General features: G+C 43.0%; 2 protein-coding genes across 5 annotated transcripts; one reads left to right on the top strand and one right to left on the bottom strand.

The window, feature by feature from the left end:
* Positions 1-22,375: 22,375 nt before the first annotated feature.
* On the top strand, positions 22,376-30,725 carry RFXAP (regulatory factor X associated protein). Its single transcript, XM_086476646.1, has 3 exons — positions 22,376-23,104; positions 26,041-26,148; positions 29,116-30,725. Exons 1-3 carry the CDS (start codon positions 22,376-22,378, stop codon positions 29,224-29,226), a joined length of 948 nt encoding a protein of 315 aa, XP_086332772.1. The 3' UTR covers positions 29,227-30,725.
* An 8,584-nt stretch (positions 30,726-39,309) lies between these two features.
* On the bottom strand, positions 39,310-60,736 carry SMAD9 (SMAD family member 9). Of its 4 annotated transcripts, none has more exons than XM_086481899.1 (6): positions 60,325-60,736; positions 53,554-53,811; positions 50,607-50,717; positions 48,573-48,794; positions 43,926-44,182; positions 39,310-39,453 (listed from the first exon to the last, which is right to left on the bottom strand). In XM_086481899.1, the coding sequence occupies exons 1-6, from the start codon at positions 60,734-60,736 to the stop codon at positions 39,310-39,312; spliced, it is 1,404 nt and encodes a 467-aa protein (XP_086338025.1). The 4 variants fall into 4 exon arrangements, with proteins under 4 accessions (XP_086338025.1, XP_086338024.1, XP_086338026.1 ...); XM_086481898.1 differs by having other exon boundaries at positions 50,580-50,717; XM_086481900.1 differs by lacking the exon at positions 50,607-50,717.
* Between the last annotated feature and the right edge of the window lie 212 nt (positions 60,737-60,948).

Raw genomic sequence — 60,948 nt, forward strand, 5'->3', positions numbered from 1 at the left:
GGTGCAGCAGTTTGCACAGCAGTTTGTGCAGAAAAGGTGTAGTCACACTACCAGTCAAGAGGTCTCTGTCACAATGCTGGGCACTTGCCTCAGAGTTAAAACCAATGTTTCTACAGAGAAAGCCGCCGAGACGTCTGACATTTGCACCCAGATGGAACTGGTAAGGAAAGAGATGCACTTCAGTGCAGATGGTAGATTCCAACGAGTGCCCAGACCTTCTCCTGGACAAAAGGTTAAGTACCTGCAAAAGATATGCACAGGTTGATGATCTGTTGCATCAGGTGGCTGAGTTGTAGGAAACCATTAAAAGGCTGCGCAGTATTAGAGGGGCTGAGATGGAGATAGATAAGTGGTTTCAGAACCATGCTCCTGTGGCAGACACCACAGAGAATAAGGTACCTTGGACCCTGGTGACCCACAAAAGCAGGACTTTGCAAACGTACCCTGATAAAGTTTGCCAGTGATACCAAACTGAGTGGGGAAGTGGACACTTCAGAAGGGAGAGACACTCTGCAGGAAGACCTCAATAGCCTGGAAGAGTGGGCTAACACAAGAACCTTACGAAGTTCAACAAGGGCAAGTGTAAGGTCTTGCATCTGGAAAAACATAATTCAGGAGTGCAGCACAGGGTGGGATCTACCCAGCTGGGGAGCAGCTCTGTGGAAAGCTGGAGAGTCCTGGTGAACAACAACCTCAATATGCATGAACAGTGTGCTGCAGCAGCAAAGAAAGCCAACAGGATGCTGGGTTGCATCAACAACGGCATCACCAGCAGAGACAAAGAAGACATTATCCCACTCTACTCAGTGCCTGTCAGGCCACACCTGGAATACTGTGTTTAGTTTTGGTCCCTGCTGTACAAAAGAGATGTGGACAGGCTGGAGCGGGTCCAGAGAAGGGCCATAAAGATGACCAAAGGACTGGGAAGTCTGTCATATGAGGAAAAGTTGAGAGAATTTGGTTTGTTCAACCTTGAGAAAAGGAGGCTTAAGCAGGCCTTATCACCATGTTCCAGTATTTAAAGGGTGCTACAAAGAAGATGGCGACTCCCTTTTTACAAGGAGTCACATGGAAAAGACCAGGGGTAGTGGGTACAAGTTACTCCTAGGGATATTCTGAGTTGACCCAAGAGGAAAATTTTTCACAATAACAATCAGCCATTGGGATAATCTCCCCAGGGAAGTGGTGGATTCCCCAGCATTGGACAATTTTAAGATTCATCCGGACATGGTGCTGGGCCATCTTGTCTAGACCGTCCTTTTGTAAAGAAAGGTTGGACCAGACGGTCTTTGAGGTCCCTTCCAGCCTGGTCTTCTATGATTCACTGATGTCTGCCATCATCATCACGAATCCTGTCTGATGCAGGCCAACTATGTGCTGCTGCCTAAGTATACAAGCTGACACGGAACACACCAGCAGCTGTTACAGAAGCAATCCTTATGATTTCATTCATTGAACAGCACTGGGTAACATATGATAGCACGTGGTGGTATGCCAATGGCAGACTGGCAGAGTGCTGAGCACAAACTGTCTGCATCCTTCCATTTGTTGTAGAATAGTGAATCCAATAACTATTGCTCCCTCCTCCTCCTCGTCTTCCTCTGAAATGGACTTCTGTTGATACCTTGCTACCATTTTATCCTTACCATGATCGTGGCCATTTCCCTGAGTGATCATTGCTGCCTCTTAATAAGGAAATGTGGTCTTACATAAGTAGCTAGATTAACGGGCATAAATGGTACAGAAAAATTATTGCAAGTTTCCTCAGACTTCTTTTTTTGAGCTACTTCCTTCCTAATTTGGAAGAATTATCCGTATTTGCAAGGAATCAAAGACTCCTTCTAAGTCCATTTTTTTCTCTGTTGAAACAGCTAAGACAGACAGCAAGACAAGAGATCTAGGGCTGAGACAATTCTATCTCCACACAGGCCACCAAAGACCCTTCAAAATCTCCATTGCTAGTGACATGGGACAGATGGCTCAGAATGACCACTTTTAAGAATATCTTGGAATATGTGCGTGCTTGCTTTGAACTCAAAGGTGAATGGGCTTGCAATTTACATCAAAGCGTTATCCCAAAGCCCCAACTCCAATGGCAACCTCATCTGGAGGTCCCTACAGCTTCTTATCCCAACATTTACCCAGGACCCTGCACTTGAGCATGGGTTGGGTTTTTTGGCTCAACGTGCCCTCCTCCAGGGACCTAGATGCCTAGGTTTTTTTATGTAAATGTCCAGACAGTGAAAGCTACTATGTCAGTCAGTGTGGCGCTGACAGGGATCACTTTACACAAGATGTGGGATAGACAAAATCTGCAGTGGGGTGTGGGGAGCTGGGGGTTGTGGTTCCTGTTCACAGAGAAACTTCTGGGTTTATCCAAGGATTCTTAAGATGTGTGATCACTTCAGAGGAGGGGACCCAGGTCTTCACCTTGTAAACTTCTCAGCTGTGAGACTTAGGGTCTCTTTGGGGCTCATCTCTTGACCCCATTGTGCTTGCCTTCCTGGCTGCTTAGAGACTTCACTTGGAGGGAGGTGCTGTGGGTACCCTGCCCATCTCACACATACAGCCTGGAGGTCAACACACTGTTGGAAGGAATGGTAGATGGCTTGCATCCTTGGAGATTGATAAGGATGCTGAATCAAATTTGCACACTTTCTGGATAATTTAAGACTCTCAGAGGATGTAAATTTTGCTCTGTGAAGGACTTGTGTCTGGATGTAGCACTCAAGTTCTTGGAGGCACATAATGTAGGTTCCTATCTCTAATGGTAATGAAGGACTGGAGTTCAGTCACCCCTTTTCCCATGGACTAACTCCTGAGCTTTCTAGACTGCTCTTTGGAGATGCCCCAGGACATGCCTATGCTATGTGCAGAAAACAGTGAAGTGCTGAATGCTTTCCTGCTTTTGGGTTACACCACCTCACTCTAACGATGGTGCTAGCTGAGACACCTGCATCACCTCATGTGCTCCGTGCCTTAACTCTTCACACTGCCTGCCTTGGCTCCTAACTTACATGCTCTGGCTCATTTGCTGAGGCTAGAGGGCTACTTCTTAGCTATTGTAATACCTATGGGGGAGGCACACCAGCAGGTACTGCGGATCTTTTTAAAATTAACTTAAACAGAAGTCTCATTGGCTTTGGTCATGGCACTAACCAACATCAGCCCAAACTCCCTGTAGCAGTTAGACTCCTAATTTCCACAAATGTCAATATAAGACAGATATTTAACTGCTACTGGAACCTGTATCACAGGTCCTTCAAAATCATAGAATCATAGAACAGTTTCAGTTGGAAGAGACCTTCAAGATCATCCAGTCCAACCTTTGTCCTAGCTCTATCAACACCACCTGTCCCTAAGTATAACACCTCCAATCCCTGTTGCCCAGCTTTTAAATACATTACTGATGATCCTATGCCAAGATTATTAATTTCTTACCCCCAGCCACTTCTCCTGGGGTTGGTGCTAGCTGTGTCTGCAAGAGAATTATGAGTCAACCATGAATCATGACAAGTCAAATGCTGTGCACAATTAACTGCCTATTTACAATTTTAAAGAGACATTGATCCTGTGAGGGTTGCAATGACTTATGAATAATTATGATTCCTGGGACAGATTTCATGTTTCCTGAATTGACACAGTCAGATGGCACTGTCTTCTCAGCATAGGCCATTGACAAATAGGCGCATGCTTGTGTAGGAAGATCTAGTGCTAGAAGCCAAACAGGAATCTGCAGTTGTAATCCCAATACCAGTACTTGAACACCGAATGGTTTTCTTGGAGTTTTCATATGTTCTGCTCTTTCTGACAAATGGCTCTTACAGGCTCAAGTCTCACCCGTGCTTTAGACACTGTTAATATTTACCATAACTGATAATAGTACGTCAATGATACAGGATAGAGTTTATACAGAAGTGCTCTTTTGGATGCCAGAATTATTTGCCATGTGGTTTGCTTTAAGTGGTTCATGTGAGACAGCGCTGACCATAATGGAAAATCTTCTGCCTACTGTGGACGCAGTTGGACCTGACTTCACGCAAAACCCTCAGGTCTTAAGGTACCCCATGTGACATTTGACATCTGTGTTGCCCTCCCACACCCCTCCCCACCCCACCTACCCCCCACCCCCCTGAGGACTGCTTATGCCTTGGCTGTGCAGTTCTCTGTAGACTTTCTTGTAACAATGAGAAACTCTTCTTCAAATTGTTTTAATAGAGGAAAATTTTCTCATACTATAGATGACAAACACAGTAGATTTCAAGCCCAAAAGACAATGGAGGACACATTTTCCTCTTCTAAAATCTTTTATATTAGATATCGCATCAAACACTAGGGACCCCATCAGATAGTTACTTGTCCATGTTCTATTCCAAAACTTTTCACAGACTGATAGATAGGGAACACATTTGATCTCATGAGAGCAGCAATCTGCAAAAAGGGATGTCCAAGTTTTGAACTGCTATGACAATGTATCCAGCATCTGCTACAGATATGATGCCGTACATTCCTTACTGCATACAGAAATAAGCCTACTGCTTCAGTACTTTGGTGGTGTGTTTGGTTCTCGAAGACATTTGCCTCAGAAATCTGCAGTAAACAGTTCCATGGGGTCTTTTATATGATTGAATGAACTATAAGAAAAGGTGGTCATGTCTTGCTACTTCCATTTTTCTCTTGTTTTTCCACTGAATCTTTCAGAATCAATTCTTCAGAGGGAAGCTTTGGTCCAAGACTTTCATGGAGTTATGCCAACAGAGAATTTGGCCCCAGGTTTCTTTTTGTGTATGATGAATTGACAGCCTTGTATCTGTAGCCAAAGTGAGCAGATGGAAGGAACTCCAGTGACAATTTTATTCTAGCTGTATGTTTCAACAAAAAGACAAAATATTGCTAGGAAATCTTTTCTTCCTATAATTCTATATATCAAATGAGGGTATCAGGAAGCTGGAAGTGCTCATTTTAGTTTACATACAGTTCTGAAAGCCACCATAGCAGAATTTCCCAGTACCACTTCCATAACGGCCAGTGCATTAACTGTTTTGTTGTTCTTCCTCCTCTCCAGCTTCTGAAAAAAAAAAAGATGTAGCTTCTGTGATTCTGTGACATTTTTTTATAACTACAGCGAACCCCACTGATCAGTGTGATTGTGACTAACATAGCACCCCTGGGATTCAATCAAGTCTTCTGCTGGGAACCTGAAGCTGTGAACTCAAGCCTAGTTTACAAACAGCTCTGGAGCCTATTCCTTGTTCATCCAGCTGGAAATGGATATGGGCTTATGGGCAGACAGGCTGCTGCCTACATGAACTACTGCCGTTTCCAAACCAATACAACTGTCTTGTTCAAGATAACCTTCTCATAAACCTCATATTCACTAGGCTCTTAGCTATTAGTCTCAACGAAGTCTTCTACAACTGCTACTATGAGAGAGATAGCTTAAGAAACTGTGGTATGATCAGGAATAATCCTTTCCTCATGCTTATAAGAATATGAAATTGGCTGGACAGGGTCAGAAGAATGACTCATCTAGCTCAGGATTCAGCCTTCAAAAGGAATTACTATGTGGTTTGCCAGAGGTAGCACTTGATATGTGGCACACTTGGCCTCAGACGCCTCAGTTTAGCTATGCTCCTCTTGGGAATGACCTTCCATTTCCTGGGAACATGGACCATCAGTAATTGCCAGTGTCCAACATCTGATACTAGGCCTGGTGCTTCTGGAAATCAGCAGAATACAAGTGACAGATGAGACCCTATGAATCCCCAGCACCTCCCACATTTTTATTCCCTTTTCTCCCACCCACTGACAAAAGCACCACCCAGTAGAGTGGAACAAGGCTTTGGCCAATCCTGTGCCCATGGCAGCAGCCAGACTTCAAACATGGCAGGAATGGAAGGCAATACCCCTCTAGTCAAGGGATGTTTGGTGAAACACTCTGGAGAGCGGCTTCTGGCACTCAATTCACTAAGACTGGTTTCTCTCAAGGGATAAAAAAATAAATTTAAAAAAGGAAGAAAACAGCAACAATCCCCAGGAAAACAGCGGTTAGCATGCTTGATAAAGGCAATAGGAACAGCACACTCACAGTAGTACTTCCTCCAAATGCTCTCAGGCAGCCATCCAACAAATAATCATTTGAGTACTTCCTGAGTCAGAGATATCATCACTACGTATATTACAACTGTATTATGGAAGCGTTTAATACAATTGTGGTGTACAAAATGGATATTTAAATACATGTTGTATACCGTTATATATAGTACTACTGCACACTACACAATATATCTGCATTTCACTTTAGTTGAAGTTTTCTTTCATGAATTTGTCCAGTCACTTTTTGAATTATGTAAACTTGTAGCATCCATTTCTGCAGTGAAAACTTCCACAGCTCGACTGAGTATTGTATGAAAATTCACCTCTTTTGTTTGCTTTTATCTAGTCATCTCCCAGTTTCATCTGAAGTTCTCTTGCTTTTGTACTGGATGAGACAGCTTACAACAACAACGTATAACTTTCTTTTCTAGCCGCTCATTTTCATAGCCCTTTCTACCCTCTCAGTTATCTCTCTGCCAGACTACTCACTTGTCTATTTATTATTTAGCAGTTCCATACCTTTGATCATCCTTATCACTCATCTCTGTACTTCCAGTTTTGCTATTGCCCTTGAGATAGAAGAACCAGAACTGTACTGAGCACCTCCAAAGAGGCACACTGTGCATACTATTTTCTTTTTAGTTTACTACTGTTTTCCTAATAATTTTTAATGCAGTAGTTGCTTCTTGCTTAAAAACAGATCAATCAATAATATATTAGAGGAATAACAAGGAAATAGCCTAGATTATTCCTTAGCACCAATGAGGTATGAACTGATCTTGGCATACCAAATGCAAGAGCAGCAAAGATGCTGAAGGTGCAAAGAACTCACAAATATGCTCATAACTCATAGAAAGACAGTTGCCTCCTACTGAACCCTCAGGACTGTCTTAAATGAGAGCTTTTATTAAAAATAATGTCTTGATTAAGCTCATGCTTTTCTTGCCAGCATTTACTGCTCTAAGAAAGGGCTATGACATTTCCAAGGGGTCAGCATTTGAGCAGTATTTCATAACTTACTGGGCCAGGAGGTCTAGATTAAGACTTTACGGTTCTCAGATGGGGTGTCCTGGTTTGGGCTAAATCAGAACTAATTCTGTTTTAGTGCTTTAACTTTTCAGTTAAGTCTCCTCTAACTACCAGCACTTTCTGAAACAGCAGCATGTTTTTCCAGACAGTGACTGCTCCTAGCAGTGATAAGGCCTGATGTTTATAGTTCGTACCAAGGAATGGTATGCAGAGAGGCCCTTGCTTATACTTGTTCTTATGGCGACCAAGGTCACTGCTAAATCTTGTACTCTGTGTTGGGGTGCCAGGAGTGAAAAGGGTCGCACCTACAGGGAGGAGCGAACTGGACAGGTGACCCAAACCTGACCAACAAAGTATTCCATCCCATAGACGTCATATTCAGTATAAAGCTAAGAGATCACGAGGGTCTCGCCCCTTCGCTCCCCTTCGCTCTTCTTCGATGGCTGACATCTGAGGAGGACTGATCCGTGCATCCCTGAATCCAGTGCCTGAGTCCAGCTCCTGTATCCCGTCCCTGTCTGCTGCCGAGTCCAGCCTGGGACTGCCCCAGTGCCAGCCCTGCGGTGTGGTGGTGACGTATCGTCATCAGGGTGGGGGGAGTTGGGTTCGGTATTGGTTTTGTATATATTTGTACATACCGTATATATTTCATTTTTTCCTTATTCTTATTATTATCTTTTCTTTTATTGTTATTGTTCCATTAAAGCTGTTTTAGTTTTCTTTTCCAAACTGTAAAGTCTCTCTCCCTTGTTCTCTTTCCTTTTCCCTTTTGGGAGGGGAGAGGGGTTAGTAGAGAGCATCTGTCATTCGTTAGTGGTCGGCCCAGCCTCAAACCGTGACAATGGGGACAGCCTCTTAAGGAGCTATAATTACCTGGCATGGAAGCTGGGACATGTGACGGGATCACTTCCTGTCACTGTTAGCTACCAGCCCAGAAGGTGACTCCTCCAGCAATTTCAGGATTTTCATTTGGAAAGAACTACTTCAACATTTTATAATTACAAAGATCAAGTCTGACTTGATTCAGCAAAAGGCCTTTGAATACTAAAGTAATTCTCTTAGCTCAGTGTTTTCCATATAGGTTTGGTTGGAGTCAACACAAACACAGGGCACCATTTGGAGGACAGGCACTGCGAGAAGGCTTCTTCTCAGAGTTTTCATGGCTTTAACAAGTAAGGGTTTGAATTTTGAGTCATGACAGCCTGAATTTTAATCAGAAAAAAACAAGAAAATGAGTATGTAAAGAAAAGAACAGAGACAGATTAGCATCAACTGAGTGAGAGCAAAAACAGAACTGCCATGGTCATGTTATCAGAGCTTTTTATTTATCATCAGAGACAAATGCTGAGAATGTTTATAGCATAGATAATAAAACTGGGAAAAGAGAAGTTTGAGAGAAATGTGTCTTCTGATAACGACCAATAAAGGAAAAAGAAGCCAAAGGGGAGAGGACTAATTTAGAAGTAGGTACGGGTGATCTATAACATTTCCAGTACCAGGTTCAACTTGATTTAGTAAAGCTATTCAGAGATGCTTATGCTGAAAGAAACACTTCCAATTCTTGGGCCTCATCTCCAGAACAAATCTGCTGCGGAGAAAATGGAAAAAACGCCAAAAGTTTTAACTTATTCACATGTTGTTCTACTTTTAGACTTACTAAACTAACCTATCACATCTCCACCAGGATCCTGCAGCACTCACAATTTCAGGCATTCTTTTCTGAGGAAATCGGGACCATTTCCATATAAAAACTGGAAAATTCCATGGAATTTTTTGAAGACAAATCTAACTCCCTTATCTTCGAATCAAGTAGATAAGTTCATTTCAGATCAAGACTATAGTTTGCTATTTCAGTATCAGCACTCTAGACTTTGCAAGAATAAAGCGGGAAAGAAAGGAAACTAACCCTACTGAATGAAATCAGCATTGGTGGAGTTTCTGGTCATACTGGGGTTGTGAATGGCCCTCCTTCCTCACTGCACTGTAGTTTACTTCTGGACCACACAACCTCTGAGAGAAGCATACTCTACTCAGCAGGAGCAGGAGAGCAATGGTTCCTTGTTATTCTCAAATTCCCATTTGTTTAATTGAGTCTTTTATTAGTGTGTTTCAGAGGGGTGAGAAGGGTTGATTTATTAGACTTTTTTTTTGCCTTCAGGCATTTAACAGACAGGATTCCAGCTATATGTCTTTGGCTTTAGGTTACTTAGCCCGTTTAACAGCTTTTAGCTTATTTAGATAATTTTAGCTTATGTCTTCTTCTGATGATGATTCTTGGCAATGTCAGTTGATGATTCTGGGACTCTTGGTAGGTGCAGCACAGCAAATGACAGAGACAGTCTCTGTGCCACAAGCATTTCTATGTAAGTACCAGACAGAACACGATCCGGTGGGTAAAACATACCTCACTCACAGGAGAACAGGAAGTGAGAATTTAACACATTTTCTTTTCAGGAAATTTTTCTTGATGGCTCATGCCTCGTCCCTCCCCTCTCCTCCCCTCCCTCTGTGAAGTACAAGTGTCTTTTCTACAATAACCGCAAACATTCACAGCTAGAGCTGTGGAAATGGTTTTCCTCATGATAGAAGCTTTCCATCTTTAATTTTGGAACATATTCATTTCTTTATATGAGTATCAGTATGGATTCTTACCAGATAGCGGGACTAGAAAAGAATCAGTTTTCATACAAAACCTTTAATGTGAAAGCTCAGATCAAGAGTTTTCTGAAGTACAATTTTGTCTAATTTCTTTCTTCTGGACCAGAAGTCAGGGCTTGCCTTTGAAAGCTAGAAGTGACAGGCTGCAGGGGACAGAGAATTGTGTTACTGTATGTTACGCTTCCTGGTTCCTGCCAGCTATAAACTCCTCAGCCAAGCCTTTCTGTTGGGAAGCCTTTCTGCTGGCATACTCACGGAAAGAGCAAGATGAAATGCTGCTTTTAGGAGAGAATGGAACTTGAGGTATAAAAAGCTTCAGAAAACAATCTTTGCTCTGAGACTGCTTTGTCCCTCCATGGCAAGGGCTGCCAGAACCAGCAGTGTCATGGGTTGCCCTGCTTGCAATGCTGAAACTCTCAAGAAGGGTAGACACAAAAAAATTTTGCCTGTTAATTCTACTGTCCCCACACGACGTGCAAAACTTGTCCTTCACCTTGACTGTACTGCTGTGGTCTCAGCCTCCTGGACAGTCACTGCAGTGGCAACTTGTCCATAAGAAAGCCTTCCTCTTTGTAAGATCATTCAGGTTGGAGCATTGCTGGCACCATTTCAAATATATAATTGGCTGTACATGAAGAAGCTACCAGGCCATTCTTTGCTGGGCCTCTTTTGAAGCATGAAGTAGCAGCAGCGTTATCTGAAGCGCAGCTTTACAGGAGCTACGCTTTGCTCCATCTAATTGATCCAAGAGAAGAGACAAATCCCAAACTGCTGTCTAATGTGAGGAAAGCTGAGAACCCCATGGAATGCCCCAGCAGTTGCACAGAAGTGCATTACTGCTACAATAGCATTGAGCCTGTCTCCACAAACAAGGAGATACCCTATTGACAACATCCCAGCTCTGCCCCTCTCAATGCTCTAGAGAGGACACCACAGGTAGCAGTACTGACCACTGTCTTGCTGAAGGAAACTCCTGTAAGTGAGTATAGGGAACAACTCAGAGGTAGTAAGGGAAGAGGTGGAAAAGAAGGCAAGTTTCTCCTTTGCCACAGTGGGGAAGACATGACCCTACATAATGGAGGAATGGTCCTTCCCCAGAATACAGGGAAAGCGATAGAAGTATCTGCAGAACATCTTTCCACTAGACTTGGTTCACCCCATATATTTAAACAATAAACAATTTTGCCAACTATTCTAGTTAGTATGACTGAGCCTTATGGTTGTTGATACTAATAACCTGAGTATTATCAAAAGTAACTTCTATGGTACCTATAGTTGAGCTGAAGGCGGTTTACAGAGTTTAAAACCAGAAGCGGGTATTACATTATCCGATTTGAATCTGTAGTATTTCACAGTCCATTTCACAGATGTATCACCCAGCTCCCCTTTTATTGTGCTATCTCGTGTTTGGCTAAACACATTTTCCAGCAATTTAGCTAGGCTTGGATCCAAGAAACAGAAAGCTGGAGAATCCACCACTGCTTTATTAGCTTAATCCAGTGGTTAATCAGCTTCACTGTTAAAAATTTGTGCCTAATGTCCCATTTGAATCTGTATGAATTTTGTTTCCAGAAACTGTCTTTTTGCTGTGGTTTTCTCTATTTAATTCATTTTAATTTAAGTTCCTTAGTATTATTTTCTCTTCAAAAAGGTACTTATAATGATGTCATGTCTCAGGTCTTCTCCTTCAGTGAACTCACGTCGCACTCTAAAGCCATTCCTGCACTTCCCTTAAAGGTCTATTGTGAAGGAGTCTTTTGCATTTATTCCATTTTCTATATATTTGTTTTAAAACAGAAAATCTAGCATTGTTAGTAGTAGTTCAAAATCAAGTTTCACCAGTGTTCTACAGGAAAATGAACTTGCCTCCCTAGCTGTGAGTATTGAAAGTGACATTTTCACCTGAACATCATAGTGAGAGTTTTTGGTGAGATGCTTGCACTTTGTGACCTTTAAATCATTTTCAGAACCACGTTCTTGCAGTAAAAGTTCACTATTCTGTAAGCTTGGCTTGAATTTCATGTTCTTAGCTTTGCATTGTGGTAAACTACATTTTTTGAGGATGCCAGAGACGTAGCCACAGCCTCTCTGTAATTCACCATCCCCTGTATCTTCATATGGTCTGCAAATTAGTATTTACTTTCACATCATTAATTCAAATGTTGAAAAATATCAGGATTAGTACAACTCTACGTAAAATCCCGCTACAGACATTCATATTCAGTTATGACTCTATGTGGATAATTCATCACTGTTTTTCAGCATCTGTTTAAAAAATCACTTCCCAGACTATTTTCTTACTTTTCCTTTACTGTTCATATACAATACTGATCTCTATCAGAATGTACTGGTATACTGCCAAATTTCTTACCAAAGCCTAAATAATTTACATTTTATACTCTTCTCAAACAAACTAACACAATTTTAAAAAAAAGAAAAACAACAACAACAACAACAAAAACAACAAAAAAGTAAAACCAAAATCAGACTCACTTTAAAAGGCCTATTTCCTATTAAAAAGAGCCTTCATTGGCACATATTCTGTGTTCAATATCCAACCCTTTAATAGTTGTAATTCGTGTCTAGTCTTCAGTACTGAAGATTTATATACCTGTGACTTACATCAGGATAACCAGTATATACTACACTGAGCCATCATCTCCGGTTTTGAAATATTGCTGCAGCATTAACAGCCTTCCTGTCTCTTGGAACAGCTGTGGTGTTCCAAGATTTATTAAAACCGACTTTCAACAGACAAGAGATCTACCTGGCCAGCTCCTCAGGTCTCTGGGTACAAATTATATAGGCCTGTAGACTTAACAAAATTTTCCTTTTGCAGATGGTTAATATCCTCCTTAGTTGCTATGGAACTGGAAAATACTTTTCATTTCCTCTTATGATGGAAAAAAAACATGGTATATTTTCCAATGAATCAACAGCCATATCTGTTAAACTTCTATTTTTTTTTTCCTTAATAACAACTTTATCATCTCCATGTAATAGTGGGCCTAAAAAGAATTTATTTTCTAATAATCTTCAGCTTCTCATTTTTTTCTTAACATTCTTTAGCAATTTTTCTACATTTCATGACTGTATGTGGCTCCTTAACTACTTTTCATTATTTCTCATTTTTTTATTAACAAATCCTGGCCTGGCTTCATTACTGTGTCAAGACTGGCTCTAAGCCAAAGTTGCCCTTTCTGATAAGACTGGAAGTGTCTTTTAACCATCTAATAAATTCTTCTTTTAAACCACTACTTGCATTCTTTTTTTTTTTTTTCTATACAATTCTGCTTACAATTTTTCCTGTTTTAAAAATCAACTCTTATACAGATGCTGTGCATGTTTATGTGTAGTATGTGTTTCTATAATTACTGTTCAGGGTAATCTTTTTTTCCACAGTGACTGCAATTAGTCTTGATTACTGGTCCACCAATCTTCCACTCTGTGATTAATTCTTTACCATAATCTGGCACTAAACAACACAGCATCTCTTGTGTAAGAAAATCACTGTCAAAAATTTTTAGAAAGTTTAACAATGTCTTAGCAGTGGCAGTCTGAGCCCTCACTCCTTAGTGTTCTACACTTTTAATCTAATACGATGATGTATTTGTTATAGAATAAACTGTTAGAAGACCGAAGGTTTTGTTGATCTGCCTGACTAGGACACACTTGAAAGACCACTACATGAAGTACTATCACTTTATTGTGTGGCAGTAAAGAAGCAGACAAGACTAACAAGGGTAGACATGGGTTAAAGAGCAACTCTCATGGATTACATTAATACAATAAGTAGTGCTGGCTGTTTTGCCTGTCGGCAAGCTACCAAGAAATTAAGGATATTATATACAAGCTCACGTCTGATGCTGGTGGAACTAGGCCAAACACAGCTGCAACTGGTCATGTCATTGCGAACATCTGACACACTTACCCTTGTAACAAGAGATCCAGGTCATGGGCAAACTAGGAGGACTAAAACCAGCAAAATAAATTATTAGCCTTCAGGGATATCACTGCAGTCAGTAGTGGTGACTGACTTTTGTGTTAATGTTTCCTTTTCTTTTTTTTTCTACAAGTAAGATGGATCTTCCAGATACTGCCTGAATAAGTAAAGGCATTGTGATTTCCTTCACAGTAAGGCTTGAGTCATAGCAGAGACTGTCAACAAATCAATGGCTTGTAGGTCCAAATCCCGCTTTGAGCGGTATTTGCATCGATATGCGCAAACTGGCAGGGTTGGCTTTGTTCTTACCAATTTCAGCGTAGTTGCTCAGGCTTTAAATCAGAGCTCAATTTGGCAATTAGCAGTCCTTCATACTAGATAGTAAAGCAACATATAGAGACATAGGTTAACTTGATTGATACTGTTTTAAAAACAATCAAACCAACGGTGCCTATTTAAAATAGATGAGAGGGCAAACTGCAACATCTAGATTCTCTGCATCTAAAAATCTCTTGTAATAAAAAAAACCCTTCCATCTTGTGTTTATTATCCAAAACACAGCATTTGCATTTTTCATCACCGCTAATGAAGTCCTAAATCTGCATCCGTGCACTCCTTACACTGCAGATTGTCAATTAGCTTTATCCTCAAAATACCAGCCTGAAGCTACTGGCCCTCCTCATTTCAAGATAAAGAAAAGTGGAGGAATCTCTTGGTGGAGTGGCAGTGCCAAAGAGAAGCAAAGAGGAACAGATTTACAGTTTTCAGATATACAGATTCAGATACAGGGTTTTTTAACATATTTCTGGACATGACTTATAATTCTTTATTGACAAAAAGCAGCCAAGCAAGGATTACTTGTTTTTTTGTCAACTTTCATGCGCTACTTGGAATAAAATTGTCTTCACTAAAATCCTTGTGCAAAGAATAGTTTAGAATAAGAAAAAAATACCACGGGAACTACTTTCTTTATTTCACAGCATTGTACAACAGCTGCAGTATAAGGAGGAATATTCAGAAGCAGCGAGACTTTTTTATATGAACTATTCTGTTGAAGAGAGAGTAAGTCATAATTAGCCTTATGTTAATATATGGGGAGTTAAACAAAATTCCTCAATGGTTTGAGCATGTTTGAATCGCATTTTAAGATCCCTACTCTGCTTTCAGTAATTTAAATGCCCAACTCTATATAGGATGGACCAAATGGACTAGAAAACTGAGAGTGGAGGGCAGAAAAGTCTAGGTGGCACGTTTTTCCCTTCCCTTCCCAACACAATGCAACGGACGATCAGGAGGGACTGACTGTGTGGCACAGACCACTATAAGACTGCTTGCAAAAAGTACAAAAAAGGGTGTTGAATGCTAACAGTTCATTAAACCTACAAGATGCCGTCTACTTAGAACACAAAACAAACTTCGTAATCACATATACAAAGTCCTTAGGAAGGACCTGTCCTCACTTCTCTCAACATCTAATATGCCAAGATCCCTCAGCACTTTTCCCATGTTTCCCATGAATCCCTCTACCTTGTAAGGTAGACTTGCAGACTCAACAACTCATTTTCTCCTCTAGGACAGCACCTATGGCCCTTGGGAACTGAGCAATCCTACTTTTCTGCAAGTCACTTACTCTGTACCATTCATAATGTTTATTATATGTCATCAACCCATAAAACGTTACACAACACTCCACCACTGCAGTCCAAACACCTTGACTTTCCTGTGCTGAACAGAGGTACTGAAAATCTGCAGCAGTCAGGGTGGCACTGCTCAAAGGAGAACATTGTGCTCTGCCTCTTTAAGGAGGTGGTCTCCTCTGAGTGCTATGACTTGAAGGAACATGGTAACTCCTTCACACAGCGCCAAGAATAGCTGCTTCTTCTTGGAAAAATTCTGGGTCTGAAGCTGATCATCTCCAATGTACAAAGCAACAAAATCTTCACTAATTTTCCTGTACCAGAGTATGCAACCTGTAGCATTATTCTGCATAACCATTAAGTCTGCAGCGACCAAATGGTCTTTTAAGTTTTCTGTATGCCAACAGCTGCTTCTAAGATAATAACCAGGGTATGGACTGAGTCTGAGTGTCTACCGAATAGCACAAACCATTGATCCCAACTGGGAGACGTTCAGCTCACGAATCACAACATTTTACCCTTCTGGCTGGAATGGGTAAGAGTTCTGCAGAAAGGGATGTGCCTCAGCCAAACGGGTTGGCAGGCTATAGGGACTTCCAAATTCACAAAAAGTGTCTGAAAAACTACATGGAGCTCTTTTGCCTAGAAATGGTTTTTGATGTTGAAGTACAACAAAGTCTGTGATATGCCTCCAGAAATAGTTGCATCAGGTGTATGTAGCTGCAATGCCAATGTGGTAAAAAGACTGTAAATCAACACAAATGCTTGAGGTGAGGTCGCATGGCGGGACCAATACACTCAATGTCTGAGAAGAATGTTTCCTGTGACATATTAACCCCAGGGCATCTAGTAATAAACCAAGGAGCTGGCCCTAGATCTCTGGAAGAGAAGAAGGACAAATGCAATCAGAATTAAAGAGATATAACCAAATGACTCAGTGCTCTGATGGCCCATTAATGACTCCCTGTTGAACCCCCTGAGGGCTGGTCTCAGGTTCCTGTATTTAGAGACAGCTTGACCCAGCTGGAAGTCTGGGCCCTGACTCGTCCAGAATTACACTGCTTAAACATCCAGCTTTAATAGAACAGCTTTGAAAACAGGTGGGTCCCCAAGGGCTTTCCAACAGGCTGTTAATCCTGGATGCTTGCAGGCAGACATTCAGGTCCAAATTAGACACATTCTTGGTTGTCAAGATGAAAGGCAGAGAACAGCTGGATGCACACAGTACAAAGACAGCATACTTGTCTATTATTCCTGTTCCTAACTATACAAGTCTGGTACCATCAGTCTGAGAAAGGAGACAAGAAATAGCTTCTTAGGCACAGATTTGTTATTTTCTGAGGGTCAAGCCATGATTTTGTCCTGCAGAGTGCTAATTCCTTTCCCTCTCTCCTGCAAAAATGAGTCCCTTCCGACTTCTGATAGTCTGAATCTGATCATACTGAAGTCCCTATATATGAGCTCCCTTTGTACCTGTATTTGCCAAGTATTTCAGAGAGACCAGGAATACGTTATTAAGCAGAGTACAACAAAAGAGCTAAAACGCCATTAATGCAATTGCTTCTTCCCCGACTTTCTGTAAAGAAGAAGAGTGGGCTAGCAGAGCATGTAAATGAAGAACATACAAATCTTGTTCACTGACAATTCTTAACATGCAATTTCATAAACCAGGATTTTTGACTTTCCTGCGTTGGGAACATTCTATACCCCTCTCCTTCCCTTTCTCCAAGAATGGGTGCTCTCTCCATCATTGCAGTACAAAGAAGACAAAGGGATTGTGATTTTCTTACTTTTTAAAGGACAGTGGTTTAAACAGAACAAATCAAAACAAAACCCCCAAACTTCATAGTGAAAAACAAACCAGAAAACCCCCTGTGACTGTGTAGAAGAATTGGCAAAGTGGCTATTTCACAGCTTCAACGAAGTGATAGAAAAGTATGCAAAAATAGCTTCAGTTCAAGAAAGACATTCCTGTTAAGGGGTTAGAGACATCTTCATCCACAAAGAGGACTCTCAAGTGTGAAATACATCTTTCAGAAAAACTAGACACCTTTGGTAACACTTATATGTGAGAAAAGTGTGGCATTAAGCCCAAACCAGAAAATATAAATTCTGCTGCCCAGATAACTACACCAGAAGTAATCTTCCAACTTTTGCTCGAAATAACATGCAAAACTTACCTAGAACTACACAGGAAATACTTCGCTGCTTCATTAAAGTGAGAGAAGACCACTCAGAACAAAGCCTGTGTGAGTAACTCTACGGGAGGAGTGACCCCAAGGCATAACTCCCTTAGATCATGAAAGAATGTCAGCAGGAAGGTCAAAACCCATGAGTATCATTACCAATCGTTATAACCAAGGAGAAGATACTGACATTCGGATACAGGTACGCGTGGCTTCTATTTGGCAGTCGCAGATGCTGGCAACGGACGGAGCAGCTAATCTGACACATTTCCTTGCCAACAGAGGATTGCTTCTCTTATCTAGAGCTTTGCTTCCATCTAGTTTTAACTTTTTTAATAAGCGAGGCTCTCCCTATTTCTACTGGAAGGTAATATTTCATAGTCTAAAACTGAGCTCATTACTTCTTTTTTTTATTTTTGTAAATATATCCCATTTTTTATGTCTACTGCTTCATTAAGCAGAGCGACTATGTCTCCTTTTGCCAGGGCAAGCAATTTTCTGCTCTGTTATTCATGCTTTCTTGGGTACAAGGAGAGAGAAGTTATTCTAAAGTAGCCTGAATCAAATTATTTAGATTGAGAAGGAATCAATCTGTGAAACAGTAGTAACTAGAATTAGCAGAGACTGACCTCTGCCAAGGAGATAACTGTTCCATACCACAAAGGCGTATATCATGACTCACACAGAACAGGAGACACCTCAGGACACATTCAAGGATGCTGGCTCTGCATGGGGTGGGAGAACACCCAGAAGGACACAGATCCTGTTCAGGTGCTAAAAGCAATAATCACCCATCCCTTCACTGTGAATGGAAATCACCCAGACTAACCGAATGGGCTCCACAGAAGGTCTACTTCAGCAATCCAAAAGGGCATCAAAGAAACACTGTTCGGAGATTCAGAAGGGGCTAATAAATGTCCAACGTGAGGTTCAAGGCATACTCTAACTCCTCTCCTGCACACAGCTCTATTTTTGGTTTTTATTATTATACGGTGGATGCTATTTTTATTTATAAGCTGATTAATTTATGTCAAATGTAAAGAGATGAAAGGGCAGACTTACTTTTAGAAGACTTATTCATCTGTTGTCATGGGACAAAGGTAACCATGCAAAATGAGAAGGGCCTAGGGAAAGAAACCCATTTCTGATGGCCAATTTATGTCACGCATATACTAAAACCAGAATACATACCCATAATGCAAATCAAATTTCTGTTTATGTAGAGTTTTTTATTTCCACAATTTGCAAAAATAAATTAGTCTGTAATTCATAAAGTCTAGTAAGTTTCCGACTTCCTAGTACTGTTGGGAAACAGAAATACTTGAATAGTGTAAAAAGGGATGTTTATAAGATTTGATAAAATTGGCATCAAGCTTTTGTACACTTATCTGAAAACCAGGTTTTAACAAACTGACTACAGTAGCTCAAAGACATTTTATGATGCTCAAAGACAAGGTAAGACTTCAGCACTCATTGTCATCTGGAAATCTGTATTGGTGAGCAGACTGATCAGTCTGCATTTCACCTTCCTTTCGAGGGGAGACTTGTTTCGAGGCCGCTGAGCTTTTGAACCTTTCCATGATTGTACTACCGTGCAATCTGACTTGAGCCCCAAGAGCAGGTAGGAGGAATAAATGGGGAGATTGCTAAGCAGTAAGAGGTACAAAAAAAGCAGAAAAACCTCTCTTGGCTATATACTTGCTTTTTGATTCCCTCATCAAATGAAGTGTTTTTAAAGAGATGTGCTTTAAAAATTATTAGTTCTCAGCTTCCTGCAGCAGTCTTCAGTCGCTTGTATCTTTCAAGTACCTTTCACAGCTGCTTTAAAAACCCAGATGCAATCCTTGACTCGACCTTTTCCTTTTACAACACAGCAATAAGGTTATAAGAGAATTTGCATTTGGATTATGTTTTCTTTGTAGGGATATCACAACACTGGATGTATGAAGTTCATAGTCCCACTTCTCACAGAAGTTCTTAGTATGGCCTGTGCTCTTCAAACATGTGGTAAAGGCATATGCACTCCTGCGTAAAAGACAGATAGATATTGAGCGAACAGAACTCATATCATCACTCATAGGAAAATGCTGAAATAGCTTTCACAACTTGAAAATGTTACTGCAGCTATAACCATTAGTACTATCTTGGTCTGTAAGCAGGACAGATCAGCCTCTCCAACGACAACTACCTTCCTGAATCTTATCCTGTATCTGGTTTTTAATACAGGTTGTTTCCCGAGACAATTAAGAACTGGCACAGAAATCTAGAACATTAAAATGAACGATTTAACAAACACAAATGAAAGAGACAGGAGAAAATTACAGAATCTATTTAAACAACAAGCTGCCATCCTACGGACAAATGAACTTATTAGATTTCAATAATCACATTCAGCATCTCCTCTTAATTGCACCTGGGAAGGCAAAATGTGATGCTGCCGCTCCCAGCAGGATGGCAATGATGTACAGACTAGTGACAAAATTTTACAAACACCACTTTCCTTCCCCAAGAGGTGGATTGCCAGAAGTACAGCCCAAGGAAACTAATACTTTGCTTGATTTCTTTTCCATCACAATGTTTCTCTTTTCTGAGCAAACCAGGCAGAAAAAATAGCATCAACGGCAGCTTTTTAAAGGCTTCATTTGTTAGCTGTCACTAATTTAATTCCTGTTTATGCTTCTATGCCCTCAAGCAAGCCGATGATAAGGTTCTGGGGTAAAAAGAATTGGATAATACTTCACGCTGCAGTCCTGTATCAGGCTCATTAAATATCAAATCAATTTGCTAATTAATTAACCCCCTCAATATCTTTGTAAGGTATTGTTAGTTTTCTGGAGGTCTTTGTTGTTCTTTTTTCCTCAGATGAGGAAAATAAGAACTGAGGAGTGGAAGTACGCTTGCAGGTACGCTCTCCAGTGAGATCCCTGAGTGTAACCAGGGTGTCTGAGGTAGAAGCCAACTGATTCAAAAAGGGAAGGAGTATTCAGCAGAGTGTTCGCTTGGAAACCTTCACTCTGAAAGTAATTTTCTCCTTCAGTCTTGAACTGCTCCAGTCTGCTGGTCTGACTGGCCCGCATCAAACCTAGCTGTCCCAGTGGGGCTTCAGAGAAGTGGCAGGGAAGGGCACAGGCACTCTTCCTCCTGGGATTTAAAGGGTATCCACTTCCCATTTTGTATTTGCATTTTAATCAGTTACGGAGTGGATATGTGCAGGAAGTGTGGCTGGGGGAAAATGATACCGGTTTTGATTCATTATTACTTTGGATTTTATTTTAATTAATGTCAGGAGCACTTAAAATTTTAAGTAGGCATTCTTTTATGATGCATTTAAAGCAAAAGAAATAAACTACAATTATTTCAATGGAACTATAACACGAAAAAACCCAAACATTTACTGACAACCTCTGCCTCAAGGAGCTCACATCGAAAGACGTAAAAGGCAAGGAGAACAACAAGGCTACGTGTAATTTTTACATGTTTCACTACTAGCACAGATGCAAGGCTGAGTTCTAAAGAGAGGGTCTTATAAGTCATCCCAGCATGGCAGAGATGAAAAAGACACTGAGGCAGTGGGGGGGAAGTAAGTCTCCAATGACAAAAAAGAATTAGCCTGTAATTCCCAGTAGAGCTGGGAGTCATCTCACCCATGTTAAAGGTGACTGGTGGGTCAAAGGCGATGAGGACAGAGTTCCACAGTTCACCTTGATTTGTCTAGGACTACACCACATCATTAGCTATTTTGACAAATGAGGGAGAACTGTATTACTACATGATGAAGGGTGAAACCGAATGGCTACAACTGTAAACAACATAATCATTTACCTTAATGACAGGACAAAGGAGCTGTGGTAATTGCCAGAGAACGAATGGGGTCAGCATCATTCTTTAATAGGGATGAACCAACGTGTGCAATGAGAAAGGCAAGAACTCATGGAGAGGAAGGAGGTAAGAAAAATGAAGCAGGTGATCAAGGAGGGGGAGGCCAGTGGGACATCTCTGCAGGAGTGAGGCAAATCCAGTGCCTGTGACACAGGAGGAAGAAGAAGGAGGAAAAGTGAAAGTAGGCACGATAGTTGCATTACAAGCAATTTTTTTCTTGGAATAAATTGTAAAACCTTTGCAGAAAAAAAAAAAAGGACTGGATTGAGGAAGAAAAAATGGCTAAGAGTACGGATACAGCATTCAATTACATTGCAGAATAAAGATGTTAGGAATAATGTATTTGTCACGGCACAAATTGGGTGAAGATGGCCTCAGCTGCTCAGACAAACCTTGTAATAAAGGAAAAGCACACAAAGAGCCCTGTAGAAGTGAGCCAAGGAGAGACTCGATACCTAGATGAAGAAAGGGCAAGGAGCAGCGAGCCAAAAGCTACAAGGCCAACAGCAGGCTGGAGGCAACAAAAAGGCCAAGTGGGAGAGGAAGCCAAACTGCACCCCACGTCCCCACTCTCCAGCTGACAGTGGCAGTACAGCAAGGACACAAGCACAGTCCAGGGACGGTGCCCGTGAAGATCACTGGCAAGACAGTTTGGGTCCAGACAGCCCCCACGGGCCAACAGCAGGGCAGGGGGCTGAGCAGGCTGAGGGCCAAACCACGCCGGTGGCTGTGACACGGCCACAGGGGGGTTCTTTGCACACGGGAAGACAGGAGGGCTTCACGCTAGTGGTGCTGTCGTAGCCGCAAGACAAGATCCCCCAAGAGCTGCGCACGACGCCGCACCGCCATCACTAGCGCCCGGCCCCTCCCCCTCCCCCTCCCCCTCCCCCTCAGCACCCCCAGGCACGTCACCCCGCGCCTCGCACCTGCGCACGCTCGGCCCGCGCATGCGCGCTCGCCCCGCCTTGCGACCGGCCAGACGGCGCGCTCGGCCTCTCCTCCGGCCGGCCGCCAGGGCGCGTGCGCGGCGCGCCCGCACATGCGCGGTGAACGCGGCGTGGCGGCGCCTGCGCGGTGAGGGGGCGGGGGCCGAAGCGGCGGGGGCCGCGGGCTCGGTTACCGGCGCCCTGCGGGCCAGCCCCGCCGCCGCTCCCTCCTCCTCCTCCTCAGCCTCCTCGTCCTCCTCCTCCTCGCCGCCGCAGCTGGCGCTGCTCGTGATGCAGCCGTGCGGCGGCGAGGAGGCGGCGGCGGCGGCTGGGGTGGCGGGGGGGGTGCTGCCGCTCCCAGGCGCCGACCCGTCGGTGCCGCCCTCCGGTAGCGGCGGCCTCATGTTATTCTACGAGCTGGGGGGCCCCGGTGAAGGCGAGACCGAGGCGGGGGAGGAAGCGGAAGCGGCGGGCGGCGAGAGCACGGCCAGCCCGGAGGAGCTGGAGGAGGAGGAGGCGGCGGCGGCTTCGAGCGGCGAAACGGCGGCGGCGGCGGCGGGCGGCGGCTGCAAGAGCTGCACCTACCAGGGCTGCAGCGAGACCACCACGCAGGTGGTGAAGCAGCGCAAGCCCTGGATGTGCAAGCGCCACCGCAACAAGATTTACAAGGACAAGTACAAGCGCAAGAAGAGCGACCAGGCCCTGGGCGGCGGCGGGGCGGCCGCCGCGGGGGGCGGCCCGCGGGCCGAGGTGAGGCACCGGGGGGTGGGGGTGGTGGTTGTGTGGGGCCTCTGCGGGTGGTGAAGTGCGAGGGAGGCCCGGCTGCTATGTGCTTCCTCTGGGCGAAGGTGCTTCCCGTGGAAAATCGATTTCTGTCAGGGGGAGTGGGACCTTTATGTCCAGAGGAAAGGGAAGAAATCCCGGAGAGTCCTGGAACTCGCTCTTTCTCAGGTGCCGGAGCAAAGCCTGTTTCTTTTTTCTTCTCTGGTATAAATTGTAGCAACGTACAACTATACCAGAAGAATCTCGGAACAAAAATCTGATGAAAATATGCTTTGCTGTGCAGCTCGTGTTTATTTCACAGGAGAAAAGGTGAAAGTATAGACCGAAGAGAAATGTCAGTCTTCTTGCCCCACTGAGCCGTAGGGTTTTAAAGTCAGAAAGGCCATTTGGTATCAGATTATATTGCATATAGAAGTTGTTTTCCTTCTTCAAGGTACCTGTTGATTTTATATATATATATAAAATGGTAGTTAAATACTTAGAGCACTAATAGTTCATACTTGCTTTCATAAACTTAGTTGTATTGTTTAGATGGAGAAACACTCAGTGTGACAACAGATGCTAATGTTCAACTTCTTAGATCTTTTTTTTTCTACAGTCTGCGACTCAGCCAGAATAACAGTTTCTGGTGGTCACTTGTACTGAATTAGCATTTAAAATCCTGTATCTAGATGAGCTAGAAAGGGGGAAATGGTTTTAATTTGGAAGGTGCTGCCTAGTTTGTGCTTGAAGGGACAAGTATAGGACAAGAGGCAACGGCCTCAAATTGCACCAGGGGAGGTTTAGATTGGACATTAGGAAAAACTTTTGTACTGAAGGGGTGGTCAAGCATCGGAACAGGCTGCCCAGGGAAGTGGTGGAGTCACCATCCCTGGAGGTGTTCAGAAGACATTGTAGATATGGCACTTCAGGACATGGTTTAGTGGGCATGGTGGTGTTGGGTTGACGGTTGGACTTGGTGATCTTAGAGGGATCTTAGAGGTCTGTTCCAACCTTATGATTCTGTGATTCTAAGTATAAAATAGTGATTGCCAGAAGAAATCTTATCTGGCACACCTACTAAAAGCAACCCTTTTTTGTCAGCGCAGCTGTCTCTGGAGTTGTGAGACTGGGAACTGATTTAGCTGCAAACTAACCTTCAAAAACCTAACTTTTTCTGGTTTTCTTCTTATAAATATAGTAGTAACCCTACTAGGTATCGCACCAAAGAATCTTTTTTTATCTAACTGTAAAAGCTGCCGTGAAGCAGGTGCGTAAGAATAAGGCAAGCGTGTGTGATGCTGCTAAGCATTCTCCCAGCTTCTTTCTCTTTCAGCTCAAAGGACTTGCTGAGATAGATGTGGGGTTTCTAAGTAACTCTAAGTGATATCTGTTCCATGTGCTTTTTTGGATTTTTGTTGAACCCTTGTAAGCTCTCAGCATGCATTACTTTCTGATAGTTTCTTCAGGTCTGCTGCCTGGTTTGAATGATCTCCTCCTCCCTTTTGAACCTGTTACTTTGCCAGGTGTTGTTTACATTAGCAGATACACTGAACAACTAATTCCTGTTCACTTTGTGCCACTTACTTGGTAGGCTTGCCTCTGAGTTGTTTCCTTCCTGCAGTGAAAAGGTGTAGCCTGCTTGTTTCCAAGTAAAAAGTTATGTACTTGTATCACCCTTGTTGCCATTCTGTGAACTTTCTCTAGTTCTAGTAGCTACTTCACTTTTAGATGAGAGAACAGAAACTGCACGCTGTATTTAAGCAGTGGGTGAATTCTAGTTTTATGTACCGGCCTGATTTCCCCTTTTCTTCCTTCCTTTCCTAATTTATCATGCACAATTCATGATGTGTCTATGCAAAATACTTGTGCTAGTTCAGAAAAGGGGACAGTATGGGAGAAGGGTAAAATTGCTGCATTTCATGTAGTGATGGGTTAAGGCTTTCTGATGGGTAACATGGAATAATGATTATTGCATGTTGGGAGAGAGCGGGCTTGCTTCTCCCCAGTTTCTGCAAGCGCAGGTTGCTTTGAATGGTAGGAAATTCAGGCCTGAGCTTGCAGAAGAAAGCAGGATATTCAGTGCTAAATTCGGTGTGCTTCTTTGCAATGGTGTCTGTCGAGGCCGCACAAGATTGTTGTCTTGTGCAGTCAGTTAGATTCCTAATAGCAATTTCATTTTTCACTTCTGTGGACAGGATTGAAGTGAATGATACTGGGATGCTTTGTTGTTGTTCTTGCTTGAAACCTTTCAGGTAGGTGGAAGTGTCAGTAAGTTGTGAATTTAACGCACATAGGATTTAACATTGATTGAAATTTTCCAAACTGCGAGTATTTTCTCTACAGCAGATTGTAGAACCGTGTTGTTTAGACGATAGTCTTGATTTATGACTGGTGATTGTACAAGGAACAGAATAAACTTACAAAGAAAAAAACCTGTAGATTTTATTGTCTCTTGCCTGTGGCTTTGATAAGTTTATAATAGTATTCTGAAATATGTTTTGTTTTGCTATTAGACGTATTATTGTCTTTCCTACCCAGTTACATGTGTTAAATATCATTCACTTCCACAAGCTGGAGATTGAGCTGGTGTGAATTACTTCATTTTTAAGAAGTGCAATCAGATACATTCAAGCCATTAACTAGCCATAGTAACCTGGTTAGTTGTGCAGTTTAGAAGATTAACTCAGCTGCATTGTTTCACTGTGACTGATGAAATAGTGAAAATAATGTGGAAAGAGGAGGCCAGTTCTTGAATAGATATGTTTCCATTCTTGTGCTGTTATTTTCCTCTGCAGATTGAGGCAAACATTCTTTACTCTTGGGATTTTCTGTCGTGACAAGTAAATGTATCATTATATCAGGGGCTTATAGTCTCACTTATCTGTTTGTTTTTTTTTTTTTTAATTATCTTTTGTGTGCAGGATAGCGTTGAAGGTTCAGTTTCTGTGACAAAACAGAGAACAGGATCCATGGGAGACCGCCCAGCAAGACCTACTCTTTTGGAACAAGTATTGAATAAAAAGAGGCTGGTAAGTTTTGTTTTCTTAGAGATTTTGAGCTCAAATAAATCAAGGCAGTGTAACAATGTTTAACTGTCACCCTTGTGAAAGGTGAAAGTCAGTTTAATGGTCGTCCGCTCCACGTGCATATTTGCAAATCTGAAACACGCTGCAGAGCAGATGTGCGGCTCGGCCTCAGTGTGAAAAATGCCAGGATGACCGAATTTAATGACCGCTGCCCCATTAACTGAAATTGAGTATTTTGGTGGTACTAAATAGACCTGCTTATTTCTTTAGGGTAAATCATGATTATAGTATCAGTGAGATGTTTTTAACTTGTTAAACCAACTTTTCTGGAAAGCTTTGGGCAGAACAATGCGGGGACTTTAGGTCTGATGTGAGCTTTGACTACTGTAGTGGGGTTTGAAAGTTGCCTATCACACCTAAAATCGCATATAAATTTGTTGGTTAAGCAAACAGTATGACTTGTAATATTTGTAGACTGCATGAATGGTGTAAGTTTTTAAACGCTTTTGTTGCTCCTTTAAGTATATTTAAAGAATTAAGCCCAATGAATGGAAATAATTCAGTACTTGCTGTTCCTTCAGCTTATGCATTGCAGCTTGCTGTGTTCCTGGTTTTTACAGTCTCCTTTCTCCAAAAGCTAATGGGACTGATGACTGGTTCTTCCTGTTAGCTGTGCAAAGTAATTTAACAGTCCTCATTAAAGTGCTGTAGTGCTTGTTCAGAAATTTGTAAAGTCTTTAAAGAAACATCCCATCAGTCTTAAGTATACAGCTATATAGATTTATTTTCTTGAATTCTTTCTCGATAATAGCACCTATTTAATGGTTATGTCTAAAACTCACAGGAGTATCTGTAGCTCTTCAGTTTTTACAAGCAAAAAGCAGTGAACTATGGAGTTTATTTTTCACATTATCTGTTGTTCTTCATGCCTCCCTTATGGAATTGTTGTCCCCTTTCCTGGCTGTCTGTATTCATGTGGCTTTTAATTGACTTTGAAAGGTATTGTATCAATGAAACATTTTTTCTAAAAATACAGCAATCAGAAGCTCTTTGAGTACATGTTGAGAGCCTTTGCACAGAGTCATGTCAAGGCTCTTCAAGAATTGAGGTTTCCTTCGGTATTCTGGTGAAGTGAGATTCAGATTCTCCTTGATCTGGTTCTTGCTTCTCTCTCTGTGACTCAGCTGCTCTCATTCAGCATTATTTCTTCTATAATTTCCTCTTTGTTTTGTGCACACTTATACAAGACATGGGGGTTACGTGGTGACCCACAAAGGTCTCTCACAGCCTGTTGTGTCCAAGGCGGTTCCATACCTCACGTTTCTGCGCATGAAATTTAGGGCGTGTCACTGGAAGCTGCCTGCAGGTCTATCCCTTAGAAATGCCAAGTCCTTTGTGCTTGCTCATAAGTTTCTTGCATGTGGTTAATCTCTGAGAAGAGGCTTTCGGGGTGGCCCGTGTGTGCCTGGGTGTGCAGCTTGTGCTGGGTAAAGATGTAGAAAGCAGAGGCAAGGGGCTGCGAAGCAGCAAGCGGTGGATGGAGATCCTGAAGTACCTTAATGTCATAAACCAGCAGCAGATAAAGAGTTACTTACTGCAGAACTACCCTGGGCAGTGAAGTGACTTGGTAAAGCCAATGTACGGTCCGGAGGAGGCGACTGCACATCTCTGCAGGGAGCCTGTTCATTGTTAGTGACTGCTCTCAGTGGCCAATTCACCAATCGTACCTGCTCGGTGCTGCTGCAGGTGTGGGCTATAGGCAGAATGGCTGTTTCCAGTTATAATCTCTAGAATTGCCCCAATAGCATAAAGTTCTAGACCTTGGAAGTTGCTGGTCCTTTGGAATGTGAATCTGGATTGCAGAGTTGCAGTACCTCTTCGGTTGCATCAGTGACGTGACCGTGCATAATGAGTAAGCAGCCTAGGGAATTAATTCAGCTGAAAAAGAATGCTTTTCCTGCATTCATTTTTGGAAGGATCCCTTCGCAACGTGATTTGCCGTTTGACCTTACAAACACTTGTGCTGCCACCGTTCAGGAACAAGGGTGAACGACCAGAGTTGGATCGCAGTCTGCAACTGTTCGGGCCGGGAGCCAGATACCAGTAGTTTTAGATACTTTTGTCTTTTGCCTGTAGGCAGAGGAGTTTTTTGAAACTTATTCCTTGTGGCTGGACTGCTATTTTGAAATGTTGGGGAATTATTGAACACTTGGTGCACACAGAATCACGGAGTATCTCGAGTTGGAAGGGACCCGTAAGGATCATTGTGTCCCAACTCCCCGTTCCTCACAGGACTACCTAAAACTAAACCGTGTGACTAAGAGCATCATCCAGATGCTTGAACTCTGTCAGGCACATGAGAATTATAGTACCTTTTTATTTATTGTAGTGATTTTTGAGCTATCTGCAGGGAGAAATGTAGAAATTGGCTCAAAACTGAAGCACAATTGAAAAGTGTTTGTTTTCAGTATGTCAGTGGATTACCCCTGTTTGCTGTCTTTGTGTTTTTTGTGATACTGTGTATTCTTTACATTGTGAATCTGCTTTCGGTGTGTGCATTAATGCTGCTTCTGGTTACTTGCTGATGTCCTGAAACAGTTTTTAGATGGTTTTTGTGAGCACGTCTTGTAATTCTTCAGCATTTAATTGAACTCATTTATATGGATGTACTGGTTTGGGCTGGGGTACAGTTAACTTTCTTCACAGTAGCTTGTACAGAGCTGTGTTTCAGGGTTGTGATGAAAGCAGTGTTGATAACACAGGGATGTATTAGTTATTGCTGGGCAGTGCTTCATCCCACTGCGGGGGGAGCGAGCAGGAGGCTGTGTGATGCTTACTTGCCTGGCGGCGTTAAGCTGCAGTAATGGTTTATGCACAGATTGATTTAATGGAAATATATAATAATATAACTATTATGGCAGCTATTTAATATATGTGAGGTCTTTAAAGTCCGCTTTCTCTTTCTTGCAGTCCCTACTCAGAAGTCCAGAAGTGGTGCAGTTTCTACAGAAACAGCAGCAACTCTTAAGTCAGCAGGCTTTGGAACAAAGGCAGCAACAGTTCCAAGGAGCGCCTGGGTAATTGGAACGGATGGACGACCTGCAGAGGAGTCTGGTGCTGAAGGAGGGATAGGATGTGTGTTTTATATAAATGCAAAGAATCTCAATGTTTAAAGGAAAACTGAAGTTGCTGCTGTTACGTATTGTTTCTTGTTTGCACTTTCGAGGTTTTGAGCTGCTTGGGTGTCCACAAACTTGTGAGCAAATCTGGAGGAGTCTATTTTATGATTCTTTTTAAAACTTCATTTTAATGTTTAATTTTTTAATAGAAATTTGTTTATATTAGTAATGTTTAGCTGTACACCCTTTTCCTACCAAAGTCTTCCACTAAATTAACATTTTTTTATACAAGGATTTACTGTTAAACAAGTCACTCTTTGATGACAATCATTGAAGGAAGTCAGTTACTTTCTATGGAAGTTGTGAAATAAAGTCCTCAGTTTGAGCCAGTCCAGTGGCATGACCTAACAGCAATTGCTCAGGGATATGAGAAGCTTATATCCAGTAGAATCTTGCACTAAAGGCCGAGACAATATGCCATCAAGAAGTCGATCCAGTGGCTCAGAAAAGTGCAAACCGGGTGATCCTCCTGCTATATATTCATTATCTGCAAGTTGAGTCGGTGTGAAATGCTTCGTTGTCTGTGCAAAGCATGTAAAAGAATTTGTGTTTAAAAGTTCCAAAAGAGAGAAATGACAAAAAGCTTCAGAGAAGAATTAGGTGGAGCGTGTGCAACTGAGAGTTGGACCTTATTTTGTGGAGTTATTTGTAAGGACCAACCTCTTATACTTGTGGTGTAACTTAATTACAGATGAGAATATCACTTGGTTTTAAGTGACTAAATGAAATTTTAAAGCTTTTAACTCATAATAGCAGATGCATCCAAAAAGTAAAGTAATGGAATTGTGCTTTTTTTTTTCCTTTATGTAGTCTTTTTCTTCTAAAAAAATATAGTTAAAATTATTCTATTAAGACAACTGATATCTAATCAGGCCTAGTGCTGGACTTTTTGGGGTTTTAGCCAATTCAGATGAACTTGCAATTGGTTGGGTTAAGAATCCAAACACTGTGTTATGTAAGTGGTTTAAAAAGAAAATGTGGGATTCCACAGTGTGGTATCAACCCGTGTTTCCGAATAGAGGTTATCAGAATCATGTAGGTGCTTATTAAAGTACTACTTTGATATTGCAGCAGTGTGATCCGCTAAATAATGTGTCTTCAGGAGTATCTGTTAGTCTGAAGAATTTTTACAAGCTGTGCTTTGTGTATGTGTACAGAACTTGTCCAGTAGGGATTTATTGTATTTAGTATTGTGCAAGTTGTTCTTTAAAAAAGAAATTGGAAAACTTTGTATCGACAGTTCGGGACCAATGTGTAGAATCTTTTGTTTTTCTTTAAAAAAACAAACAAACCCCCCAAACCCCAAGCCTGTTCTTTTTTATTCTGTTAAATTTGTATGGGTTTTTTTTATGCTAAAATTGATAGCTCTGACTAGGTGGCATTAAAACTTTTGTGTTCCAAGGCTCTTGTTATAGAAAGTTATTTTAGCTTTAAGTAAAATCAGATTACTTTTCTCAGTATCAGAATAGATGTGAAAACGTAATGGGCTGAAATTGTAGAATAACTTTTGTTTTAAGTGCTCAGCTTATGAAAACATTTAGGTGAACAGATCTGATTAAACTTTTTTTAAAAAAAATAAACCCTCATGGTAGAAAAGGGGCACAGGGCGTGTTAAGACAGTGCTGAAGGAGTTAGTTACCTCAAAACAAATGAAAGCTGCTGAAGATGTGCATAGAGATGTTCACCTGTCCTGTATTTCTGGCCGTCTGTGATACCAGTGCCTGACAGGGTGGTGCAGATAGCAGGAGACATGCTGGTAAGAGGGCTGTCCTGTTGGGATTCCCAAGCCATGTGGGAATCCAGCAGAGTCGGTGTGGCTCCAAGACCGCTCTGTCTTCTGCTCCCTTGCTGCTGTTATTGCAGAGAAAAAATCTGAATTTGAGGAAGATTAAAACCTGACTTCTGTAACAGCGCGCTCTTACTGTATCTGTTTTTCCTTGAGCAGTTTGTGGCCTGCACAGCTGCAAGTCTGTCTTCCCACTGATGTCTGGTCCACAGCAAGGGCTTCTGTCATAGGGCAGCATCACTGCTCATTAACTGCCTGTTGGATCAGGGCTCCCTCCTTCAAAAGTAAGCTGAAGCATCCTCTGGAGTCTTCACATCTGCCACAGGACTGCAGTGAGGAATGGATATACTTTTACATGCAGATTTTATGCCATATTTATTTTCAATCCATTTTATAGTGTCTAGCATCCCATTTGCTGGAAGTGTTGCTTCATCCTGTTAATCACTGATTCCTCTGGCCTGAGACTGACTTGTATGAAGAAAGGCTTTCTAAATGCTCTAGTTCCCAAAGGCACTGTGATCAGAGTGGGACCTACAGCTTTCCAGGGCCAATTGAGAGGGAAGAATGAGAGACAACAAAGAAAAGGGCTCTTAAATCAGAAATATCTTTATTAACAGTAAAACACAAGACGTGAATAATCCCTTTTACAATAGAATAATTCCAGCCAAAGAAAATGGAGTGTGTTAAAAAGTGTATGGTTCAAACATCAGACTAAATATGTTGACTTCAGAATGCCTCAACTCAAATGCAGCAGGAGGAATGCTTGTGAAAATGTCCACCTGATTAGCAGTTGTATATTTTTTGATATGACAGGGCATGGGCTAGAGTACTCAGGCTTGTCGGAGGACTCTGAGCTGCCCTGATTGCTCAGGCTCCTGAAACTAAGTATGTCTGAGATTTTTCGTTCTCAAGAGGCAAGAGTCCAAGCAGCGTTCTTTATACAGCGACATATGCTGTTTTACAGAATACCACTAGCGGTGAATAATACTTTCTTCCGGATGATGCAGACATTTTGCTTTGGTTCTGATGGACAAGAGAGGGCAGAATGGTTCAGAGTCACAGGAGTGACACTATTAAAACTATCCACGATTCAGGGTGCTTTTCTGCACCAGACTGATAACTGGTACTTAACACAAAATACCACTTTGCTCGAGTCCACCATTTTGGCCCCTTGACTGCACAGAACTTTGCAACCGTATGGCTTCCTTGACCCACACAAAATGGCCTGTTTCTTCACTTGCTTGTCTCGCTTCTCAGCCTCATTTATATCATAGAGGCGATACTGAAAAGAGCTATTAAATTGCTAACACTGACTTATCTGCAGAAAGTACGGTGTGGTACACTTGTAGTTAAAAAGTATTATAAATAATTAAAAACTCCAGTTGCTTGAGTAAGCAAAGAAAATTTATCTGAATGTGCATTATCTCTGCTTATCATTATGTTTGTTCCTTTGCACTCTTGTTTACAAAGCTTCTCATGGACATAACTGTGAATTAAGAAGATTTAACACACACTTTAGCATCAAAAAACCACTTTGAAACATGACATGCTCACTGCTGTGAAAGTGCAAGGGGTCAGACTATACCAAGTTTTTTCTAGCTTTTCTTTGCTGATGAGGTCTGTATTTAAAATTATTAACTAGTTGGTCTATTTCTTCCTATGCTATTCATATGCAATATTATTTGAATACTAACACGGAATATAAAATAGCAGCATCCATGGATAATAAAAACACTATGACTGAAGATCTAAAAACTGTTCACAATTAGCTGCAAATGTTCACATTGGCTATAATGGAAGAGTAGCTGACTCGGGAGGACGTAGTGGTTATGTCTACCTTGCATAAGGGACATGGCCTGCAACTGAGATTCATCATCTGTACAGGCACCAAGTTTGCAAGCGTGACCCAGGTGCAAGTGGAGGTGTCCTCTTGATGGGACTCCCGTACTCCTCACCTCCCTGGCAGGAACGTGTGGCATCTGTATGGCAATGTCAGGTAAGGCACGCCTGGGCAAGCTGTTTGGAAAGCCCTAGGGGGAACAGGTAACAGGATTCTGGCTGCTCCTGGCCACTCTGGAGTTTCCTATGAGTAGATGATTGGTACAAACCAAACGCTGTGTTTTGTGCTGGTGCACAACATGCAGAAGTGTCTGTCTGCACTAGAGACATAGAGAGATATCTCTGCTGGACAAGGACTAAACGCCCACTCAGGCCTTCTGTACCTTGAGGAAAGGTACTCCTAGAGCTGCCGTTAGGAAGAAGCCCTGTTTCAGTGACTGCAATGAAGCCTCCAGCTTGAGAAGCTTTTTATTCACAGATCGGAAGTCTCACATAATCTCTCTCCCTGCTGCAAGATGGGACTGATTTCATCAGGCTCTTTTTTGATGGTGACCTGACCTGACCTTGTCGTTGCTCTCAGGGAAGCATATTTGTCCGTTCTTAGTTCCTGTTATAAATGTGACTTCGTAGTCAGGAGCCCCTGCAAAGGCTCCTGCTGATTCCATCGTCCTTTGGGCACTGCCGCTTCCCACCTATGCATGAAGTGAGTTGCTATATTGCAGTTCCCAGGTAGACACTCTGTATAATCCGTGTCTTTCAGTTGTGCAGTTTCTGTTCAGACTGCAGTATTCTTTGAGGAGCACACACTGAATGTGCTTATAGTGTCCCTGAATAGTTGCCCCAAAGCTGAATTCGTTAATCCTGCAGCAAGGCAGAGGGTAATCTTGCAAGTGCAGTTCCCAGATGCAGCCAGAGCCTACTCCCTGGATCACATGGGACACCATTTGCTCCAACAGATCTAATGGCTTAATCAGGCTGGCACACTCAGCCAGGCTGTGTGTATAGAAAGCACCGAATCAAGGACTGGGATACTCCAAGCGTCGCCTAAAATAGGTCTTGATGATTAGATTGGATGTGAATGTAAAAAACTTTAGTGAACACAAAGGCTGCCCAAGCACGTACTGCTTTGATACCTCCAGCGATGACCACTGAGCATACCTGGTCACATGCTCCCTCCTGCCCAGTCCCTTCACCCTCTTAGTGCACCTCTGGCTACTGAAACCAACCATGAACTCTATAAAAGTCCTCTATAAAAAATCTCCTCAGCCCCTTCAGTGGGGTTTCCACTCACCCAGCAGGGCCTGGGTTCAGATGTTTGAGTAACAGCCTGCCCTCCAGGCTTCTCCAGAGAAAGGAGCTCATGCCTTTGGCTTGGAGAGCATGTGGGACATGTTACATTCGGTACATTTCTGATGATATAAATCTATATTCTGGGCAGCACTTCTCAACTTTGAAAAATGGTATTTAATTGCTCTGCCCTATGACTCATTAATCTTTCTTTATTGTGTTTGGTTTTGGTTTTACTAAATTAGGTTATGGGAAGCTGGGGGAAAAGGTGAATAGTACAGAGGATGTAATGTTTCTTTTCTGCTGAACACCACATAGTGCTCAAGTATTCCTGAAAGCTAGAGCTGCACCAGAGAAGTCTCTAATGAGCCAAGAAAATTGGCCTTATACTTGAGACCCCTTCAAAGCTACTAAATTCGATCAAGCTTCTTTATAAATCGCTTCCAGCCAGCCAAGAAATAAACAGTCTCTGCATAAGCTGCCTCTGTAAATCCAGCTCTTTGTGCAACTCCTCAGTTGCTGGTGAGACTTTCTGATTCATAGAGCTTACAGGCAAAGGTGAGTGTTGTAAGCCAGGTAGAACAAGGGTGGATTAGATAAAGTTACAGTCACAAATGCCTGATTTTCTCCATTTTAAGAGTTGTGCGGTGGAGATGATGTTTACGTTAGAGATGTTTGCAGTGTTGATTTTATGCTGAGGGAACATTAATACCTCGTAACTCCGTCCTGCACTGAACTCATGCAGAAATAGCTGAGGATAAACATGCTTCATCCTGAAACCGTCTCAACTAACAGAGAGCTTCTCCTGTGGCAACCAGTTGCCATTGAATCTCTGCACAGACCCACAGAATAATGTAAGCTGGAAGGGATGTCTGCAGGGCACCGAGTCTGACACCCTGCTCAAGGCAGAGACTGCTTGGAGAAGGCTGCTCAGGGCAGTAAAACTCAACAGAGTACCTGCTGGAGACACAGAAGGAATTTCCCTGACTCCATTTGGTGTTCCCTGGGGCCACAGTTCCCCTTTGTGCTGCTGATACGTTATCCTTCAGACTAAGCATGGCAAAACATGAAATTCTCATGAGGAGTAAAGAAGCTTGTGGCGTTGTAGCCTCTGAAGGGGAGGCAGAGCACGTGCTGCATTTCTGAACGCTGCAGCCACTGCTGTACCGTCCCTGATCAGCCGTTACAGTGCGAGGTTACGGGACCGAGACCCCGCAGCAGCAGTGCCACTGAATGGCTCCATGCAGTCAGTGTGCTAGATTTGCCTCTGTTGCCTCTGGATGCAAATGGCACATTAATACTGGTGCTGCTGATGAACTGGCAGCAATTAAGCACTCTTCTTCTCTTGACCACTTAATAGGAAAACAAGAGGTCTACGTACCGTGATGAATGTGCTTTATGGCTCTGACCGATCAAACTCCCACCGCTGCCTGCTGATGCGTGGTGCTTCTCCACAGAAACTTTCAAGAGAGTTTGGACTGTTGATGGCTCAAAAAACCCATTTTAAAAAAAATCTGCCTTTGACTAAGTAGTCTCCCTGTAAGTGGTTTTAAATCTCTCAGGAAGCCTATCTTCAAAGCTTGAGTATTAATGAGTACATTTAAAGGTTTTAAATTGACTACAGGTTGATAGGTTGATGAAGACCTTTCAGCAGAACATATCTCCTTCCATTTGGGGAGACAAAGTTACATTGCTGCAAATTATGAGAAGCCTGAATTTTTAACTGAGCTCAATTCACGTATACTAGAGAAGCCTGTAAGAGACTTTGTTCAAAAAGAAAGGGAAATAAATAATTTATTAGCCTTACTTTTTATCACTGCATCTGGGCAGAGGTTATCTTCCTATTTACTTGTTTGCCTCATCCACTGTTACCCCTTCTCCCTTGTGATGTGAGCTCTCCCCTTCTCTTGGGAAGGAGCTGTCAGCTGCTGTGTGTTTGCACAGCATCTCATACAGTGGACTAAGCCCCTAGGGGCCACCAAAACAGGAAACATCACACAGTGATACCAGCTTTCCCAAAGGCTAACAACTCTGAGATGGCTATTCGCTTTGATTGCCCAGAATCAGGTGCTTTGATCCAGCCTTCAGCAAATAGTTAAATTTGCTGAAATTCATCTCATCCTCATGCAAACTTTTTAAACAGGTCAGAAGAATTACGCTCCAGAAATGCCTCTTTACTTACTAGCAAAAGAATATTAAGGTGACTACCTTTAATGAGATGCATGTGTGGGCTGCATTGAAGCCAAATCCTATTTGTATGAGGATTACTATGAAAGTAGACATACAGAAAGGAAAAACAGCTATGAGTTTTACCACCTTCCATTTAAACAACACAGCCACTTTCTGAGTAAGCACCATTACTAGGCTGGGAAAGCCACCACATCTTCACTAGGGCCCACCTCACCTGCTTTCCGATGTGTCCAATGAAGCAGTCCACATTTGAGCTAGTGTCCCTGAGTTCCCCTTACACTCAATGGGAAGATATACACATGCTCAGAGCGCAGTGTATTTCACCTACATGAAATACCTGCCTCATGATGAAATGAATGATGCCCCAGAAGAACCTGCTTCTCTGTACTGGCTATCCAATTTTCCTCTACACCATCGACATGAAACTGGGTTCTGGAGATGCCCAAGAGCTGATGCGCCTTGGAACGTAACCCCTTCACTCTCTGTGAGGAAGATGACAATGCCAGGAATGTCTAAAAGCAACCCTTAGGCTTCTCTCTATATTAGGAGGGAAGGAAGTTTCAGCCTAAAAGGCAAGGAAGAATCTAGGATAAAGGACAGAGCTAGATCCTGGACAGGAGAGGTGATTTTCTCTGTCTTTAACTGCTATGAAAGCAAAGGGATGAGCAACAGGAGAAGCACAGAGAAATTACCAGAGAAAGGGTGCAATAAACATGCTAAGAACTGTGTTACCAGTACCTCGGTACAGTGACAGTAATGATGGGGTGAGACAAGGAAAATGTCTTTTTCCAAACTACTCTCAAGCTGAACAGTAAATGGCACGCCTGGAATTTCTGTGTAACATTATTATTGGATTTCATTGCTACAGGAGACTGTAAAGCTTTTCCTATCCCACAGTGACACTGCTGACGTCAATTGGTGACAGAATAGTGTTCTTCGCATTTACAAATTTCCTATAAAACTTGCTATTACGCTCAAACTTAACAATAATTTATCCTTCTGTGCCCTACAAATTCTGCAGGCAGCTGAAGATCCATTCAAATGAAGTAACCCTGCTAGTTTACTGACTCTTCTGCTCTGTTCACAATTACCACCTCATAACAGGTATTACATAGCATCTAAAACACATGGAAAGTCTTTCCAGTGAATGTGATTTCCTTTGCATATGTGATGTAGCTGAAGATTTCAGGCATCTTCTTCTAATTAGACAGTAAAATGTGTAGCACCAGATATTGTGTGAGAAGAAAAGAAATGTTCTGTAAAACTTTTTTTTTTTTCTCAGAATACTTCTGGTGTGTTCTAAGGAGGAATGAGATTGGAGAAGTTAGCACTCTTTCTGACCCTTAAAGCAAAACAATTTTCAGTGGACTGTTATGCCTGGAAAGAAACAATCCTCTATCCTTTCAGCAAGGTAATGGACACCATCAAAATGTAGTAAAAGTTTCACTTGCCTCCTCAGAAAACGTTGTCAAGTGAACAGCATTTTGGAAGGCTGGATGAGAGTATGGGCACTAGGTTTCCCTGCTTACAGAAAGACCACAGACAAGGAGCTTTTAAAAAAAGGTTCTGCACATAGATTCACTCTTTGCTTGTTCATGGCTTACACTGCCTCACCATCCTCTGCAGGCAAGGCAAAAGCACTGCAAATGATGAAGCCTGTATCTAAGAGGAGGAACCATCCATGGGGATGTATGAAGTGACTGGCAGGGAAGCCCTCTCTGTCAAACCCAACCGCTGCAGTCAGATCCTGAGGACTGGCCCAGCACAGGGGACGGACGTGGCTGACTCCCACCTCCTTCTCCTTGCACCTGTGAGTGTGGGGCTTCCTGTTCCCAGTACAGAGACTACCCCAAGATGAACGATAAAGTAATTACTCGGTTCTTCAATGCACACTTCATTTCCCTTTTCTGAATCACAGTTCAAGTCCCTTTTAGACGTACCCTTGACATCAGCACAGTAGTCTAACTACAGACAGTCCTAACTTTAAAACAAACTACATCAATACTGTATAATGGATAGGATTCAGTTTACATGCCGGATACATATGCAAGTATGTATGTACTTTGCAAAAAAGCACTGGAAGTTAATTAGTTTTTAAACTTATAGGCATATATTTTAAATTTTCTTTGTTCTTTTCTTAGAAGCTTGTTGCTTTTCAGTGCAGCAGTACCGTATGCTACTGTGTTAACAGTATCAGGCTACTCAGATGTGTCCAGAATGTTCTGATAAGGCTCCAGTGCTGAACGCATCCCAAGGGCTCTCTCCTCCTGCCAAATCCTAGGGGAGACAGGGGTGCCTCAGCTCCTCAGAGGATCTGTTGTCCCAACGTGCTTTGCAGTAGGGAGACAGACTGGAATTGCAGTTTAGTCCTTCAGTTCACTGGATAAAAGTCATCTCTATGCATAAGTCCTGTGCACCACCTAAGGTCCTCTTTTAGACCTGCAATTAGGATGTGAAATACATACAAATGGTGTAGAGATCTGACTTTGGTTGCCGGCAGAGGGGTGAATTTCACCTACTAGGAACAGCTACAGCCAGGTTTCTGAATCCACGTGACAGCGCTGAGAATTCGCACCGTTTACTGGCTTGGCTGGGGAATGAAGTTGCTCACACAAAATGTTTGACACTTTTGCAGGAATTTGGCTTATTTTGTACTAGAGAACAGATACGCTATACCTGAATTTCTAAACTTGTTGTACTGGCATCAGAGTAACTAGAAACCACAAAAAATAGCATGGGAAAAAAAAAAAAAAAAGAGAGTAGACTATGTATAGATATATTTACATCTACATACATCTACATATAGAAGGTTCTGTTCACTGGAAACCCTATAAGCCACTGCCTGCAATAGCATCCATCCTAAGGGAACTCTAGAGATGATTCTTAAGAGACTGAGGAGATGGGGTTATGAGGTGAACCCATCTGTGTCAGCACCTTATCCAGCCATTGCAATGGTCCATGCAGGTGGATCTCAATCCAGCAGGGCGTGCTTGTAACATCTTGGCGATGATACTCGGCTCCCCAGCCCTATAAAAGCATCAAAGGACCAAAAAGTGAGGTTTTTCAAAAAAAAAAACAAAACCAACATTAAATCACAACTCTAGTGCTGACAGTCTAACACAGCTACAGGTAGCCCATCACCTAAGATTTAATGCTTTGTCCTAGGGATAATTTTCTTTAGAAACTTTGCTCCTTTTTAAGGTCGTCGTTACCATAGTTATCAGGAACTCTATACTATTAAATTAAAAATGCTCAGTCACACTTCCAGGTGCTGAGACCAACTGGAAAGGCCTGTTCCCAAGCTTGGCTGCCTGCAAACAGCCCATGGGGAATGGTCCCTGCTGTTCGCACCCCAGAGACATGCCCAGGAAGGTCTGCCAGACTGCTGTCTGGCACAGATGAAAAGCAGGCCAGGCCCTGTCATAACACTTTAACAGGAACTGGGAATGATCCTGGGCACTGCTTCATTTATTGGTAGAGAAGCAACCTAATGAGTCTGAGACTCTAGAAGTTCTAGGTATTTATCTGAACTTCTGGAAACTTCCAGCAAGGTTCCTATGTACCATACCTAACCTATGTATAGATGTTTTCCATAGGTTTTCTATCCTTGAGCATGTTCCCTTTTCCCACAGGAGTTCCCAGCTGTCTGCTGTGGGAAGTCCTGAAGTAATCTCTCCAGCTCTTTCAGGGGAAATAAGGGATATGGAGCATCTGACAGAAGATGGGGATGTGATGCTGGCAGGGAGAAAAGAGAACCAGAAGTCCCCACACCTCAAGCAGGCACAGTGTCTGCTTGTTAAGTAGGCAGCCTGTTTTCACAGCAACACAAGACATCCAAGTCACAGCCCAAAGTCTTGCAACCCACTGTCTGTCTCACTGCCAGAACTGAACTCAGATTTCCATAGGGCAAAGTACAAAACGTGGTCCCACTGCAGGACGAGGCTCTTCATTTGTGGGCCGCTGATCAGAGAAGCTGAGCCTTACCTATCGGTATGCTAGTCAGGTGGGTTGATATTCTTGTCGTGGAGGTATATTAAGATCGATGCCTGCCAAAGGTACCTAAATTGTAGAGTGCTGAACAACTTGGACAACTGAGGCTACTAGAACCCGCTTCTCTAGACAATCGGCTGCAAAACTAGGATCAACACCAAAACTAGATGCCATAATAACTGGTCTCAGTAAATCCATTTCACAGAATGGCAAAGGTTGGAAGGGACCTCTGGAAATCATCTAGTCCAACCCCCTGCTAAGGCAGGGTCACCTACAGCAGGTTGCACAAGATCACGTCCAGGCAGGTTTTGAATATCTCCAGGGAAGGAGACTCCACAACCTCCCTGGGCAGCCTGTTCCAGTGCTCTGTTACTCGCAAAGTTAAGAAGTTTTCTTCATTTCTACTTAATGAAGAACAGGGCGAAGAAAGCAGAAGAGTAAGACATGGATCCACCAAAGCCCAAAGAGTACTTTTAAACAGGCATCACTTTTTCTGACCTGCAGGCTAGAAAGGGCCTGTGTTCACAGGCACCTCAGATTAATGTTCTGGAAAAGTTTGCAGAAGATGCCACTCTTTAAATCAGTGCAGTCAGACTTCTGAGTTTGTGAAGTCTTAAGTACTCAGCTGCAGTGAAGATACATGGCCAGAAGGGCAAGTGTCAGAGGAGTCGGTGCAGCTCTACCAGGACAGATTCCAGGTTGCAAGCCCAACCTGCCCGATTTGGAGGAGCCTGAGTGCTGGCAGCTGCCCACCTCCATCTGCTGGCAGCTTCCCCAGGCTCCCGGCACTGCTGCTGCCTCAGGCTGCCGGCTGGAGCTCCCAGCCTGAGAAATGCTCGGAGGACAGGACCCCCTCGGCCTCCTGTATATCACTCTTGGGACGAAGGTAGCCTCCTTCATCCTCAAGGGCCAACATGGACCCGGTGGTGGAGCTCTCTTAATGAGGGAATAAAATGAGAACAACTTGAAAAAACTGTGGTGGTGTTTTGCACAGATGGTGGGAAGAGAATACAGATACCCCCACGGGGAGACCAGAAATGCACCCTCTGTCATGGTGGAGATCAGCTGAGGGGTCCTGCTGCTCCTGCCAGTCTTTCCCACCTTCTGTAGGCAACAGCTCTCTTCAGCCCAGGGTCCAGCCACATCCTGGAGCACTGAGCTGCCTCACGCAGTGGAGCAGGGCCAAGTCCCCTTAGCCCCAAGACCGGGGGGTATGTGGGAGGGAGAGTGCAGGGTTTAGACCTCAGCTTGGAGAAACTCTCTGACTCTCCACTTTGTGCTTCAGCTGCCTCACCTCTGGAGAGGGGACAACAGATATCCTGCTTTGGTTATCAGCAGGGCTTGGTGGATGAAAACTGCTGCCTGCTCTCACTGATGAGACACATTTGCCTGAGGGTTGAGCTCCTCCCAGCTGCTCCATGGGCACATGAACAAAGGGTATCAGAGGCAACAGGACCTTCACCTCCCTCTGTCCCATGTCCTGCCTCCAGGAGATGATACAGTCCTGGCAAGTGTCTCATGTCTTGGTCCCTGCCCATCCCTGCCTCCCAGCTGGTAGCTCAAGCATTGGTGGGGTAAGAAGCAGGGTCTCCAGCACTTTGGCTCTGCTTGCCCTGTGGGCTGTAAGTGACCATGAATCAGGACTGCCCTGCACCTCGGGGCTCTTGGGTGTGCAGCTCTGACAGAAAACATGCTCCCCTGTGCACTGCATACCCAACATCCAGGGGTATTCCTGTCCCCAGACTGAACACACTGGGGCTCACACCTTGGGAGAGAAATAATTTGAGAAGACTGAGTACAGGAAAGGGTTTTTACAGGCCAGGAAGGAAGGACCTAGATGAGCTTTGCATAACCATTTTCCAAAGGTCATGGGAAAGGATTCAAAATAACTCCTTACACTGTTCTTCTGGTGCCTGAGGCACTACAGTGGCTGCTATTGTTTCAACAAAGCAAGGTGATAATATGGCAGCAGTATTATTTAGGGTATCAACATCACCATTTCTGCTGCCATGCTGGGCATGGAGGCAGATAACACATCAAAGAGACTGCCCCTGAGTTGCTCAGATAATGAAAATATTGCGTAACTGGCTACAACGCCTTTACAAATAACATGCCCATTCATGTCTTCCATTAAAGAAAATGCTGTTTGTTGGGTTTCTTGCTTTCTTTTCTTCCCGTAATGCTCGTGTGTGAACAAGATGTCAGTTCCTTGTCAAGAACAAAGCAACAGTGTGGTCACGAGCAGGGAGATTTTGGCTTGGACTCTTGGGAGAAGTTACAAGGCACTCTTAATGATCTGAGAGAGTTAAGGAGACGGGTCCCCAAGGATGGCTGAAAAGAGTCAGACCAGAAAGCTTCATAGGACTCAACTCATCTGCTTTGCAGAACATAGGGGAACTGGTCTTGAGCCTTGAGCAGTTTTGTAGTATGTTAGATGTAAATTCAATCAGCTTGATTCAGTCATTTATATAGAACCAAATCTGCAAGACAAAGGGACATACTCAAGCTACTTCTTATGGTATCTTGCAGGACCAACTGGCTTCTAATGGTGCATATTCTCTAGTTTGCAGGCTGAACATTGCTGCTAGCTCTCCCCAGCAGCATTATAGGAAGTCAGTCCAGCATATCTATAAACAGTCTTGAAATACTGTTCTTTGGGGTTTAGATGCTACAATAGGCACCTAAGTAAATCCTAAGTGCTAAAAGGAGTCAAGAGAATTTATTCTGGTGAGAAGGCCATTCAGAAGACTGATACATCACACACAGAGCAGTCAGACTGCAAAGTTCAGATACGAAAGACATGGAAACAGTGATGGCATTGGTGGCCTCCTGTCTCTGCCAAACAGCAGGGGGAAAGGTCAGACGTTCTTTTGGGTTTTGGATACTGCTTGCAAGAAGCCCCTTCTGGTCGTGTGGCTGGCCAGAGTGAATGTCATCAGAAATTAAGACAATCTCTTGCCAGGGAGCAGACAGGTGGCAAAAAACAATTCACAGCAAACTCAGTGGGGGCTGAAGGAGAGCCCAGTGTTTCTTGACTGAGACTGTACATACCAGTCAACAGTAATGGTGAGACTGTAAATTAGTCTAGAGACACAAGGACATTCTTTTCAGATCTATGGCTCTGCCAAGCTCTATTGCAAACCAGTAACGACAGGAGAGATCACAACTGCCTAAAATATGTGCTACAACATTTACATGTTGCTAAGCCTCTCTAGGTTGAGCTCTTTATGCAATCAATGGGGGAACATCACCATGCAATCTGTTTATTTGCCACAAAAAGCCTATGGAATCTTTGAAATCTAAGAAATTTCCAGGTTGACCACAAAAGCTACTGATTTTAAGCACCTAGAAGGCCATACTGGAAAATAGGCAGTCTGAATTGCTGTTTGCAAGTTGGGTGTCTAAATCCCCACTTGGAAGGGATTTGGTGGAGTTTAGCTTTGCATCAAAGCTAGCCAGTGATGGGATTTGCCTTTTCAGAAATGTAAGAGAAAAGAAAGAATCCTTACTTTAACAAAGCTCATTCGAATAGTACACATCTTGGTCAGCTCATACACCACTTCAAAACCATGATTGACTGACTGGGCAAGCAGCTGGGCAAAGAGCTGGTTGTTGAAGATCTTGAGACTGCAGCCACTGGGGATCTTGCAGACAGTGGCTGGGTGGAAACCATGCTGGTAGTTACAGTTGCGGCTTTGCACAAAAATACTGCTGTCACTGACACATTCAGCATAAACTTCCCCACCAACATAGTAGAGGTGAACACCTTGAAAAAGAAAAAAATAACATGTACTAATTTTCCACTGTTCACACCACACTGTATGCTTGTAATTCTTTAACTATTTTACTGGTGTGGGCGTACAAGCCCACAGGATCATTCCAGGCACTCAGTGCCTATACATTGCCTTTTAAAAGACAGTAAACTGTGTACATATCCATGTATCTGTACAATGAACCCACCAGCATTGTCATAAACACTATTTTGAGGTCCTGGTCTAGGAGACAAAAGTCTTGGCACATGATGTTTTTCTTTGTTTCTCAGTGAAGGTTGGTTTACCTCTTTAATGCAACAGCATAGTACTTTATGACAAGACACACACACACACAAAAAAATAGCAAACATATGTCAACCATATACAAAGCATGAATCAAACTGTCAAAGAACTGGCAAACCTGTTACGCATTACACATCTAAATGTATTTTCACTGTCGAGCACTTGCACGCTGACCAAGACCCACTTTATTGCACGCTATTTTTTTACTATAGGATCCTACCTCATGGAGCATAGTGTGTAATTAAAATAGCTTTTCTGCATTTTGCTTTATCTACCACATCAGAACCATGTATTTGCATTTATGTGACATGACTTACTCATCAGATCCTGTTTAAAGTGACCTTTGGCAAGAAAATGACTGATTTCCTTCTGGGCTTTTCAGTGCCCGAGTGACTTACCAACACTAACTCTCAAATTTTTAGATGGAAGCATTTCTGTCCAAAGACCCTAGGATGTCTGCTTGCATGAAAATACACCCAAATTAGTGGGAGAATTTATCTTAGCCCAATTCAGCAACCTTAAAGTTAGGGATCTTGTGTAAGCTAATTGTGTAGATGCCATCTCTAATTGATAGATGATGAGAGGCACTGTGAGCAGATGATTCACTCCATCCGCTACAAAGTGCAGGCTTGCAGCCAGCTTAAACTGATGGAAGTCTGTGCAGGTGCTGAAAAGGCGCTTGTTCCCTGCCCCTGCTGCTTCTTCCCACACCTGCTTTCATGCTGGCAGCAATGGCTGGGGATTGGGCAGCCATCCAGACTGAACCAGCTAATAAACTTGAAAACAAACAAAACAAAACAAAAGAAGATTTATTTGCAGCGAGATCTTCATCAGCGCAAGCTTGGTAATGGGGACCCAGACTGCTTAAACGTGAGCATGAAACCACACCCTGAAGGGGGTCAAGTCTTCCTGTGAAAATGCCTAGACATTCACCCTTCCCATGGCTAGATCAGGGGAGAAGAACCCCTCCCTTGTCCAAGACAGGTGGAAGAACTCAGTTCTTTGTTCTCATAAAAACCACCACTAAATGAAAATAAAATCCTCCTCTCTATTCCCAGGTACAGCATTCAAACCCTTACATACAAATGCACAGGTTCACAGAGTCTCAGTGGACTGCCTGCAAAGCTAGTGATAACTATGCTTTAATAATTCAGTTGTAATTAGTTTTATTCCTATTGTCTGTCATACAAAAAAGACTGGTTGCATATTCCCAGCCTGTTCATCATTCTGTGGTCATGACAGCAAGGGGCAGCAGCACATCCTTAGGACAAAAGCAGCCTCTAAACAGAAGTGGGAAAGGCTCAGGGAAAAGCAGGTTGAGTGGGAAAGGAATCTGGGAAAAATACGCTCTCACATAGACTTCCAGGGTGACTCAGATGGGAACCTTAAAGTCTGTCTTCAAGCCATCACTTGACTTTTACTTCTATGCACCCACGAGATCTCAAATTAGATGTAAGTGGCGGGGGTGTGGCTCAGAGCACATGCCAGTATTGCGGTGGGAACACTGGTGAGATGACAGCTCCGTTAGACCAGTCATCAGCTCCAGTCCAGATGCATTGGACATTATGGGGTGCTGCACATTGTGACTGCTATTACTTGACCTATGTTTCCTTTCTCTTCTGTGGAAGATGGATAAAAGGGAAGGACTGAAAACACAAAGGTCCTAGCTGACCTTGATGGAGTCCATGTAACTTTCTGAAATAAACAGATAGAGTGAGAACACAGGGTAGGGAGAGAAGAACAAGGACATAAATGTTCACCACATTTCAAATCTTCAGGTATGGCTACTGATTTAGTGTGACCACACTTCTAGGTGCTAAGGCAAAAAATTTTAAAGGCTGGATTTTCAGAGCATATTGAGTAATCCAGCTTCTGAAGAAAATGAATGCTTGCAAAGGCATATATGTATTATATGTATCTATGTACCATATATATGTACTATAATAACAATAACATCAAAGTCACTTCTGAAAGTAGAGGCTACAATTTGCTTTTTCCTTGTGGACTTTTTAAAAGAAATAAATACAGGAGTAATGAAATGTTAGTGTATATTTCCATTCTTCTGGTATTCATTCACCAGAGACAAGCACCCTCAAGGATGCCAAGCAGCTGAATACATATTTGTGGAAGTCCAAATCAAGGGTCCATATGTTTTAGTGAAATTTCATTGCTCTCTGCCGAAACTGGAAATTCAGCAGTCTCCAGGCATCCACATCTTTTTGACACTCTGATCAGAAGTCCTCTTTTTGTCCTTGAAGTCTGACTGCTGAAACAGGTCCAATTGCTAGTAGATGTTGCATTGTGTTCTGGATTGTTTTTAGCTTTGATGTGGTTTTTTCCAGGAAACCATTTCATGCTGATACACTAGATGACAATTCAATCACATATCCTTATCCTACTGAGCTAATCTTGTTTACTCACTCGTTTTTCTCCCATTTAACATGTGACAATTGTATCCATTTCAGTAGCTTTCATCTGTCCAGCATGCCTTTGAACTACACTTGGAGCTGCTCTGTGCTCTTCTGCAGGCCTGTACTAGTGCCACTTCTACTCCACTTGAACATGTTTTTTTTAAGATTTGCATAAACAGGGAAGAGCAGTAAAATTGAGGATCTCTGATATACTAAGCTCCTCTCTGGGCAACCTGCTCCCTTCCCTTGGGCAGATTCCTAGTGTAACACTTTAAAGGACTTTTAATTAATGAAGACAGATCTTCAGTTTTGAATGGATGAGGACCATTAGCATTTACCTCATTTTCTTTCTGTTCTCTTCCTCTTTTTGGGCAGAAAGTCACAGGATGTAACATCCTCAAGTAACAGCTTTGACTGAGATCTTTTTTCATTCTTCCTTTAGGGCTGGGCTCAGCTTTGATCTACACCCCTCTGACAGCTTATGCTGATAGAGAAGCTTTGCATTCTTTTCTGAGTAAGTTAGAACTAGATGTACAACTCATTTCCACCCCTCACAACAAACTACTATGACAGACACTTGTAGCATCACACTGGCTTCACACAGTGCACCTGTAACACAAGTGCTTTCCCTTCTGGAGAGAAGTGCAAGAGCTAAGTACAACACCTCCTGCGCTAGCCTTCAGGTTCACTGTTGTTTGTAAAAACTATGTCACATTTGTCTCAGAGCTTCCTCGTATTCAGTCATTCAACACTAGACTATCAAAAGCAAATTAAAATACTGCTCTAGGCCTGGGAAATGAGGTGAGGTTGACAAGATAATAGGAGTGGAACAATTAGAGTTAATTAGCCCAGTGGGAAATCCATTCCCAGGCAGCTGCTGGTGAGAGGCTGGATTGGCAAGATAATGAGTCTAGACTGGATATACCAGAACAGGCAAAGCTTCACCTGCACAGAGAAGTGGCCAGTACAGGGCTTCTGACTCACTGCCACAAACAACAGCAAGTTCTGGGAGAATATCAGGCCCTACACAGCCCTAGTGAGCTGGGATGGAGCATGTGTGGCCGTGCATGTCCAGGTGTGGTGCCCTTGTGCTTGTCACCAGTACATATGATCCTGCATGCACAGTGAATACGTACACCAGAAGGGGAGCATACAAGGAGAACTTATACGCTGGAGGGAGAACCCAAGACTCAGTTTTACTGGTGAGAGGTTGACAAGACAGAGAATCAGACTGGTAGCGTGGAAAAGGCTACAAAGGCAACTCTGGTAGAGTTCTTCAACTAAGTAACTCAACTACTAAGTGTTTCATCCATCTCCCTTTGTTATTTGGTGGGAGGAGAACCAGCCCTGAGGCACCAGCAATTATGCTTTTAGTGGCATTTCAATGGCAATATTCCCAGTTGCCAGAAGCTCTAATAAATAAAATGAAAATACATACTGTTAAATTAGAACACACAACTATAAACAACATTTTTCTCTTAGCTGGCCAAGTAAATAGCTTTTGCAAGGAGTTACTCTGCTGATTGTTATCCAGTCAGAAAAGAATCAGCTGTTTTTCTTCTATTTCAAAAGTAATCTCAGAGCTTTGGTTTTAAGACAAGCACATCTGATAAATCAGCTAGGTTTGTTACTGCAATGCACGACTCTCTCAAACTCCGAATATTCCTGAGGAGAAGGGATTTCCTCTTACCTTTTCCTATGTGTCTCCTGGTGTTTTCTATAGTAGAGTTGCGGTTTACATTTGAGAGCAGTCCCAGGCAGAACCTGTTTTTGTTATTTGAGGGATCTGTAAAACCATCTATAAGGATGCTTCGAGAGGAAGCCTGGAACGTCTCCCCTACCCGGTTGTTGAGTTCATAGTAGGCAACTGAGCACCAGTGTTGGGGTTCCTCATAGCAAACAGGCCGAAAGTCTGTAGGAAATAAAGTTAATCAGCTGCTCAGGCCTCAGTAATATTTTTAAACAGTCATTCTCTGCTTTCTCCCCGCCCTCGCCCCCCCCCCCCCCCCCCCCCCCCGCGCCCGGCTCTTCATCTAACAGTCACTTATGTCACATTTTACCTCAACAGCAGCTTCTGTTTCTTCTTAATTTTATGACTGAAGCCCGAAACATGCAAAGGACTGGTACACCAGCTGAACTCTAAGCCTCTGAGGAGTCCCACTTGTTCTTAAAAGTGATAACTCCACTGCATTAAATTAAGCACATGCTGACATTCCTTGCTGAACCGGGGCCCAGTCTCTACACTGAAAATAGTAAGGGATACATCTGCTCTGCACACCAGCAGGAGCTAGGGATGACAGATGGGCTCAAAGAAAGTCAAAACTGAGCCAAGTCTTCAGCCTAATACCAAACTCTGAAGTGCAGAAGTAATCAGTCACTCCCCCCAGATTTTGCATGCTTTGGGGCTTTCTGCTTCCGTGTGGGACCATAAGCAAAATGTCAGCAAGGTCACTTATTTTGGACCTACCCCTGCCCAGGTTTTCTAACTCAGAGGCAGAGAAAGACTCAAAATGTAACACAATCTCTGAGCCTCATTTGTCCTACAGAAATTAGTGGGAAACCTTATCCTGCCTGCCCACCACAGGCATGTTAGCCCCCCTGCCCCCAGAGAACCTTTGTGCATAACCTCTAACAAACTTTCAACTAACGTTCACTAGGGATCAGGGATGGTAAACTATGGTAAAGAGATTACAGTATCTTGACAATTTATTTAAAAGTAACTGTGTCTGATAACTAGTTATTGTCTGGCCATTCTGTGTACCCATCTGTAATTAGCACTGTCACCCTCACCTTCCTTCTGCTCCATTTCTGTGATACATACATGTTCCTCACTGTCTCAGAAGGCTGGCATTACTTTTTTTAACGTGCATGTCTGTGCACAATGTTGGCTCATGCCATAAAGGACATTTGTTTAGGACTACAATATGCTGGACTAAAAGAACAACGGTGACTTTTCCTTTGCTGTATCAGGAAGCCAAAGGAAAACCCAGCAGAAGAACTCCATTTCCCCTCGCTGCTCTGCAGCAAAGGGCTTTGAATGGTGGAGGCATCCCCTGCCACTAGTAGTCTAGCGGGAGTTGAGATCATTCTGGAGAGGTCACGATGTTGCTTCGAGGGGAGCAAGGAGGATCCCAGACCCTTCCACTCTAACTACCTATGCCCTCTCCCACTAAAGCATTCTTATATGAGGACAAAGAGTTTGGCCTTCTGTAAAAACCTCTTTCTACTTCACTAGGTCACATCCTTTTCTTTTCTAGCCAGCCAGTAATGTAACATTAACATAAAGATGGCAGTAAGAAAGGTCCCAACCACAGAACTTTAAAGTATTTGAAACCCAGAACTGAAGGTGATAAAGAAATCAGTTGTGATATTGATAGTACTCTTGTGTGTTATATTGCCTCACCATCCTTGATTTGATATCTTTGTCAACATAGGCAACAGTATTTGCTTTCATTAACAGCTTTCTAACTGTAATAGTCCATGGATGCAAATAAGGTCTAAACTCTGTAAGTTTGCACATAATTCAGTGAATTGTTAAATCAACATATTCTGCTAGCTAATGTGTAGGTCTCACCCACAGCCCTACTGCAAAACTCTCTGAAACCTATTATTGCAGATCACTGAACCTTCTTGTTCAAATAACAATTATTTTTGCTTAACAGTTTTTCTTTGAAGAATAATACAAATGGTTATTTACTTTCAGCTTCTCCATCGGCAGATTTACCTCCATTGGGCAAAGACAGCACTAGTTGACTTTCAGCTATTGCATCCATTGACCGCCCATTGTGGGTTCCTGGAGGTTCTCTTGCATGGTATGGCGGTGGTGGAGTTTCCACTATTAGAAAGAAGCAAAGAAAGAAAAGAAAGAAAAGACACCTAAGTCAACAGGTTAGTAAAGTCTCCCTGGCATTTACTGGTGAATACTTAAATTCTTCAGCACTGTTTAGCTAGAGAAGGACTGGAAACAGAGTATAAATCTGAACCTGACCTCCCTTCAGTCTCCAGATTACGATCATTACATGTTCAGGGAGGATGGGAAGGAAGTGCTGCCACACTGGACATGCTGCACTTGAAAGAGAGAGGGACAGTCACAACAATGCCTCAGGCCTAGACCACCGTCCAGACAAGCTCTCTGTTAACACCAGTTGTTACTCTAAGAAAGTAACACAGTTTGATCCTTTAATTCCAGACTTCTGTCACATATTTAAAACTTGAAGAAGATGATTTAAGAGAAGAAGCTAACTTTAACTGACGCTCTGGGAGAAAGCTCTTTTTCTTCACAGGCTATAAAAAAAGCCTATGGAAAGTCTTTACACTCTGAAATCAGACTTGGCAAAACTCCCTCCAGATTTGTCCTTTTTACCTCTGTCCTACAAGGAAAGGCTGGCCCTCTTCTGGTTTGTTCAGTCTCATATCAAAGATCAATGGATGTGAGGAAAAAATATGGAGAAAAAGTATCAGCTGACAACCTGCCTGGCTCCTGATTTGTTTCATTTATGGCACAGTAAGCTAAAAAACAGTAGGTGACTCTATAGTGAGGATTCTCAAGACAGACAGGAGGCTTTAGAAAGCCAAAGAAAAAGGGACTGCATTTTCATATTAGAAAATGTCGACATTCACTGCATAAGCACTAAAAGCATGCAGTTTTATCAATCTGAAGAAAACTCAGTGGGCTTATGTGTAAATTACAGCCATATAGAAGCTTTCAGGACTAAAGGTCTCTTTAAGACCACCAGGGTTTAACTTGGTTCCAGGTTGAAATTTTCTCTTGTGTTCGGAGTCTGTTGGCTGTCCCTCAAAACAGAGCAACTTTACTCAAGAGTGGATAAATGTGGACCGTCTCATAAAACAACCATTGAATCTTCCAAGGAAGTACTGCACAGGAATGTTATTCTATTGAAGCATTGTTCAGGATTCAGCAATTTCATACACCATATGATATTTCTAACATATAGATGACACAACCCTCCCACAAGCTCAAACAGTAAAACAAAATCAAAAAGGAGTGGAAGAGACTACAAGTCACAGAAAGGAGTATAATGTGGTTATGCAGGTATTTTTGATGTCTACACCTAAGCTAGTCACTATAAGCTCTCCTTATACCCACTAAAGAAAAATAGGCACCTGCAGACACGGTGCATCTCAGTTACTTTAGATATACACCTTGAGATGCAATGTATCTTGTTCTACGAGTGCCTGTTTTTCTCCACTGATTATAGAGAGTAGATATGATTGCATGAGATGTAGAAATTTGCATTGTTGACATCTCTATTTGGTCACACCAATCCCACTCGAGGTTCTTGATGCAACTCCAGTTGCTTTAGATAGTCTTCCATCCCTGATTGTTACACAGGCAAATTATGCTTATTAGCATGCCCTGTGCTGTGATACACTGAAGCTCAGGTTGAGCCACTTCCATTTTTAAGTAGCTTTGCAAGGTCCCAAGTTCAGTTAAATGCACAAGTCAGAGCCATTACATAGTTGGAATGGGCCTGATTTACCTGTCAAGACCAGCTCCACTGAATCAAGCTTGGCCACACAGAGGGGAAAGAAAAAGATGGTAGAGGACAAACAAGTCCTACTACTTGCTGAAATGTTGCGATGTTGCTAAATATGATTTAATCTGAAGTACAGGTCTAGAGAAGAAACAAACGAAGCTCCAGTCAATGAATGGAGAGGAAAGGAAAAACATCACACTGTATTGTAAGTGTGCAGCTTAAAAGGAGGTTCAAATACTACAAATACCTTGTGAAAATAAACACCATTCTTGCACTTAAGATCAAAGTAGGCATATCATTAAGGACACGAATTTAAATGTTTTGTAGTTGGGACATTAAAACATTAACTACAAGATTCTGACCTGAATTCATCTTTGTGAAAAAGCTGAGATCATTGAAACTATTTGAGAATTACAACAAAGTGCAGAAGTGAATCTCAACAATGTTTTGATATTCAAGGTAGCTCTCAGCTGTGTTGCATGATGCCTTCTTGGTGTATTTAACAGCAAAAGCATAGTTAAATTCTCAGGTAATTAGAACAGCAGTAAGTAAGGAGCTCACAACGCAAACAATCTGAGTGACATAACCCTGCCAACCTCAGAACTGTGGAGCTGATGAAACACATTCCAAAGTCATAGGAATTTGCCTGGTGGCTTCACCAAGTGTTGGGTCATATTGTTTAACACCTTAATTTCCTGAAGTTTATACAGTCAATGGGATCATTAAACATTAAAAAATATTTCTGTGTACCAATTTCCCCATTTTATCCTGTCTCTCTTGATGGAGTTCCTAAAGGTCCCTGCTCTGACCACTTCTATTAGAGGTGCATAACTTAAGTGTTGCAAGTACTTTTTGCCATGGATTGTATCAGAAAAGCTTGGATGGGCATCTTTAGGCAGAAGGTGGCCTGGCACACCTGCTCCTCTCCTCAACTTTCCCCTTACAGTAACCATGAAGTCTCACTCAGGCACTTCCAGGAGTGGGATGATTACAACTCTTAGTCCCTTGAGCATCCATCAGAAGGACTGGGAGACAACACTAAGAGACAAGAAATTGCGTTCCAGATCCATCCTGTCCAACACTTCAATCTGTAGCTACAGCCTGCGGGGAGCACACAGAATTGGCACCTGACCCCAGGCCCTGTCAAGAACCTATCTGAAAGCCGATTCTTACCCGTGAGCTGATAGGGACTTCCTGGTCCAGAAGAGCTTCCTGGTGAGTTGGGGTAGCTGATGCTGTTAGGCGACTGGGAGAACATGTGGCCGGGTGATGATGGAAAAGGGGTGCATGGAGGATGCTGGAAAGAATCAGGATAGGTGGCATTGTGCGGCATCAGCGGCTCGCTGTGCAGAGAAGTGTTTCGAAACTTGGCAAGGAGGCTGAGGTGAGGGTTAAACTCGCTATGTCGTGGAACGAGTACAGGAGGTAGGACTGAAAATAAAAACAAGAACAGAAAGAATCTGGTTGAGACTGCACTCTTGAAAGTATATCTTTTTGTAAGTTAAAAACACGCACATTCCATGCTGCCCAAATATTGATGTCTATATACAAGTCATTGAAAGGCAACAAACCTGTTCAAAAACAAGAATAAAAAGCTGATTCTTGGACTTTTTTTTTTTTCCAGATTTGCACCTAGTTGCAGCACTTCCATAGGCAAAATATGGACTCATTCCTGACTTGAGCCATAATACCATAATATTCACAGATACGGCAGGCATACACAGCCCTCTTACAGAAATGCAAGTGGCACGTTTCTCCCTCTCAAAATTATCTATTCCTTCCTTCCTGGAAGACTGAACATACCAGGAGTTTGCTAAATATTATCAACGGGATTTGCCAAAACCACAGCCAAGTCTAATAACAATTAATAATGCTCCACAATACACTGAATATTTTACTACCAGTGTTTTACAAATGGGCAAAAGGAAGCACAGACCTGAAGCTAGACATCAGATTTAAAAGGTTTTCAGGTACTTGAAAATGCTGCCAGCCAGACAGTGGGATCTTTAAAAGGAAATGTAAATGGCAATTCAAATATTGCAGCAACATTAATTTAGCTCTTACAATATAGTTAGAAAAGATCTAGCATGAGGAGGCAAATGTCAATGGTTGGTAGCTAAGACATGAAAAATGCAGGTCAGAAAACAAACTGAAATCGAAATTCACCCCTGTAAAAATTTTTCTAATAGAAGATATCACCTCTCTTCAGAAACTCGCTTCACTTACATCTCATACTGTTGGTGCTGTTAACAGCATTGCTGCATTGAGAAACTTAAAGTCGACCCAAATTATTTTGGATTCTGACACACTAGGAGTGAGAGCAGAATTGGAGTTAAAACACTTTAGAAAACCCAACTAGTGAGTTATCTATGAAGATGCAGCCCCTAGGCTGGAACACAAAGAGGCTTGCTAAATAGTTCTGCATACGGGAGTTCAACTTGAGGCTTTAACTGGGTCCTCCATAGTCCTTGGGGGAAGAACAGCACCTACAGTGGGCAATTCATATACCCCAAGATTTCCCTATTAGTTACTAGCTCACATAGTGCCTCATTATCTTAGCTAAGGCCTTAAACACAGGTAGGGAGAATGAGTCCCCAGTTGCTGTCTAAAAGCCATCAGAGAAGATAAAGAGGGAATTTGAGTTATTGTGACAAGGATGAATTGTCTCAACACTGGGAACAATTCAGCGGGCTTGTATTGATTGACCTAGGGTCCAGAGTTCCTCTGGCCTAAAACTCAGCAGCACGTAATCTTTCAGTCTATCCTTACTAGCTTATGGAAACAAATAGCATGTGTGCTCTTGGTTATAAATGCTGACAGGAATATATGGTTTGAACGTGTTTTAACATATTGTTTGGGCCCAAAAGCTCTGTTTAGGTAAGGACAATTCTTTTTAGGTAGGTTAGCTAACACATTTTAATTACAGCAAGCTCTCATTTATGCAGCATAATGAAAGAGTGGAATAATTGCTATAAAGCAAATAACATATAGATAATGCAAAACACGTGCATGAGAAGAGGCTGTAGGAACACCCCCCTTGGCATGCAGCCTCAGTGCATATCGATTGCTCAGATGGCTGGGGCGGTTTAAGCAGGAGGAGGAGGAGGACCAGTGCCTGGTACCAACGGCAGGTTTACAGCTTCTTGCTTGATGTAGCACTACACTGAAGCTGAGGCAGGGTTAAACCATGCTCCTGCCCTCCCACCGGCATACACAATTTGGGAATTTGCCAGTCACATGTGAACTGAAGAACTGAGCCCTAAAAACATACAACATTTTGGACTGATGACAGGGGATTCCCTGCAGAAGTTAACTTCTTATCTGCCTGGAAACACAGGCACTGGGATACCTGTTAAGAGACTATATGTAGACCCTTCTCTGGCCCTATGTATTTCTAATTAGCTTCTGGCCAGCACAAGGATGGTGCTCTGGAGACTACTTTCCTTCTGCCTCTGATATGCCCCTACCTGTGGGATGACGGTTGTCACCCTCTTAAGCCCTTTGGTAGAGACAAGTATTTCTGCTTCTTCAGCTCTCTGGATTTCCTAGATTCTCCAGGTCGGACTTATAGAGGCAGTACAGGTATTCACATCTGAGATGCATTGCCTAGTCCCTCAGAGATCTCTTCATAGCCAGTGGAGAGAAACAGACTCTTTCACTGCTCAGTTCATCTGCTCTGTATTGGGACAAGACCAGTATCACCACTGCAGATGTGGTTTCGGTGAGCTGGATCCCTCCCATCCCATGCTCCTGTGAGCAGCTCCAGGCTGTGAGCTGCTGCTGCTTCTGGAGTTTTCCTCTGCTGCTCCATGAAACTGGTATGATGCTTGCCAGGTCTGCTGCTGCTCAGCCAGCTCTGACCAGCAGCCTTAGGAAACAGGGAACTGGTGATCCCGTTGCACCCAGCAGAGATGCTGAGCAACAGACAGCAGTGCTACAGCTGTGCCATGCAGTGCTGGGAGACTGGCAACTCGCTGCAGGTACCACTGCTAAGGAAGAGGCTTTCTTCAACCCTGTGAGAACTCAATGAACTCCTCTAAATGAAAGCTGAGAATCTGGATATGTGAATAGCACTTGCCAGGGAAAGCCTTTGACTCGCCCTGAGTGAGTCAGCAAGAGGAATTTTCAAGCCTTGAACTCCTTCCCAGCTCTGACCAGGGTACTCTTAATTTCTGCTCTGCTGTACAGTTTTTGCCACCTCACTCAATATTTCCACTGACTGCTCTGTGGCTACCTAGATGGCTAAAGCCTCTGTGGTGACAAGGAATTCAGAGATCTTCTTGTTTGTGGCTAAAAATTCCCGAGGGCCTTGTTCTCCTTGTTCTTTTGGTAACAATGTCACTCTCCAGGGCTCAACCACTCTGAAGGAAGTGTGACCAGAGGCAAAAAACTGAGCGACTGAGTGCATTGGAACCTGTCTGTCCTCGTGATTTACCTGCATTGCCTCTACTCAGTGGGGTCCTTTTCCTCTACCTGCTGTTCTCCACCGAGAGCCAGGGCTGGATCCTTCTTTCTATGCATGCCCAAGTGTTGATGATCTTTGTTCAACTGAACACAGATTCAGTCATGTCCGAGTCCTGCCACTGCCATTCCTGCACTAGGCTTTCTCCTGTTCACTTCAGCTGCAACAGTTCTTGCTGGAAGTCCAGCTGTGCCCAGAGCCTGTGACTTCAGGTGATAGCAAGCAAACTATCTGCCTCACAGTTTAATTCCAGGTACAACATCCACACTGTGATTTCTCACACATCAGCCCATCTTTGTAGAGTTTACTGCCTTTGGAGACCTACCCTCTTGTGACATCCATCTGTTCCTTACGCTTACGACCATTCATAAACATCAAACACATGGCAAACAGCGAGATCATCAAGTGGTCTTCCAACCGGGAGGCTACCACATCTTAGTCCCACTTGGGCTTGACGAAAGCAATCAGTTAGTCTAAGTTCATTTAGGCTCCTGATGTCTACAGCAATGGGGCACATTAGAATTGGCAATATCTACACATGAATGATCTCATGTAAAAATAATAGGATATATGTTTAGGCAGTTTCTAAATTTTTCTGAAACTGCAGCTTCTCCTGACAACAAACCATTCAGACTTCTGACCAGCTCTTTGAGGCAAAACAATGAAGGGGGAAGCAGAGCCTAACCACCATCTCCTTTAGGCTAAGTGGCCTAGTCCCTCCCTGCAGTGGGATGTTGCACAAACAGAGGAAATATTTGCTGCTTTCTTCTAAATGGCACCTGCTCCTCAGCAGACCTGAGAAGAAATCTGCTGGAGACACTGGAAGCAGCAATAAAAGCTACGCATACTCTGCAGTATTGGTCAGCATAGACTAGAATGTGGCTGGGCAGCCTGAGGATATAGCAGAGAAAATGAAACCCCTGATTCTCAGACCAGAGCTTAAAACTGCTCTCTAGGAATAGAGGTCTAGGGATCTGCCAGGCCATTAAAGAAAGGGTGAGGCCCTCCCATCTTCAACACAACTCATTCATTCTGAATGAGTTAACGGATCAGGTCACAGGGTGGTTGACTCAGCATGAGAGACTTAAGTGATGGAAAGTGAGCCTTGAAACAATGGACATGAGTATGAAAATAATACTGGCTTGTGGATTATCAAAAATGCACTGCTGACTAGTTTCATGGGTGGAATCTTTAGCTCCAGAGGATGAGACTCAGAGAATCTCACATAAGCCTAAGATCACCAACAGCCAAGATGCAGAAGGTCTCCTGTAGTTAAAAAAGGAGTGTTGTTTAAACAGACTGGCACCTAGATCAATAGCTCCCAGCCTTTTCTGTGGTGATCTCATTGCTGCCACTTCTTCCTCAAGCTTATTTCTTCTCTTGCCTCACCACCACCTCCTTGCAGTACTGCTTTCTAACTGCCTCTGGCCTGGAGCTGCGTTACCGCCACTGGCAGTGGTGTAAGTTATCTCTCCTGCCACTGCCCCAGAACATCTGAGTAGGTTGTAATCCTTGCTGCATCTCTCCTTTAGCAGGGAGGTGACTCATTTGGGAGCTTCAGCTCCTAAGCTGTCCCTGTAAGAAGAGCGGTAGGGGTGAATACAACAGTCCAAGAACAATTCCCGTGTCCTGTGGAGAACTGGCACAGCACAGGTTGCATCCTCACCACTGCACTGTCTTTCTGCTCCAAAACAAGGTGGTCACGTCCAAAATGCCCAAGGTCCCTCCTGTGGGCTAACCCCTGCACCCTGAGAACTGCTAGTCCATGCGCATGGGTCAAAAGTGTGCCCTGGAGCACACTACCAATTCAGCGATACTCAGACCAGCACCTTGGCCCCATGTCATTTACTAGTAGAGATGTAGCCATCCTGCTGCACCGGCGAACGATAGAGACATTTTCACAGCTGAAACCTTCCGAGTTTCAGAGGCAGAACAAGCAGCTTTGGCAGCCATTTAGCAGCTGCTGCATTATCCCAGTACTAGAGTTTGTTAGCCCGCACTGAACAGACTCCATTAATTACACTGGAGTTACACCAGAAGAAATGAGAAGACACTAAAGACTGTAGCCTTCAAGGAGAAGGATACACAAAATGGGATGTTTTTATAAGCATCTTTTCTTAGATTCTTGAAGAGTTTATTTTAGCAAGGCAGGAGATCAGCTCTTTCCACTGAAAACTGTTGACAACAAGCACCACTCACTGCAGCTGTAAAATTTTAATTGTGACAATGTTTACAGCAGTTCAGCTACAACTTCAAAATGACAACTCTGCTGCAGTGGAAGGATTATCAGAAAAGGGAGCAGCCCCCGTTGTTTAACAAATGTTAACAAATGTCTTTCCCTTATTTCATCTGTGTGAAAAGAAACATCCCACAGTTCACTTATCCGATCCTAATGTCACCTCAGAGTAAAGTTCATGCCAGACAAAGAGTAATCACAGAATAATAAGTATACACTTACCAACCATATCCATTAGTAAATTAAATTACTGTGATTTTTGGCAGCAAGGGAGAGCTAGGTTAGACATTAGAAATCATTTTGAACTGTAAGGATAGCAAAGCGATAGATTCACTTGCCTGGGGAGGTTGTGGAGCCTCTACCACATGGGATTTTTAGAGCTCATTAGAAAAACATCTGTCAAGAATGTACCTGGTAATTTGTTTTGGTTTGGGAGTAGGGGCAGAGAAGAACAGGATGACTGCTCAAGATCTCTGCCAGCCTTGCTTTCTAAGATTCCTACATAAGTCAACACTAAACACTATAATTTTTTAACAGCTGTTCATTGACACAAAGCCCAATTAAAAGACCCTTCAGTGAGGTCCTAAGTTTTCAGTGCTGACCAAGTCCAGTCTAAAGAGGATCATCGGTAGAAAAATTCAAAGTTTTATGGGAACTCGGGGTATTTATTTCACATAAACTATCCATTTAGGTAAGTAAACCCCACTGAAGGCAGGCCACCAGGTATTTTATGAAGAATCAACTGACCTGTTTTCATATCTGCAGCAAAATAAGACATCTTACTGCAACCCTGACCTTTAAAGAGAGAGCTAGTGATTCTGTGGATTAACGAGTCAATTGTCGGTTTTCAGACAATGAGACATAAATCTAGCCCGGGCGGTAAGTCTAGGATGGTGCGTAGACTTTCTGCGAACAGACACCAGTCGGCAGGGGAAGGGTTCAGCGAGCAGCCAGCACCCACGTCCACGGCGAAGCAGCTCGCTTTCAGCACCCTGGACAAGATCCGGGCACCCTCGGGGGTCCGATGGGATGAGACCCCACAGGGTGAGGAGCTCCTCACTCCCTTCTTACTCCTGGCTGCCGGAGCTGTGATGCCACTGGGCAGGGAAAGACCCAGGGTCCTTCCATCAAATGAAGCCTGCCTTTTCAAATTTCAGACCACAACTCAGTAGGATGCACCAAGACTAGACCTGCCACTGCAAGAGCTAAGAGAGAGATGCGAGTCATTTGCAGATGATATAATTACCTGGGGTTTCCACCCGCCGGTAATGGTAGGGGTTAATGCACACTTCTTTCTGTTTTGAGCCAAATGGGAACTCACAACATTCCAGTGGTTTCAACTCATGGTGAGACTGTAAATCAGGCCAGCGCCACACTCTGCAGTATATGACGTGGGGAAGCCCCTTGCGGTGAGATACCTGCAGCCGCCCATCCAAGGAACGTGGGATCGTGACACATTTACTGGGCTGACCTGGGCAGCTCAGAGCTCTTTCCAGTTCCTCCATGGCACCTTTTTTCTTCTTTAACTTCTTCACCAAGGAATCAACAGCTTTTTCTGCCCACTTTTCCTCTTCATCTCCTTGTTTCCAGCCCAGCAGCCTTTTCACTGCAGGGCTGGTGAAGGAGAACAAGGAACTGATAGGGGTGCTGGAGTGCATAAGAAGCAGAGATTACAGACGAGCGTCAACGGAAGCACAAACTGCTCTCCCTCCTTGCAAGGCTTACACAGCGCTTCCACAATATTGAGATGGATGCTTCCTTCAAAGAAAGGTTCTTCCACACATATGTTCTTACAGTCTTAGGCAGTGGTTACATGTAATCCAATAGGGTGGGCCTCAGAACTTTCCAAACATGAAGAAGCCTGGAATAA

This window comes from Leptosomus discolor, chromosome 1, assembly GCF_034619465.1.
Source record: "Leptosomus discolor isolate bLepDis1 chromosome 1, bLepDis1.hap2, whole genome shotgun sequence".
Taxonomy (NCBI): domain Eukaryota; kingdom Metazoa; phylum Chordata; class Aves; order Leptosomiformes; family Leptosomidae; genus Leptosomus; species Leptosomus discolor.

What these genes read in the sequence shown, in the direction of transcription:
- RFXAP (XM_086476646.1), top strand. Translation starts at nt 22,376, where the DNA reads ATGCGCGCTCGCCCCGCCTTGCGACCGGCCAGACGGCGCGCTCGGCCT. An exon ending in GGGGCGGCCCGCGGGCCGAG is followed by an intron (nt 23,105 to 26,040) that starts GTGAGGCACCGG and finishes TTTTGTGTGCAG; the next exon opens with GATAGCGTTGAAGGTTCAGT. An exon ending in TATTGAATAAAAAGAGGCTG is followed by an intron (nt 26,149 to 29,115) that starts GTAAGTTTTGTT and finishes TCTTTCTTGCAG; the next exon opens with TCCCTACTCAGAAGTCCAGA.
- SMAD9 (XM_086481898.1), bottom strand. Translation starts at nt 60,736, where the DNA reads ATGCACTCCAGCACCCCTATCAGTTCCTTGTTCTCCTTCACCAGCCCT. An exon ending in CCGGCGGGTGGAAACCCCAG is followed by an intron (nt 53,812 to 60,324) that starts GTAATTATATCA and finishes TTTTATTTTCAG; the next exon opens with TCCTACCTCCTGTACTCGTT. An exon ending in TTCGAATGAGCTTTGTTAAA is followed by an intron (nt 39,454 to 43,925) that starts GTAAGGATTCTT and finishes ATGCTTTTATAG; the next exon opens with GGCTGGGGAGCCGAGTATCA.